This window comes from Schistocerca gregaria, chromosome X (assembly GCF_023897955.1).
Source record: "Schistocerca gregaria isolate iqSchGreg1 chromosome X, iqSchGreg1.2, whole genome shotgun sequence".
Classification (NCBI taxonomy): domain Eukaryota; kingdom Metazoa; phylum Arthropoda; class Insecta; order Orthoptera; family Acrididae; genus Schistocerca; species Schistocerca gregaria.
The window spans coordinates 851053969-851126057 of NC_064931.1; positions in this window are offsets into that span (position 1 = coordinate 851053969).

A 72089-nucleotide genomic window follows, 5' to 3' on the forward strand; every position below is an offset into this window, starting at 1 on the left:
CCTGACATTTGGTTGTGGTAAGTTTTTGATATTTACATATTTGACAATTGATTGATGTAATCATCTGACAAACGTGTCGAACTTTATGTACTGTTTTCATACATTGGGCATGACCCTGTTATTTTAACTTCAATTAGTTCATCAATTTAGATGATTTAGGAAAGCCTGCAACTGTGTCATTCCCGTTTCTAAAAAAGGTCGTAAGACAGATCCACATAATTATAGACCTATATCGTGTTGTCAATCTGTTGTAGAATTATGGAACATCTTTTATGCTCAAGAATTATGGCGTTCTTAAAAATTAACAGCTTCTCTATGAAAATCAACATGGATTCCGCAAACAGAGATCCTGCAAAACTCAGCTCGCTCAGTTCCTCCATGAGATCCACAGCGCAATGGAGAACGGCGCTCAAACTGTTGCCGTGTTCCTTGATTTCACTAAGGCATTTGACACCATTCCCGCATTGCCGTTTAATGAAAAAAATACGAGCTTGCGGAGTATCGGAGCAGACCTGCGACTGGATTCAAGACTTTCTTGCAGATAGGACTCAACATGTCGCTCTTAATGGAACTAAATCGACTTATGTAAAGGTACTATCAGGAGTACCGTTGCTGTTCACAATAGGGCCTATATGTAAATGATCTAGTAGAAAGCGTCGGATGCTCTTTAAGGCTTTCGCAGAGGATGCAGTTGTTTATACCAATGTAGCAACGTCAGAAAATAGTGACAATTTGCAGAACGACCTGCAGAGAACTGATGAATGGTGCAGACTCTGGCAGTTGACCCCGAACGTAAATAAATGTAACATATTCCGCATATATAGTAAAAGAAATTTACTACTGTACAACTACACTATTGATGACAAACATCTGGAGACAGCGTCTGCAGTAAAATATCTAGGAGTAACTATCCAGAGCGACCTTAAGTGGAATGACCATATAAAACAGATAGTGGGAAAAGCAGACAACACTCAGCTTCATCGGAAGAATCTTAAGGAAATGTAACTCATCCACGAAAGAAGTGGCTTATAAGGCGCTTCTTCGCCCGATTCTTGGGTATTGTTCATCTATCTGGGATCCTTATCAGGTAGGACTGATAGAGGAGACAGAGAAGATCCAACGAAGAGCGGCGCGTTTCGTCACCGGATCGTTTAGCTGGCGAGCGAGCGTTACGGAGATGTTAAGCAGACTCCACTGGCAGACATTACAAGAAAAGGTTGGGCATCACGGAGAGATTTACTACTGAAATTGCGGAACAGCACTTTTCAGGAGAAGTCAGACAACATATTACTTCCCCCCTCATATATCTCACGTATTGACCACGAGGAGAAAATTCGAGAAATTAGAGCCAATATAGAGGTTTACCGAAAAGTATTCTTCCCACGCACTATTCGAGAGTGGAACAGGACTGAAGGGAACAGATACTGATACCTAAAGTACCCTCCACCACATACCGTTCGGTGGCTTGCGGAGTATTATATAGACGTAGATTAAAATAATGAAAACTGAACCAGTTACTTTTTTTTTGCCCGTTAATTCAACGCGTTTCGAGAATTTATTCTGATTTTCAAGTGCATTTGCACATTTGTTTCCATGAATATATTTGGTGATGGTGATGTTAATGCTACTGCTTGCTAGCCTCGGTAACTTTTTCTGTGGTTTATATGATAACTTCTCGTGTTTGCGATCGGGAGCGCTGTCATGTTCCTTTGTTTTTCCGATCATGCTGTGTCTAGACGTACAATGGAATTACTTCAAAATCTTTGCCTTCGTACTCTTTTTTCCGTGCTATAGCCTTCCACTCCTGCTCCGAATACTGAATATCAGACACATTAACAGATATATTTCTCGTTGTTTTCTGTGATATGGTACTATGAGAACAAGTTCACAGAACAGTGAAAGACTTAAGTGGAAACAAGACCACTGAAGTAGACCATATTTCCTCAGGCTTACTGATGCCCCTGGGAGCCCCATCCATGACTATATTATTCCAACTGATTTGCAAGATATATGAGACAGGTGAAGTAACTTCACACACTAGGAGGAATGTAATAATTCCAGTTCCAAAGAATACCAGTGCTGGCAGGTGTGAATACTATCGAACCATCAGATTAATAAGTTATGGTTACAATACACCGACATGAATTATTTAGAGAAGAATGGACGAACTGTTAAAGGCCTACCTCAGGAAAGTTCGTTTTGTGTTCCGTACAAATGCAGGCACATGCAAGACAAAACTGCCCCTCAACTTGCCATAGAAGATAGGTTAAGAAAGGCAAACCTACTTTTGTAGCAATTGTTGATTCAGAAAAAGCTTCAAACTGTGTCGCCTGGAATACATTCTTGGAAATTTTGAAGGCAGCTAGGTTAAAATACAAGGAGTGAAAGGTTATTTACAACTTTTACAGAAATCAGACTGCAGTTATAAGATTCGAAGGACATAAAGAGAGGATTAGCCGAGCGGTCTAAGGCGCTGCAGTCATGGACTGTGCGGCTGGTCCCGGCGGAGGTTCGAGTCCTCCCTCGGGCATGGGTATGTGTGTTTGTCCTTAGGATAACTTAGGTTGAGTAGTGTGTAAGCTTAGGGACTGATGACCTTAGCAGTTAAGTCCCATAGGATTTCACACACATTTGAATATTTTGACATAAAGAGAAGCCATATTTGAGAAGCGAATGAAACGGAGTTTTAAGCTATCCTCAATGTTATTTAAACCGTAGTCAGAACAAGCTACGAAGAAAACTAAAGAAATATTTGGAAAGAGAATTAAAATGGTTCAAATGACTCTGAGCACAATGGGACTTAACATCTGTCCCCTAGAACTAACTAACCAACCTAAGGACATCACACACATCCATGCCCGAGGCAGGATTCGAACCTGCGACCGTAACAGTCGCTCGGTTCCGGACTGAAGCGCCTAGAACCGCTCGGTCACAACAGCCGGCAGAGAATTAAAGATCAGGGAGAAAAAGTTTAATGTTTGACAATGACACTATAATGTTCTGACAGCCACCAGTCGAACTGGAAATGCAGGTGAACGGAATAGATGGTGCTGTGAAATGTGATTATAAGATGGATGTCAACAAAAGTGAATCCAAAATGACGGAAAGTAGTCTAATTAAGTAGATGATAGTTTGGGAATTAGATTAGGAAGTATCATCCTAAAATTAGTTGGTGAGTTTTGGTATTCTGGTAGCAACATAACTCACACGGTGAGAGTAGAGGGGATATAAAATGCATACTGGCAATAGCAAGAAAGTCTTTTCTGAAGGTATTTCTGTGTAGTGTAGACTTGTATGGAAGGGAAACGTAGACGATAAATATTTCGTACTAGAATATAACAGGAAGCTCATTGACGTGTGGTGGTATAGACAAATGTAAAAATCGAATTACTGCTGAAGAATTTTGATTCTAACTGGGGAAAAAAGAAATTTATTGTACAACTTGACCTAAGAATGGGTTGATTGAAAAGACAGATACTGAGATGTCAATGAATTGCCAGTTTGGATCATGGGATGGGGGGGCGGGGGGGGCTGTGAAAGTTGCGGAGGGAAACGAAGGCTAGTATGCATCACGGAGATTCAACTGGATGCAGGTTTCGGTAATTACGCAGAGATCAAGAGGCTTGCACTGGATAGACTAACTTGGAGAGTTGCATAAAATCAGTCTTTGGGCTCGACACCACAACAATAATATAGCTGAAAGCCGATGTGCTACTGGCTGATTTCTTTGAAAATTTCCGCTTACTGTGCCTCAAAACTTGCGAAATGGATCCGCCTCATTATGTGACTTCCCATGGCTTACTATGGGAAACTACTGCTAATGTAAAACTGCAGCCTATTACGGCCGTAAACACTTATAATTCAAATGTGTTTCTTGTTTTCAGCTTCCCTGTCGCCTGTTGCGACTATAATAAAAGTCTTATATAAAACAAACGCCTTTCGCTTTATTCTATATCGTCTGCAGTGGTCGCTGTAGCAAAGTGCTTTTTCTTACAAATTTGTTTGGCGAGATCGTAAACTGTTCTCATATTTTAAATTACTATTATTAAACAGTTTCCATAGTTTAAAATGCTATTAATATTGACGGTTTTTTCCTTCCTACTTCATGCCTTACCATCTACAAAATGGTGTTCGATTTCAGTACACTGCACTCCACTGAGGCAAAGTATACATTGACAAGCAAAAACATCATGACCACTGCCCGCTGCGACACTGTATACTACCTGGTGGCCTTGCGGGCACGTGACACGGAAAGAAAAGCTTGTAAGCGGAACAGACACGGGCGGGAGATCAACATATATGGGTTGCAAATGGGGAAATCCATTGAGATAAGCGACTTTGACAAAGAGCAGATTATTACTACGCACAGCCTGTGAATTGTATCTCGAAAACGGCGGAGGTAGTCGAAAGTTCCCGTGCTGCTGTCGTGAGCGTCTATGGAAATATGTAGGACAGTGAAATTACCTCTAGACGCTCAGCGGTTGGACGTCCACGACTCTTCACACAACGTGGGGTTCGGAGGGTTTTCTGGTCTGTAAAGTAGGGTAGTTGGTGACCTGTGGCATCTCTGCAGGAAGAGCACAATGCTTGTGCACGCACAAGTGCTCCGGAGCACAAAGTTCATCGTACATTGTTGAACATTGAGCTCCGCAACAGACCACCTCCACTTTCTCACATGTTGACCCAACGACAACGTCAATTACGATTGTAGTGGGCACGGGATTATCGAGAATCGACCATAGATCATTGGAAAAGTGTCGGCCCTTCGGGTGTATCACATTTTTGCTACACTAGATCGATTGTCGTCTCCACAAACGCCGTCATCGAGATGAACGGTGGCTCGAAACTTGCAGCGCGATATGAACGCAAGCTGGTGGGAGCGGTGTTATGCTATGGGAGATATTCTCCTGCGCCTGCATGGCATCTGTGGTAGTAATCGAAGACACGCTGACAGCTGCATCCCTTCATGCTTCATACCTTCCCCGACGGTGATGTCATTTTACAGGAGTAGAAGTGGACACTTCTCGGAGCAGGAAATGCCCTACAGTGGTTTGAAGAACTTTATAGTGATCTCACACTGATGTCTCGGCTACCAAATTCGCGTGATATAAATCCTATGGAACCCATCTGGGTCGCTATCGGGCGCCATCACAGCGTACGCAAATCAGCGGACCATTTTTTTGTACGAATTACATGATCTGTGCATAGACATATAATGCCACATAGCTTCACAAATCTACCAACAAACTGTCGGGTCCTTGAAACGCAGAAGCAGTGATGTATTTCGGTTCATCAGTGTATTTATGTTATATAGGTCAACTTACACCTTGTCTACTTTCCATTGATGCTGTAGGATTCGGTCACCCTTGACTTTGTTTCTATGGATGTGGCAGCATCTGCTAATGATCTGTCTCTTTATTCTCCTGGTGTGTGTGTGTGTGTGTGTGTGTGTGTGTGTGTGTGTATTTGTGTGGGTAAATAATGTATGATTGCTAATATTTACTTGATTATTTAGTATTTTTTCTTTTCAGTGACTGTCTTTTGAATTTGGAAATTTTATTGCAGTGTAAAGAGACGTTTTTTGTTACTGAATTTGACTATTTTCATATTTAATTCTCTTGTGGTAGAGTAGTAATTTTCTTGTTGGAGGTGTTTACGAATGTTGAATGTTTGGTGCCATATTTCTATACTCTTTATACCTTCATTCAAATGCTCTGCTCGTCTATCTTAACTATAGAGCAGCAGAACTGATACACTCAAGTTGGTAAATGTCAGTTTTATCCTTTTTCTTTAAACATCTGTGTATTAAGTTATTAATTTGGTAGGCTAGTTTTATTCGTTGTTTGTAACTAGTTCTGTGTCAGTTTTATCCTGTTGTAAGTGTATACGAGGTTCTGTGTTTAGCATTAGTGTTATGCCCTTATTTTGTGGTATTGGTGCTGCTGGTATGTGTGATTGTGGTCAGTGTTCCGTGTCCCTGGATATGTGTGGGTTTTGCTTTACTTCTGAAGTTTTATTTTTATAACTCTTTCCATTTTTATTCAATTTTGTAATTAGAGATATTTGGTATCTATGGTTTTTTGTTATTTCAGTTATTATGTCCAGCTCTGTATTGTAGTTGCATTTGTCTACTGGCACTGTCTTTCATTTGTCGAGCATGTACCTGAGAACTGTTTATATTTGAGACTGGTAAATCGTTTGATGATTAATGTTGTAATGTCTCTAGTATGGTGGTTTTCCGATAAGTACAGTAGCTGTGTTGGTTATTTTCCTTTGTGACAGATATGTCTATGAAGTTTATGTGCCCTGCTTGTTCTTTCACTGAAATAAATTTTACATTTTAGTTTAGTGAGTTCATCTCTTGTGTAGTAGGTATATCTTGGTTTCTGGTTCATCTGCCAAATATTTATTTCTGGTACTATTTTCTGAAATATTGTTTCCTCTGTTTTCTTCGTCAAGATATTTGCTAGTTTTCCTGAAATGTGTGATGCAACTGACAATGCTTTCTCTTGTGGAAAGGATTCATTACAAAATTCGAAGTAGTTTTGGTCTGTAATAAGAAGTAGGAGTTTACTTACTTCTTCTTATTTCCTATATCTTATTACATACGATCGTAATTCGTAGCATCAAAACAAAGTACACCAAATGAAAGTGGACCTGCAAAACATGAAAACAAATATTTTCAGTGTCAGTGAAATACACTGTGCAAAATCGAGCACTCTTTTGTAGAAGATCGTTAAGAATGATGAAGGAAGACAAAAATTTGAGTAATAATAGTAATACAAAACATGAAAAATGTCTAATAACACTAATTTAAAATATGAGAACCGCTTGCGATGTCGCCAAACAGGTATGCACGAGAAAACACATTGTTATAGTGCTTTAAAATGATGCGAAACGCTTATTGTCTAAGCAAGACTTTTAGTACAGTCGTAGAAGATGGTAAGTGTCCTGCATTACTGTTGTTGTTGTTGTCTTCAGTCCTGAGACTGGTTTGATGCAGCTCTCCATGCTACTCTATCCTGTGCAAGCTTCTTCATCTCCCAGTACTTAGTCCAACCTACATCATTCTGAATCTCCTTAATTTATTCATCTTTTGGTCTCCCTATACGATTTTTACCCTCCACGCTGCCCTCCAATACTAAATTTGTGATCCCTTGATGCCTCAGAACATGCCCTACAAACCGGTCCCTTCTTCTTATCAAGTTGTGCCACAAACTCGTCTTCTCCCCTATTCTATTCACTACCTCCTCATTAGCTACGTGATCTACCCATCTATTCTTCAGCATTCTTCTGTAGCACCACATTTAGAAAGCTTCTATTGTCTTAATGTCCAAACTGTTTATCGTCCATGTTTCACTTCCATACATGGCTACACTCCATACAAATACTTTCAGAAACGACTTCCTGACACTTAAATCTACACTCGATGTTAACAAATTCCTCTTCTTCAGAAACGCTTTCCTTGCCATTGCCAGTCTACATTTTATGTCCTCTCTACTTCGAAAATCATCAGTTATTTTGCTCCCCAAATAGCAAAACTCCTTTACTACTCTAAGTGTCTCATTTCCTAATCTAATTCCCTCAGCACCACCCGGCTTAATTCGACTACATTCCAATATCATCGTTTTGCTTTTGTTGATGTTCATCTTATATCCTCCTTTCAAGACACTGTCCATTCCGTTCAACTGCTCTCCGAAGTCCTTTGCTGTCTCTGACAGAATTACAATGTCATCGGCGAATCTTAAAGTTTTTATTCCTTCTCGATGGATTTTAATACCTATTCCGAATTTTTCTTTTGTTTCCTTCACTGCTTGCTCAATATACAGATTGAATAACATTGGGGAGAGGCTACAACCCTGTTTCACTCCCTTCCCCACCACACCCTTTCATGCCCCTCGACTCTTATAACTGCCATCTGGTTTCTATACAAATTGTAAATAGCCTTTCGGTCCCTGTATTTTACCCCTGTCACCTTTAGAATTTGAAAGAGAGTATTCCAGTCAACATTGTCAAAAGCTTTCTCTAAGTCTTTCCTTAACCTGTCTTCTAAGATAAGGTGTAAGGTAAGTGTTGCTTCACGTGTTCCAACATTTCTACGAAATCCAAACTGATCTTCCCCGAGTTCGACTTCTACCAGTTTTTCCATTCGTCTGTAAAGAATTCGCGTTAGTATTTTACAGCTGTGACCTATTAAACTGATAGTTCGGTAATTTTCACGTCTGTCAACACCTGCTTTCTTTGGGATTGGAACTATTATATTCTTCTTGAAGTCTGAGGGTATTTAGCCTGTCTCATACATCTTGCTCACCAGATGGTAGAGTTTTGTTATGACTGGCTCTCCCAAGGCCGTCAGTAGTTCTAATGGAATGTTGTCTACTCCAGGGGCCTTGTTTCGACACAGGTCTTTCAGGGTTCTGTCAAACTCTTCACGCAGTATCATGTCTCCTATTTCATCTTCACCTACATCCTCTTCCATTTCCATAATATTGTCCTCAAGTACATCGCCCTTGTATAGACCCTCAATATACTCCTTCCACCTTTCTGCTTTCCCTTCTTTGGTTAGAGCTGGGTTTTCATCTGAGCGCTTGATATTCATACAAGTGGTTCTCTTTTCTCCAAAGGTATCTTTAATTTTCCTGTAGGCAGTATCTATTTCAACACTAGTGAGAGAAGCCTCTACATCCTTACATTTCTCCTCTAGCCATCCCTGCTTAGCAGTTTTGCACTTCCTGTCGATCTCATTTTTGAGACGTTTGTATTTTTTATTGCCTGCATTTTAGTGCATATTTATATTTTCTCCTTTCATCAATTAAATTCAATATTTCTCCTGTTACCCAAGGATTTTTACCAGCCCTCGTCTTTTTACCTACTTCATCGTCTGCTGCCTTTACTACTTCATGCCTCAGACTTACCCATTCTTCTTCTACTGTATTTCTTTCCCACATTCTTGTCAATTGTTCCCTTATGCTCTCCCTGAAACTCTCTACAACCTCTGGTTTAGTCAGTTTATTAAGGTCCCATCTCCTTAAATTCCCAGCTTTTTGCAGTTTCTTCAGTTTTAATCTACAGTTCATAAACAATAGATTGTGGTCCACATCTGCCCCTGGAAATATCTTGCAATTTAAAACCCGGTTCCTAAATATCTGTCTTACCATTATATTATCTATCTGAAACCTGTCAGTATCTCCAGGCTTCTCCCATGTATACACCCTTCTTTCATGATTCTTAAACCAAGTGTTAGCTATGATTAATTTATGCTCTGTGCAAAATTCTACCTCTTTCATTTCTTACCCCCAATCCATATTCACCTACTATGTTTCCTTCTCCCCCTTTTCCTATTCTCTAATTCCAGTCACCCGTGACTATTAAATTTTATTCTCCCTTCACTATCTGAATAATTTCTTTTATCTCATCATACATTTCATCAATTTCTTCATCATCTGCAGAGCTAGTTGGCATATAAACTTGTACTACTGTAGTGGGCGTGGGCTTCGTGTCTATCTTGGCCACAATAATGCTTTCACTATGCTGTTTGCAGTAGCTTACCCACAGTCCTATTTTTTTATTCATTATTAAACCTACTCCTGCATTACCCCTATTTGATTTTGTATTTATAACCCTGTATTCACCTGACCAAAAGTCTTGTTACTCCTGCCACCGAACTTCACTAATTCCCACCATATCTAACTTTAACCTATCCATTTCCCTTTTTAAATTTTCTAACCTACCTGTCCAATTAAGGTATCTGACATACCACGCTCCGATCCGTAGAACGCCAGTTTTCTTTCTCCTGATAACGACGTCCTCCTCAGTAGTCCCCGCCCGGAGATCCGAATGGGGGACTCTTTTACCTCCGGAATATTTTACCCAAGAGGACGCCATCATCTTTTAACCCAATTACCAGCAATTAACAAATAGCTGAGCGTGGCGACAGAGGTGGTTTCGTTCACTGTTCGCAAAGACATTATGTTGTAAACAATAGTGCCAGTGGAATATAATCTCAGCTAAGTCTGAAATTTAAACTGATTAAAAGCAGAATAAAAAGATATGTTAGCCGCAAAAAGGGCCAATTATATTTTTCCTCCATACATTTATGTTGGGAAGATGAATGTACTTGCATCGTTACTATAGTTGAAAACACATGCAGGGTTTTAAACAAGTAGGGTCAACGCTCTGCTGTAGCAGATGGAGGAAGCAGAAGAGCAGAGTTCGGATCATGGTCATATTTTGTCCAAAGTCTCGATTACACTCCTACTGGGTTCAAAGCAATCTGAAAATTAATGAAAGTTTTCCAATTTTAGTTCCTTACATTTAACCAATGCTTTTAAGATTTTGTACATGTCTTTAGCTCATAGAATGCGAGGCATAACACATTCATATGAGCTCGTTTAACTATTCCTAAAAGAAATGGTCCACGTTTTAGATTACATGTTATAATAAGTGTCCTGTACAGGGTGTTACAAAAAGGTACGGCCAAACTTTCAGGAAACATTCCTCACACACAAAGACAGAAAAGATGTTATGTGGACATGTGTCCGGAAACGTTTACTTTCCATGTTAGAGCTCATTTTATTACTTCTCTTGAAATCACATTAATCATGGAATAGAAAAACACAGAAACAGAACGTACCAGCGTGACTTCAAACACTTTGTTACAGGAAATGTTCAAAATGTCCTCCGTTAGCGAGGATACATGTATCCACCCTCCGTCGCATGAAATCCCTGATGCGCTAATGCAGCCCTGGAGAACGGCGTATTGTATCACAGTCGTCCACAATAGGAGCACGAAGAGTCTCTACAAAATGGTTCAAATGGCTCTGAGCGCTATGGGACTCAACTGCTGTGGTCATCAGTCCCCTAGAACTTAGAACTACTTAAACCTAACTAAGGACATCACACACATCCATGCCCGAGGCAGGATTCGAACCTGCGACCGTAGCAGTCGCACGGTTCCGGACTGCGCGCCTAGAACCGCGAGACCACCGCGGCCGGCGAAGAGTCTCTACATTTGGTACCGGGGTTGCGTAGATGAGAGCTTTCAAATGCCCCCATTAATGAAAGTCAAGAGGGTTGAGGTCAGGAGAGCGTGGAGGCCACGGAATTGGTCCGCCTCTACCAATCCATCGGTCACCGAATCTGTTGTTGAGAAGCGTACGAACACTTCGACTGAAATGTGCACGAGCTCCATCGTGCATGAACCACATATTGTGTCGTACTTGTAAAGGCACATGTTCTAGCAGCACAGGGAGAGTATCCTGTATGAAATCATGAATACGTGCTCCATTGAGCATAGGTGGAAGAACATGGGGCCCAGTCAAGACATCACTAACAATGCCTACCGAAACGTTCACAGAAAATCTGTGTTGATGACGTGATTGCACAATTGCGTGCGGATTCTCGTCAGTCCACACATGTCGATTGTGAAAATTTACAATTTGATCACGTTGGAATGAAGCCTCATCCGTAAAGAGAACATTTGCACTGAAATGAGGATTGACACATTGTTGGATGAACCATTCGCAGAAGTGTACCCGAGGAGGCCAATCGGCTGCTGATAGTGCCTGCACACGCTGTGCATGATACGGAAACAACTGGTTCTCCCGTAGCACTCTCCATACAGTGACGTGGTCAACATTACCTTCTACAGCAGCAACTTCTCTGACGCTGACATTAGGGTTATCGTCAACTGCACGAAGAATTGCCTGGCCAATGCAGGTGTCCTCGTCGTTCTAGGTCTTCCCCAATCTCGAGTCATAGGCTGGAATGTTCCGTGCTCCCTAAGACGCCGATCAATTGCTTCGAACGTCTTCCTGTCGGAACCCCTTCGTTCTGGAAATCTCTCTCGATACAAACGTACCGCGCCACGGCTATTGCCCCGTGGTAATCCATACGTCAAATGGGCATCTGCCAACTCCGCATTTGTAAACATTGCACTGACTGCAAAACCACGTTAGTGATGAACCCTAACCTGCTGATGCTACGTACTGATATGCTTGATGCTAGTACTGTAGAGCAATGAGTCGCATGTCAACACAAGCACCGAAGTCATTACCTTCCTTCAATTGGGCCAACTGGCGGTGAATCGAGGAAGTACAGTACATACTGACGAAACTAAAATGAGCTCTAACATGGAAATTAAGCGTTTCCGGACACATGTCTACATAACAGCTTTTCTTTATTTGTGTGTGAGGAATGTTTCGTCCGCAGCTCGTGGTCGTGCGGTAGCGTTCTCGCTTCCCACGCCCGGGTTCCAGGGTGCGATTCCCGGCGGAGTCAGGGATTTTCACTGCCTCGTTATGACTGGGTGTTGTGTGCTGTCCTTAGGTTAGTTAGGTGTAAGTAGTGCTAAGTTCTAGGTGACTGATGACCATAGATGTTAAGTCCCATAGTGCTCAGAGCCATTTGAACCATTTTGAGGAATGTTTCCTGAAAGTTTGGCCGTACCTTTTTGTAACACCCTGTATATGCGCATCGGAGAGCTGGTACTGTCGTGGAGGGATGTGTGACCACGCCCCTCCACTAGAACTGTGTTTTTCAGAGCATCGAGAAATGGTGATTACCTTACCTTTGTCTCCAAAATACGGGACGGTTTAACTTAAGGGGAAAGAGTAATTATCCACTATAGCTATTCGAACCCCTGGTTGTGTAGTGTGAACGTGCTGACGCCGGCTCCGGCACGGAGGCAGGCCGAGCTGGGCAGCACCGCGGTGTCGCCGTTTCATTAGTCCAGCGGCGCCGCCACCGCTCGTCATCCCTCCCCCGTAACTCCGTGCGTGCGCACCTGCTCTGCCTCTGCCTCGCCGTAAATATTTCAGCAGGCCATCTCGCGCTGCGGCGCCGCCTTTCCGGGTTCTAATCGCCGGCCAGCAGCATTTCCCCCGCGTAATGAGAGTGCCGCGCTCTCTCGCGAGCATCTTCACATAAACGTATTACTGTAGCGGCGCGTTACGTAATACTAGCATCGAAATGAGAATTTAGGGTCGGATGGGCTATAAACCTCTGCCCAGTAGAAAACAGGGTTATTACACTTTCTTTTCTACCAAAAATCACAGGGCCTCTTCTTACAACAATATGTAACAATGTGTTTTTATTATGAAGATACACAAGTAGTAAGTGCCCTCATTGTTAAGACCTGTTTCAATAGCTGGTGGGTGCCTTCCTTGTGGCCGAGCGGTTCTAGGCGCTACAGTCTGGAACCACGCGACCGCTACGGTCGCAGGTTCTCGGGAATGGATGTGTGTGATGTCCTTAGGTTAGTTAGGCTTAAGTAGTTTTAAGTTCTAGGGGACTGATGACCTTAGAAGTTAAGTCTCATAGTGCTCAGAGCCATTTGAACCATTTGAATAGCTGGTGGTAGTGACTGCACGTCTACCAATCCGTTACGCACATTTAGAAGTACATTATAGCAACTGTCATGAAAATATACACCTCAATCTCATCAAGCTACAACATTGCCAGTTAGTGATAATTTTAAATATTAGGTATAATTCTGAAATAATATTAGAGAACTCTATTTTTAGTCTAGGATACCTTGGAGTACATTGCAAAGGAAAGTTCTTAACGGCTGTTACGAAAAGAATAAAAAGTAATGATGTTAGAAGATATTTTTTTGTTCAACAACCGCTGACACATTTGGACTGAAAATAAAATAAAACATTCTCAAAGTTTATACACGTATGTGATACGTATGTAAGTAGGATGTTTAGGTTTTTATGTTGGTAACGCCACGTAGCGCTCTGTACGAAAATCACTGGCTGTGCTGTATGCAGTCTGTGGCTGGTTTTCATTGTTGTTTGCTATTGTAGTGTTGGGCATTTGGCTATTAACAGCGCGTAGCGTTGCGCAGTTGGAGGTGAGCCGCCAGCAGTGGTGGATGTGGGGAGAGAGATGACTGAGTTTTGAGAACGGATGATCTGGACGTGTGTCCATCAGAGATGGTGAATTTGTAATATTGGATATCATGGACTGATATATATATTATGACTTTTGAACACTATTTAGGTAAATACATTGTTTGTTCTCTATCAAAATCTTTCATTTGCTAACTATGCCTATTAGTAGTTAGTGCCTTCAGTATTTTGAATCTTTTATTTAGCTGGCAGTAGTGGCGCTCGCTGTATTGCAGTAGTTCGAGTAACGAAGATTTTGTGAGGTAAGTGATTTGTGAAAGGTATAGGTTAATGTTAGTCAGGGCCATTCTTTTGTAGGGATTATTGAAAGTCAGGTTGCGTTGCGCTAAAAATAATGTGTGTCAGTTTAAGCACAGTAATTTATACTTTTTCTAAGGGGACGTTTCATACCTATTCTAGGGTGAAAAAATAAAATTATTTCGCGTTAAAAATAAGATACTGTAACAGGTGTAAAACTATGCACCCTGTTTAACGAAAAATATCACCACTGATAAATTTACGTTCTGCTGGACCTTCTAGCAACACCAGCGAGAAAATAGTTAAATAAAATATGAAATTAATTTTGGTAACATCTGAGATATACATCAATGATCCAAAACATTATGACCAGCTGCTTAATACCGCATTTCCAAGCACAGTACAACAGAGATTCTGCCTGGCATGGATTCTACAATTCCTGGACAAGATTCCAGAATTACGTGGCACCAGATGTCCACGCACAAGTCAAACCATTCCCTCAAATTACGGAATGGTGACATACGGGCACGCAGCTGGAGCCCGATATGTATTCCAATAGGTACAGATCAGGCACATTGCTAGTCAAGACGTCAGTGTCAGCCGGCCGTGGTGGACGAGCGGTACTAGGCGCTTTAGTCCGGAACCGCGTTGCTGCTACGGTCGCATGTTCGAATCCTGTCTCGGGCATGGATGTGTGTCATGTCCTTAGGTTAGTTAGCTTTAAGTAGTTCTAAGTCTAGGGGACTGATGACCTCAGATGTTAAGTCTCATAGTGCTTAGACCCACATCAATCTCAGTTCACTGTTATGCCCCCTAAATCCCACCAAATCACAGTATCATGATTCTGACTTCGCAACACGGGCAGTTATCCTGCTGGAAGATGGCATCGCCGTAAGTAGAGACTAAAGCAGGATGCGATGCAGATTGCCCAAAATAATGTAAGCGTAGTGCATTGGTGTATGATGCTTTCTATTACTAACGCAGATCGGATGGAAGCCCAACACAGTGTACCTTATAGGATAATTCTGCCCTCACCAGCCAGCATCTGTGGCTCGGTGCATGTTTCGTACAGCCATTCGCCTGGACAACGGGGTGTGAGGACCCAGTCACTGTCCTGGCGTAGCAATGAAAGCGATTCGTTCGACAGGCGACACTTTCCTATTGATCCACTGCAATAATCACTGACGTTGTCGTTGGGTCAGCACAGGACCATGTAGGAGTAGTGTGACGTGGAGCTCCATGTTCAACAATGGCTTTTGAACGGTGAGCTCCGAAGCAGTTATGCCTGCACCAGCATTGTACTCTGTAGTCAGATCCGCCACAGATCTGACGTGGATTTCACAGTGGGGGATCCTCCGTTCTATACGTTTTGTGATGAGACGTGGTCGACCAATACCATACGGCCTACTTGTTATTTCACCATCCTGCAACTACTTTCCATCGGCGCTCACGACAGGTGACCAGCTTCGCCGTTTCAGAGTTTCTCGCCTCTGTCAAAACTGCTTCCATCAGTGGATTTCCGTATTTGCAGCCCGTATCTTCGCTATAATGATTGCCCATTCGTATCTCTTCTGCTTACATTCTTTCCTTATTGCGTCACATGCCCGCAACACCAACAGAAGGCATTCAATCTCGCGGTGGGCAGTCGTCGTAATGTTTCGGCTCACCAGTGTATTTACCGTATAGTGTCACGTATGACTGCATTTAAATATCTACGAGAGACTCCGTGCGCGACAGTAAGCGACTACTTTTATTGCGCCGCCAGGATTTTAGTTCCGACAGCCCCCCTAAATACGACCGAGAATATTCCTCACCACCCGATTTTTTTTTTTTTTTATTTGCAGCTCTTGCCGACCCTTTGTTACTGCACCCGTCACCCGATATACGCTATACAAAAGTAACTGTAAGTACTGCCTGGCGAATATTTCCGGTGAAGTCGAGTAAAATATATTTCTGCGTGGTTTTTGTGAAATCCAAGTTTTATCGCAGTATACTACAAGACAATTGTGCTCAACACGCAGTAAGTGCATTTCACACAAAACTTCGTTCCCGGGTTCGATTCCCGGAGGGGTCAGGGATTTTCTCTGCCTCGTGATGACTGGGTGTTGTGTGATGTCCTTAAATTAGTTAGGTTTAAGTAGTTCTAAGTTCTAGGGGACTGACGACCATAGATGTTAAGTCCCATAGTGCTCAGAGCCATTTGAACCTAAACTTCGTTATTGGTTCTGCACAACTCCGCATTCCATTAAAATTTTTTGTCCATCGTTACACTTTCTGAATCGAAAACAAAAGACCACTCTGTATCTTTATAGCCGTCGGATACTCTGCTCTGTCGTAGTATCGAAATACAGTTCTACGCACTAACGTCTTGACAAAATCGTCAAATTCCGTAACTACCGTTTTCATTTCTTGGAGAATCAAAATACGTGCACATATCTAGAGATTCTGCCGATGTTACTGCACTGTTAATAGGGAATACACTCGATTCGGAAATACCACATGGTTTTGTTGTAATTTTACGAATTTGCGCAAAATTTATATTATCCCTGGCTTCTTCACTGTTGGCGAGATCGGTAATAAAACATATTCGGCATGTTCGATACGACAGTTTTAGATTGTCTTCGAATGTCTTTCCACCCTTTACGCACACCGAGCGGAGTAGCACTTCACGTAGACCCCTGTTCTTCCATTTCGCTCGTTACCAAATGCACGTTAATACACTGTTCGGCGGAAGACTGAACACACAACATCGTACGGAAACGGAGTATGCAGTTGGCGTTGACCTACTGCGTGTTAATAGTGCACCTGCGGCAACGCAACCACGAGGCTGGTGGATCACAGTGCGTAGTGCCGGCGGACTGTAGGAAGCGGATTCGGCCTCGACGAGTCTAATTTCGTGACGGCCACGTATTCATAATCGTGAAACAGGAACTAGCCTTCACTAACAGTTACTAAGGACAAAAATAAAAATTTTATTTCTTACTAGGAAATAAAACTGTACAATAAATTGCTCGAGGAAATTAAAGACAACTAAAATTGGAACATCTAAAAAGTCTATTGAAACATCTCTCGTAAATAAGAAATATTACACACACAGTATTTGTTCTAAAACATTGTCACCGGCACTCAGAAGGTGAGGGACACTTAACTCGTAACAGGTGTGGAAGACTTTCCCAAAATCCAGACGGACTCAGCTTAATTCAAGTGTTTGCCTCAATGTAAAGTCTGACGGACAGCAAGTCACCTGCAGGAACTTGAGCACAGCACAGGTATTGCCATTACAATCAAGCGAGTTTCTTATTGGGTGGCACTATTATTACTACATTATTTAGAGTACTTAGAATAAGGATTCCTAAAAATTAACGTAAATTAGTAATAAACTTCGCAGCTGTTCTACAGTATGCAAAGTATAGTACATCTTAACGTCAAATAGTCTGTCCAAAATTTATAATCAGTAATACTGAAACGTATTGATAATCGTGGAACAAGAGTTAGACTTAACTTACAATGACTACAGTCTCCACAGGGAATTGCCCGCTGTCAACCCACTGCCACACCAACAACAAGGGATATTTGACTCAACGAGTTGACCTTTCATCTGCCAGACACACCTTCATACAACACTGATTGGATTGGATTGGATTGTTTGGGGGAAGAGACCAAACAGCGAGGTCATCGGTCTCATCGGATTAGGGGAGGATAGGGAAGGAAGTCGGCCGTGTCCTTTCAAAGGAACCATCCCAGCATTTGCCTGCAGCGATTTAGGGAATCACGGAAAACCTAAATCAGGATGGCCGGTCGCGGGATTGAACCGTCGTCCTCCCGAGTGCGAGTCCAATGTGCTACCACTGCGCCACCTCGCTCGGTACAAGACTGATTCCATCGAGTTGTGAGATGAGACAATTCATCTCCTCCCTCCCCTCTCTGCCAAATTACTGAGTCATATCTATGACCATCAGCTCGGCCTCGAGATTTATGTTTATATTGATGATAAAGTAACAAAGATAAACCTTTTCATGTTTTAAACCTTTGATAAATTTGTTTTAATACATTTTGGCGCCCAACCTAGAGCGACTTTATTTGTCATTCGCTGTATCACTTTTGAATTTATTTCATCAACCAAAGTTGGGATGCATATCATTTACTGTCTCGAAGGAATCGCTGTAGGGTAAGAACCACCTACCTATCAAAGGGCTTGGAGACGAAAAAGCAGTGTAGCCCAGAACGCGCGAATAGCCACTGCTTATATATCCAGTATTTCAGAATGAGAGCACGTAGTGACTTGCCACAAACATTACATGTAATTTCAAACCTTTACGAAACATTACTCGCTGACAACTCCTACAAAATGATGAAACGAAAAAAGTTTATTGCTTACCACAGTTTGGCTGTTCCTGCAGTGAAACCACAGCATTAGGTTTTAATTTCTTACTTCTTTACTACTAACTGGATCAGCTAACTGTATTAGCTACACATTTCGCAAAACAATATTCACATACACCACTGGATGTACCAACGAAATTATATCATTTTAGGACATTCAGTTCAAATTTGACGCCAACTACTGAGATGTTTGACAAAGTATCACATCACATATGACCTTAAAATTCATTTGTTTAAATTGTTAACCACTAACTCCATTCACAACACATTTCACAGACAATATCCAAAATATATCAATGGATTTATCTGCAAAATTACATCATTGTACGACACACAGCTCAAGAGATACTACACTCCTGGAAATTGAAATACGAACACCGTGAATTCATTGTCCCAGGAAGGGGAAACTTTATTGACACATTCCTGGGGTCAGATACATCACATGATCACACTGACAGAACCACAGGCACATAGACACAGGCAACAGAGCATGCACAATGTCGGCACTAGTACAGTGTATATCCACCTTTCGCAGCAATGCAGGCTGCTATTCTCCCATGGAGACGATCGTAGAGATGCTGGATGTAGTCCTGTGGAAAGGCTTGCCATGCCATTTCCACCTGGCGCATCAGTTGTACCAGCGTTCGTGCTGGACGTGCAGACCGCGTGAGACGACGCTTCATCCAGTCCCAAACATGCTCAATGGGGGACAGATCCGGAGATCTTGCTGGCCAGGGTAGTTGACTTACACCTTCTAGAGCACGTTGGGTGGCACGGGATACATGCGGACGTGCATTGTCCTGTTGGAACAGCAAGTTCCCTTGCCGGTCTAGGAATGGTAGAACGATGGGTTCGATGACGGTTTGGATGTACCGTGCACTATTCAGTGTCCCCTCGACGATCACCAGAGGTGTACGGCCAGTGTAGGAGATCGCTCCCCACACCATGATGCCGGGTGTTGGCCCTGTGTGCCTCGGTCGTATGCAGTCCTGATTGCGGCGCTCACCTGCACGGCGCCAAACACGCATACGACCATCATTGGCACCAAGGCAGAAGCGACTCTCATCGCTGAAGACGACACGTCTCCATTCGTCCCTCCATTCACGCCTGTCGCGACACCACTGGAGGCGGGCTGCACGATGTTGGGGCGTGAGCGGAAGACGGCCTAACGGTGTGCGGGACCGTAGCCCTGCTTCATGGAGACGGTTGCGAATGGTCCACGCCGATACCCCAGGAGCAACAGTGTCCCTAATTTGCTGGGAAGTGACGGTGCGGTCCCCTACGGCACTGCGTAGGATCCTACGGTCTTGGCGTGCATCCGTGCGTCGCTGCGGTCCGGTCCCAGGTCGACGGGCACGTGCACCTTCCGCCGACCACTGGCGACAACATCGATGTACTGTGGAGACCTCACGCCCCACGTGTTGAGCAATTCGGCGGTACGTCCACCCGGCCTCCCGCATGCCCACTATACGCCCTCGCTCAAAGTCCGTCAACTGCACATACGGTTGACGTCCACGCTGTCGCGGCATGCTACCAGTGTTAAGGACTGCGATGGACTCCGTATACCACGGCAAACTGGATGACACTGACGGCGGCGGTGCACAAATGCTGCGCAGCTAGCGCCATTCGATGGCCAACACCGCTGTTCCTGGTGTGTCCGCTGTGCCGTGCGTGTGATCATTGCCTCTCGCAGTGTCCGGAACAAGTATGGTGGGTCTGACAATGTGTTCTTTTTTCCATTTCCAGGACTGTATGTCATAAACATAGAACTGCGTAAAAATGAAACTGCAGAACGAAAGTCACTAGAGATACAGGTTAAACATGTGTACAAACAAATACATGTAAAATACGTTAAATGTACGTGAAATATATACGTTACATAGAGCCAAAGATAAAAATTTGATCCTAACTCCCTGGATTGATGGATTGATTTTAGCCAAATTTGGCACACAAAATACTTAGATCTGGAAAGATGTGGCTGTCTATACTGATCAGCATAGTCAACTTCGTGGCGCAATTATGGCAGTGTCGAAATCTTCAGTTAGTAAACTATGTGATATGTTTGAAAGAAGACTGTTAAATGCAGAGAAAAGAAAAGTAACACACTGAATTGGATACATGTTAAGGTACAAATTATCACAAAGTCTGTACCTATACCGAGGACATATAAATTGTCAAACTAACTACATTTCATTCTTTGTTCCCAGATTGCGTACATATTTTTCTATGTTTACGTCCACAGAACCATTAATGAGAAGTTTCATGTTTCAGGTGAATCGAGAAAGGAAAAAAAATTATGGGATTTAAAATCCTATCCGTCATGAGGACAAATGTCTGGGTTGTTGCAAGAAGCCCACAAGAGCGTATTTTGAGGTATTTCATGAGATATGTTCTGTTAAATTCAAAGGCAAGAATATAAATACCGTGAGACATTGCAGTTTATATTTTAGAAAGCCCTTTATACAGTACATGTCGAACTACTTGTGACAGGGTCGTGTTGGATAGTCAGTTCCACAAGAAATGTCCACCGTTATCTTTACGAAATAAAAGACACTATTATAAATATATGTTTGCGTGAAAATACACGTTATTACTGAAACTACCTGGCAGATTAAAACTGTGTGCCCGACCGAGACTCGAAATCGGGACCTTTGCCTTTCGCGGGCAAGTGCTCTACCATCTGAGCTACCGAAACACGACTAACGCCCGCTACTCACAGCTTTACTTCTGCCAGTATCCGTCTCCTACCTTCCAAACTTTACAGAAGCTCTCCTGCGAACCTTGCAGAACTAGCACCCCTGAAAGAAAGGATATAGCGGAGACATGGCTTAGCCACAGCCTGGGGGATGTTTCCAGAATGACATTTTCACTCTGCAGCGGAGTGTGCGCTGATATGGAACTTCCTGGCAGATTAAAACTGTGTGCCCGACCGAGATTCGAACTCGGGACCTTTGCCGTTCGCGGGCAAGTGCTCTACCATCTGAGCCGGTCGCAGGAGAGCTTCTGTAAAGTTTGGAAGGTAGGAGACGAGGTACTGGCAGAAGTAAAGCTGTGAGTACCGGGCGTGAGTCGTGCTTCGGCAGCTCAGATGGTAGAGCACTTGCCCGCGAAAGGCAAAGGTCCCGAGTTCGAGTCTCGGTCGGGCACACAGTTTTAATCTGCCAGGAAGTTTCATATCAGCGCACACTCCACTGCAGAGTGAAAATCTCATTCTGGCACGTTATTACTAATTACACAATCATCTAACAGTTAATCCGATCGCCGCAATTACCGGTTATAGCTTGGCGCCATTTTCACATGGTTTTCTTGAGATTTTCTGCGTATTCTCTCGGTAACGATCTCCATATCGTCCTGATTTTATATGACAGCTGTTTCAAAGTATGTATTGACTTTCCCTTAAGCATCATCTTAATATACAACCAAATATTTCCATCCGATTTGTACCCGGAAACATTGTAGACCAATCCATTGGGGACACCCCATAGTTTTATTTCCACGCTGTGCAGAGATGGTTATGATTTTTCGGATCATTATCCTCATGAAGCACCCAGTTTGCCCATTCGAACCAAATAGTTTCTCAACGGATCTTAGAAGTCATTTTTGACAAATATTGCACATTGCTGCGGCGTTTAGATTGGCTGTAAATAAGTGCAAATAGTCAAAATTGCAGTCGCCAAAACAAAACATTCAACTCTCAAACTCTTTATCTGCACACTGTGCAAAAGCGCATTGACTACAGATTCGAGACCACCAACAGACGTGTCGCTGCGGACGTTACATTTAAAATTATACCAAGACTTTCTTGTAGAACTGACTCTATTCGAAAATACAACGCAATTAAAGTGATCAGTGTAATCCGTAGCCAACTGGGCTTAGCTCTTTCTTTCGCCAGCTGCTACAAATGTGAAAGGGCACCCGCTTCAACATGTGATTCAATCAGCTGTGTCCTGATTCGGTTTCTCCTTAAGCGATCTGCGACAAACCTGAACCTAAGTGACCAGACGGCCATCCTGCATTGACTCGACCTCAGTAAACGAGGACAGAATACGATTCAACACAGGAGGCCCGCTACGTAAAACGTACAGTGTGGTTCATATAAAGTACAGTAATGCTGAGCACTTCTCCGAGACTAGTTCACTAGAGACGCACTGCTTCATGAAAGCGATGTAGGAGAAAGGAATTGTGGGCGGAAACGGCCCAGAGCTAACTGATATACACACACTGGCGCTTGTTGTATTGAAACTGAAATGGCGTGACTGATTTAAAGAAATACGTCCAAAATGACAGTAAAGCGAATAGGCTCAACACCACCTTGACTACAGGTCTGTGCGCACCTCGGTAGCGTCTCACACAGATGGACAAGTCTATAACGGAACTGCATTGTGACCAGCAGCTATACGGACTTTCATTTAAGAATTTCAGGGCTGAAATCACCTCGGTTTTCCCCCTCTAAAGTCTCATAACTAAACTAAGAAAATTTATGCCATTATGTAAAATAAATGTATGAAACTCAACATGTTTACTGGGCACGTAAAGCGGTTTTCACAGTTTACTGTAAACCTCAGCTGTAGGTTTGAAGACAAACTATAATTTTTATTTCGTTATTTCTCTATCACGGCGGGGATTTACTTTTCCTTGCAGTAAAAAGAAAACAATCGCATGCACCAAGAAATAGACGTTTCCCGGTCGGAATCAAGCAACAGGTTGCTACAGAGCATAAGAATTTAATTTCCCTCATTATTTTAGTAAATTTTCCTCTCCATTTATCCTTCAGTATGCGCTGACTGCACGCGAAACCTATACCACTGTGACAGAATGTAGCACTACCTGAGATAACGCTCATTTAGATAAAAAAACTTGACAAAGATCCTTTATTTCCCCGATTTTCCAAGCCATTAGGAACCCTATCCACGAAAAATGTACATATTTTATGTTCGTGATTGAAAATATTGTCTTTGGGTGCTATTAATTTCATCCTAAGACATTTACCTTGAAATCATTTCGTTTACTGTATTGCTTAATCTTTTAAACGCTGACTTCGTTTATACAAGTTTTTAAAGTAATTTATTTCATTTACAAATTATTTCTCAAGTAACTGTATTTGTATAATTGACCGAAATGATGCAGTAGCCGGCCGCGGTGGTCTCGCGGTTCTAGGCGCGCAGTCCAGAACCGTGCGACTGCTACGGTCGCAGGTTCGAATCCTGCCTCGGGCATGGATGTGTGTGATGTCCTTAGGTTAGTTAGGTTTAAGTAGTTCTAAGTTCTAGGGGACTAATGACCACAGCAGTTGAGTCCCATAGTGCTCAGAGGCATTTTGATGCAGTAGATATTTCTATAAATGAGCAAATGATTCTCTAGTTCTTCGAAATAAAAATCCTGGGAACTCCAAAATCTGGTCGGTATGATAAGCAGCACTAAACATTTTACACCCACAAACTGAATGAAAATTTGTTCTTTAGCAGAGAAAAGTTTTATGACTGCACGAATCAGTAAACTGTTACAAAAAGTCTAACAGATATAGAACACACACATTAGTGCAGTAAAAGCTACTCAGAGTTTGTCTCACTGAAGAAGCAAACGGGTTTTCTTTAAAATAAAGGAAAAATATTTTATTTACTGAATACTAGAAACACAAATGTAGAGAAGAATCGCGCAATATACATCCAGCAGGGCAGAAGTATGTATTCAATTAGGATTAAGAAATAATTACATAACTTCTTACAACGCTCCGAAAACACACACTGATACTAAAACGGTATTACTTCTTGCAGGTTCACCACATAAAAAGCAGTGATGCCACATTCAACTATAAGCACACGTTTTATATATTGACAGGTAAGTTCTTCAGAAAACTTGAAACACATTTCACTGCTAGGCGCATTGCTGATTCAAGGCACTTGGCACAAAAGACAATTCAAACTTCTCTGAAATACAACAGTGCTCACTCTAATTTTCTGTAACACCTTATCATAACACACTTTGTCTTATTCATCAAAATATAAGAAGTATAATCCGTAAGAAAGACGAGCTTCTCATGTAACTATAGAAATTAAAAAATCGAAAGGTATTTCTATACATGTATTACGTAAAACACCAAATCATTTGCGAACGATCTAGAAACTGAACAGAGGCACTTAGATGGAGAACACTTCGTATCACACTACTGTAGGCACAATATAAGAAAAGGAGTCGCGGCTACATGTATAAAAAGTGGAATAGAGTTCCCGTCCATATTCATAAATGAGACCTGCTATTAACAGTTATTTTATTTCTGTAGTCTAATGGCCCACAACAGAATGCTTCTGAACTTCACAAAGCTACTAGGGTACTAGTAATACTTAGTACAAATAACCAGGGTCTGGATATGTCAATATTCATTTCATCTTGTATAATACTGATAGTATTCAAAGTATCGATTGAGGTAACTTATCTCAGTCTTCTATTTATTCCCAACTAGAAGGGAGGACATAGTGCAACACATATTAATTATTTATTTCTAAATCCTACTGTCTTTCATGACACAGATGTGGATAAGAAAGTAATTGTTTCCTCTGACTGTGATGGTTATCAGGCAACAACAAAGCATCTTCATCAGTCATGTTTAGTTCAAGAAGAACGAAATGAGAAACCCTCAGAATAATTAATGGTGACTCGGTCATAACATTCAGAGAGACATCAATGCATGAACAATGGGATGAAGTTTGCTAAAGGCATACAAGGGGTGAGAAATTCCCGTCAAAAAAAAAAAATCTTACAATGCTATGAATCCAGTTTTCCTTTAAAACAGTCCAGACACAACTGCATTGGAAGCAGAGGGAAAGCATACTACCACTAAAATGTGTGAAATAGTAACTGGTATACATTAGGCAGAAAAACGGAAGTATCAAGATGCTCAAAACAACTAAAAGAGTACCTTACCACTCGCAAAATTTACCAATAAACCATATTAACCAGTTTCAAACGGTTCCAGAGTGTTGACAAATTATAATTTTCTCTTAAATGAATGAAGTTAGATAAATGCTTACCACGACGCAATAAGTAAAAACAACATCTGTAAGTTATGAAAGGAACTGCAGAAGAAGGACGGAAGATGAGGGTTTAACATCCCGTCGGGATCCTTAGAGACAGAGCACAAGTTTCAAGGATGTAAATCGGTCATGCCATTTCAAATGAACCATCCAGGCATTTGCCTGGAGTGATTTAGGAAAATCACAGATAACCCAAATCAGGATGGCTGGACACGGGTTCGTAACGTCCTCCTCCAGTCCGCTAACCACTGCGCTACCTCGATCTGTGATGTGCGAAGGATTTTCCCCCCAAAACAACTACATTTCTCCTGTCACGTTCTGTTTTGTTTTCAGATTATGCTGTCATTCACCGTCTAGCAAAGTCATCAGAACATCAAAACCATTTCAAAATGACTTAGACACGAAATTTGTATGGTGCGAAAAGTGATAGTTGCCTCTGAATAAGGAAAAGTGTGAGGTCATCCACATGAGTACGAAAAAAAAATTGGTTAAATTTCGGTTAAACGATAACTCGTACAAATTTAAAGGCTTCCAATTCAACTAAATACATAGAAACTTAAATTGGACGGATCACATTGGTAATGTTGTGGGGAAGGAAAACGAAAGACTGCGTTTTATTGCTAGCACACTTAGACGATGCAACGGGTCTACTAAAGAGATTGCCTATACTACGCTTGTCCGTTCTCTGCTAGGGTATTGCTCTTCAGTATGGGATCTTTACCAGACGGGACTGACGGAGGACATGGAAGAAATCCAACGAAGGGTAACTCGTTCTGTGTTATAGCGAAGTACGGGAGAAAGTGACACAGATATGATAAGCGAGTTGGGAATGGCAATCATTAAAACAGACGCGCTTTTCGTTGCGGTGAGAGCTTGTTACGAATTTTCAGTCGCCAACTTCCTCCTCTATAAGTGAAAGTATTTCACTGTCGCTATCCTACACGGGGACACAAAATCATCTCAATAAAACATGAGAAAACAGGGCTCGTGAAGAATTCATTGTTCCCAAGCTCTGTTAGAGAGGACAACGGTGGAAAAATAGTCTGAAGGTGGTTCGAAGAACCCTTTGCCAGACCATTGGGTGTGAACTAAGGAGTGGTCATGTGTATGTAGATGTTATTTGTATACTTTACAGGAATAGCCCACAGTTTCTTCTTCTGGCTGTTAATGTATATTTTGACCTGTTTAGCAGAATGGGAATAATGGAACATGATGTAGCACTGAATGACAAAGACATTAGGGAAATTACTTCAAACACAGAAAAAACACAGGATCAGTCAAGAAAACCAACCCTTCCTCCAAAATCTGTTCTCACCACAGCAACATTTGTAATAACGTTATTGAAAAGGGCCAGTTCTGTAGAAGCGCTAGAAGAAGAGTCATGTTAAAAAGAACTGTGACAGATTTTTTAAAACAATGGTTCCATCTTTATCTTCTTGCTACTTTTTGGTTGTGTGCTCCGTGTGCTTATTGATAATTGCAGTGTTTTTAATAATGAATTTATTACAACCCAGAAAATCATTTTCAGAGTTTTTTCAATTGTATGATTGGCACATAAATCAGCCTGCTCAAAACATTATAAAGAACTATATAGTATCTGACCTGTAGCCTGTCGTCTTATGTTTTTCTCCTGCAGTGAATTTTTATCGGTTTCTCGGCTTAGAAACAGTGACTCAGCAGTATATGATACCCTTAACAAGAAATTGACCCGAGTAGAGTAGGCCTCATCCTTGTAAGTTTCTTATAATCCATAACGCGTCATAATGACTGACTCTGTGAGAAACCGGACTATCCTTACATAAATCAAACTTCAATTTCTTAGGATTGTGTATGTACAATAGCCACTAACGTATGTTACTACTGGCTAGCAACTTCTAAAATCAATAAGGTCAGAATCTGACATTTAGAGAGCAACAAAGTTGTCTGAAAACGGTGTATGTTCTGTATTACATTCCGTCCAGCGTTGTGAAAGAAGAAAATAACTAACTTTGATTTATAAATCTGATTCCAGATTTTAAATAAATCGTTGAAAAGGTAGAAAATCGCAATTTTTACTACACTTCAAACATTTGTCTCAGTGAAATATTAGAAGTCTTTCCATTTACAACTTTCCATCACAAATAGGTGCTGCTGGGCCTACCGACGTATTTAAGTACCTAGATGGACCCAATATCTTTAACGCTTCCATAGTGCAGTCACCGAAAATCTATAAACTTCATATTTGTTTTCCTATAGAATAAAGATAGAGTGCATTCAGTGATAATCCATAACAATACTTCAGTAATTTATCACATATTAAATTATAAAGTTCTCCTTCTTCTGGAAACGAACCTTCCAAAACTGAACCTGAGTACCCGCCAAATTTAGTAGATTTGAAAGTATTCTGACTAAATTTGAAAGTTTGTTGATTAATTTATAAATGGTTCAAATGTCTCTGAGCACTATGGGACTTAACATCTATGGTCATTAGTCCCCTAGAACTTAGAACTACTTAAACCTAACTAACCTAAGGACATCACACAACACCCAGCCATCACGAGGCAGAGAAAATTCCTGACCCCGCCGGGAATCGAACCCGGGAGCCCGGGCGTGGGAAGCGAGAACGCTACCGCACGACCACGAGATGCGGTCCGATTAATTTATTTCTAACACATTTCAATAAGCGTACAGGATCAATAACAAAAAAGGGGCCTTGCGTTGTTTGCTGGACGTGGATACAGAACACTCAGTTTTGGTTTGTTTTAGAAGTATGTCATAGTCTCCCTGTTTACAGAATTTGTATCACTTACTGATGCTAGCACTACCAACACTGTGTCGTCTAGGTCAAGAACTACCTTCTTCAGAACAGGGCACAAAATTCAGTAGTAATAGAGTGAACAGGCAAAATGTGTACAACATCCATGAATGGAGATATTATGCCACTTAACAGTTGAGACTCAAAGCACTTCCAACAGTATTTCCGCCTCTAAAATGGAGATAATATTTAGTAAAGATCTCATTGGCCATAAAAGTAGCAATCGGTTCTTCGGATTGCGACAGAGTAACCTTACTCTTAATGTAAAATGACAAGCTACTGTCAAGTTTTTCTAATTCAGGGCCTCTTTAAGTCCGGAACAAAGACGTCTCGTTGAGCTCTTATATGACATCAACATCTTTCCAAATTCTTCCATGGATCTGTGAGAAACTGGGGAAATAATTTGCTCATGAGAACAGAATAAGATACATGGTTCGTATTTTAATCCGTGCTTGCTTGTCACAAAACTTATTTGAGGCTTTAAAAATTGAAAAAGGCTTTTATCATCACAGGTTTCAACAAGTATATGTGAAATGCCTTGCATTATCTCTAATAAATGCTGTTTCTCATAAATATCTGGAGATTTACAGTTTTAAGTACACTTCAATGTACTACCTACACAATTAAAATAATTTTTTTGTGGGAAATTTACACTTGTTCTAGAGGTTAATTCCTCAATGAAACTCTGCTGCACCGTCTCACTGTTCACTAATTGTTACAGAATAGCACCAATGAGTTACAGATTCTGGTGTCTTATTATTAAATAAAATTACACTGTTTTGCCAATGATGCTCCATATCGAAGATGTACTTGAAACTTTATTTTAACTTTCGTATGGATCAGCTGAATTCATACTTTCATCCGTGGCTATCTGAATTTGTTCTACTTCCAGTCGCATTCGCGTTTCATCAGGCGATTCCCAGAAATCCGGTTGCGATGAAAAGTAGAATGGATAACCAGAAAATATCAGTGGAATATATTCTTATTTTATCCCAATTGTTCGATATTATAGAGGTGGATCCCCTCCACGCCCACACCGACATGATGGCCAACTCAATAGGTCTATGCCATCTCTGCATAAGGGTTAGTTTTCACTACAGTGAGGTGTAGCAGGATGTCAGTACTGCGATGTTTGCGTAAGTCTTGTTAAGGTTAACCATTAATACGCGCTCATATGGAGATAGATTGGGTCGAAGTCGAACGAAGGGTAGAGGTTTGAAGGGCAGAGGAAAAGAAAGTGCCAAGGCAAGAGCCAATGGAAAAAAACCTCTGCGATAGTTAGGTCGGGTGGTAAGAGCAGTAGCGGATGTCTTGCTGCCTGCGATAGATAGTGCAAGGGTAGGCTTTGTTAGTAGTGGGTATCATGCATGTCGATACCTTTGAGGTTGTGTGGTGGTGTTGCTCGGAGGCTATCGCTGGGTGCCGGTGTAGAGCTCTCGTTCAGCGTCAGCAACCTGTAACAGTTAGGTTTATTATCGTTTTTGTGTCCGATAGGTAAAAAAAATTGTTTAAATTGCTCTGAGCACTATGGGACTCAACTGCTGTGGTCATCAGTCCCCTAGAACTTAGAACTACTTAAACCTAACTAACCTAAAGACATCACACACATCCATGCCCGAGGCAGGATTCGAGCCTGCGACCGTAGTAGTCGCACGGTTCCGGACTGCGCGCCTAGAACCGCGAGAACACCGCGGCCGGCCGTCCGATAGGTCATATATCGCATGCACAGTGTAGGGTGATGTTGTCGAATTGTTTGTGCGTCAGTGGGCGAGCTCGTCGATGTCCCTGCTGTGGCCTGTTGGTCGGCTCTAGTAGCAGCTCGTAATTACCAGTCAGTGTTGCTGAAATGCAGGGGCTTGCCGACGTTTGTCGCTTGTTAGTGTATGTTAGTTTACCATAGGTGGCTTCGCCCTAGCTAGTAGTGTCTTTGGCCGCTTCTGCTTCCACCTATGGTTGTGATTGTAAGTTCCCCAGAGTGAGGATGAAATGATTGTTCGAGTGTCTCGAGGTCCTGTATAGTCGTGTGGCGTGTTTTTTAAATCCTGCCTTGAGGGTATCAAGGCGGTATTCTTGGTGAGGATCCACGGTGCGTGTGTAGCGTGGAGCGTTGCTAATGATTCGTAGCACTTTTTTCTGTATGATCTGCAGGCGGCGCAATGGTGTAGGAGCTGCATATCCCCAGACGGGAGCTGCGTACGTCATCAGAGGTCTAATCAGTGCCATGTATATGGACCTCGACACCCTCCTATTCAGTGTACATTCCCTGCATTGGGTAGAGCTGTTTGAGCCTCGCGGGCGCTCTGTTGGCAACGTACTCAATGTGGTCCCCCCATGTAAGTTTCCGGTCCAGCCAGACACCAAGGTACCTGACTTTCTCTCGGAAACGTATTGGGCGTGTATGTAGTGTTATAGGTCTACCGTGTTGATGTTTGCGCAGTTGTTTCGGTCCACGTGTACACAGAACTGCTTCGCACTTGTCAACGTTTACTTTAATACGCCATCGCTCCAACCAAGGATCAGCTGTTCTGAGTGCTGTCTGTATTCGTGAATTAATGTTCGACGATTTCCAATGTTGCGCAAGGATGGGGGTGTCATCCGCGTAGATGGCTAACCTCGTGTTTTGTGTTGCTGGGAAGTCGTTAAGGTACATGTTGAACAAGATGGGCCCTAGGATGCTTCCTTGGGGTACTCCAGCTTGGATACCATGTTGTGTTGATTGTTTATCCTGCACGTTAGTATTGAAACGCCTGTTCGTGAGAAATGAGTGTATGAGACGTACGAGTCCGTCCGGGAAACCAGCTTCGCTTAGTTTGCGTATGAGTCCGTTGTGCCAGAGACGGTCGAAAGCCTTTTCGATGCCCAGGAACATGGCGCCTGTGGCTTTGTTCATGTTGTAGACGTGTGCAATATGTTCGACTACGAGGAGGAGTTGCTGTGTTGTCGAGTGGTGATTCCTAAAGCCGAATTGCTAATGTCTTAGGATGTCACAGGCGATGCAGTGCCTAGTGATACGTTTTAATATTACCTTCTCAACAATCTTGCTGAGCGAACACAGCAGACTGATGGGTCGGTAATTTTGTGGGAGGGAGTGGTCTTTCCCTGGCTTCCTGAACATCAGGACCTTGGCAGCCTTCCAAAAGTCAGTGAAGTGTTAGTGCTTTAGGATGGCATTCGTTAAGTGTGTAAGGTATTCTACGACTTTATCTGTGAACTCCTGGAGGACACGGTTTTGAATGCCATCAAGTCCAGGGGCTTTCCTAGCGTTGGCCTGCTTGACAGCCCATGTGATTTCATTTGCGTCTAATTTCGTTGCGCGAGGGCTAGGCTACAAGTCTTGTAAACTCCTGGTCCGCTTCAGGTGTGAATACTGGGTCTGAGGGAACCAGATTCGGTTCGTTCGAGGTCTGCAGTAAAAATCTGACCTGTTTTCTCGTCAAAGCGTCATGCTGTCAAAATAGTACATCTCAATTGGAAATGTTTGACAAATATCTTTTTTCAAAATATCTATGTTGTTGACGAACAGTCTTCAGCTAGCTTCGGAATAATCATGTCAGCAAGAGTGTTGAATTAAGAAACAAATGATCTTCGTAAAATATACGCAACTATTTCCAAAAACAACTGAAAAATATGGTGCAGTGGAAACAAATATCACGTTATTAACATATCAACATTTATTTACCGGTCAGTAATATGTAGGTGCAAAATCCTTGCAGTAATCCAGCGATTCCTCAGGGTTCACATGTTTGAGAAATCAGAACTTGTGCGCTTGCATTCCTTGTTGTGATTTATAATTTCCCTGGTAATAGTCAAAGCAGCATTTGTATCCCATACTTCGAATAAGAACATTATGCATTATAACACTTTCAAGTGGTACTCCCTTTCAACACATAGCACTCGCGAACTGAGGCTTCGTATTACAAACGAACAACACTTAGTGACGTCACGTTTCAACATGGTTGCTATGTGTAAAACTTTTGTGTATAGAAGGCTTTGACTGAATTAGAATCGAGCGAGTACACGGCAGAACTATTCAGAGCCTAGCACCTGTCCAGGACTAGGAAAAAAAACCACGAGACGTAAACACAACGTAATAACCGAAATCCAAAAAAAGGAGTATTGGGAATCCTAATAGTTACAAAAGAAAATAACATTCCGCCTTCACAAATGAATAAAAAGTGACCCAACGGCTTAACCAAACATCATGAGGAAAACTCAAATCGAGCTTCCTGAGGAGCACATGAGCCGTTTGTAGCTACTGACGCCGAGTCATTGCCCTCCAAGCGCTAAAGAAGAAGAATCAGCAACTGCACTCCCTGTACATCCCGCTATCTCTGCGTTTAGCTGCACGACCCAGAATGCGTCCTGAGGAATTAACTTCCTGTACAATCTCGAGAGTCTTGTTTTTAGCTGAAGTTGTTTAACACGGCAGGCTTGACATCTGAAGCAAAACTAATACTCTGTATTCTGTACTAGTCGTCTCGGCAAAGTAATCCTAACTATGGAATAATTTTACTACCAGGTTCAGTCTAATACAGGACAGGGAGAAAGAGGTAGTAATCGTTTCAATAAATTAGTGACTATGCAATTGTATGGAGATTCTTCTTTTATTCTAAAGTAATCCATCCAATGGTTATCTTCTTTGATAGATTTGGTAAATTCGTTATCTAACAGTCTAATTTCTCAGCTGGAGACTCTCTATTATTATCAATGTCATTCAACATTAAGAATGACAAAGCTTCAGGATGAAACCCCAACCTCAGTGAAGCTCCATTTCGGTCACGATGATTGTTCAAATGGTTCAAATGGCTCTGAGCACTATGTGACTTAACTTCTGAGGTCATCAGTCGCCTAGAACTTAGAACTAATTAAACCTAACTAACCTAAGAACATCACACACATACATGCCCTAGGCAGGATTCGAACCTGCGACCGTAGCGGTCGCTCGGCTCCAGACTGTAGCGCCCAGAACCGCATGGCCACTCTTTCTCGTGAATCTCGTTGTACATTCTCTTTTAAACACTGGAAACACCTGCGTAATCTTGCATTATCAGTGCGGTTCAGTAGAGTGCGTTATTTATCTATTTCTCTACGAAACATTGTGCACACTGTTTCATCTGTCAGCATACGTCGGAAGGTCACTTTAAGCACACGAGAGCTCCTCCGGCAATGGTACTTTAGTAATTTTTTAAATTTATGCTACGTGAAGAGAAGAAGTCAAATATCCGCCTTTATCCGTCTTCATAGGAATTCGATACAACTATCAAGAGTTCTCGAGATAATTGACTTTGAAAATATCGGAGGAAATTTAATTGAGTATACTTAAGGGGATTTTTTCACTACGGGTCGTGTGGCTCACCCGTTAGCATTTGAGAATTGTTCTCGGGTAAACAATGGATCACTAATTCGAATCTCCCTACGGTCAGTTTTGCGTTTTAATTTTTTCTTTCAGTTCCAATACCTAAATCATTTAAATATAAAAATCATATATACACTATAATTAACACATGTCTAATCAACATTTTTTGTAAAAATGCACATCTTCTTGTTTCTAATTACACATTACGTGCAAATGTCCAGTTTTCATTGCAAATATAAATTCCTTATTATCGTCATCTTGTAAAGGAGCGTTAATAAAATTCTAATGTTTCTTTATTTTAAACAATCTTTATTAACGATCTTTTATAAAATATTCATAGTTAAGAATTTATGTTTGTAACACGTGTAATATGAAATGAGAAACAAAAAAATGATGACGATATATGTGTTAGTTACCATATATTTGATGAATTCTATATTTAAATGCTGTAGGGATTCGATCTGAACGGGAAAAAAGTCCATACTGAGATTCGAACCAGAGATCCGTTGACAACCCAAGTGCCATTCTCAAACTCTTCAGTGAATTACAGTTCCTCAGAAATCTTCAAAGCCGATTTTCTCCAGTATTTTTTAGAGTTGCATTAACTGATTTTGCAGATTAATATTTGAGTTCTTAAATTTACATACGATACATATAAAAAACAGAAAATTCGGATTGCCGGATAGTCTCTTTGTTAGATCGTGCAGGCGTCTTCGCTTTTCAGGAAGAAGAGTTTTCAAGACGGAATATTGTACTGCGAATTGGCGTACACCTCAGCGGCGCCATTCTCACGTTTAATCGTTATCGTGACAAAGAAGACCAGCCTTGTAGTAGTCACCTTCGATGAAAAATGACAGCTGATGACCGTTACCTGTAAACATTGTTAAGTAGTTACTCCGAGCAAAATGCAGAATGACTTTGCGCAGCGTTTTTAGAGACAATGTTTTCAGCTGAGTCGATCAAGACAATATGCAACCGTCTCCACACGACCACTTTGGCCTCTAGGTGTCTATTACGATAAACAGTGGAAACCCTCCATCATTGTGGTGTGCCGAGCACGTGAGCAAGAAATCTTGGTGTTGGATTTTGCTGAACGACGTATGGGATTTTTCTGACACCTGATGATCGTCGTAGAAGAGTGTGGAAGCAGCTAGGTACCATCGCACATCTCAGGCACGCAGCCCCACGGATTCAGTAGGGAGGTGGGTCAGTAATGTTTTAGGTCGGTATGACGTACGGATTTCGGACGCCAGTCAGCACTATCCAGAGAAATTTGAGGGCTGTGCAGTTAACGAATAGGATCCTCCAACATATTGTCCACCTTACAGCCGACGTTTCGGTGATGGGTTTATCTCTCCAGACGATAATGCACTAGCTCATTGCCCCCAATTCGTGAATACGTGCTCTCAGGAGGTGGAAATCAATCGAATGGAATAGCTTCCAGTACCTACTAAGATGAGCACGATCACCCAGCTGCTCATTTTGCTTTTCTAAGATGTCATAAAATAGTGTATTTCGAACAGGTTGCCTTTATTTTGTTTTTCTTCCACACTAAATTTATTGTTTTTTTTTCGATGTTTATCAAAACAAAAGTGCGTGAAATCGTATGGGAGTTAACTCCTAGGGTCATCAGTCCCTATACTTACACACTACTTAACCTAAATTATCTTAAGGAGAAACACACACACCCATGCCTCCTCCGGGACCAGCCGCAGCGCCTAGACTGCTCGGCTAATCCCGCGCGGCTGATGTTAATCCTTTAAATGCCTGGTACCCTCGAATCGAAACCCAGATGTTTTCGACATGCGGCTGGTGCAAAACTTTTTAATATTCTATTACGCTCCATACCGACCGCTGAGGATGGAACGCTGCTAGTGTTAAGTGCGCTAAATAGTGCTAACTACCCACTTTAAGTGACAAGAAGCATCCACTCTATATATCTATTCCGTCAAGCGCCAATTTTTCCTTTCATGACAATATTTACATTAACAAATAATATGATAGTTCTTAATACTCGTAGAATTATTACACGTGTTTTATTCCTGCAACGAACTCGAAGGGAAAGCTCGTTTAAACCCGTCTCCCGTGAACAAGCAATGAGTTTATAACCCACCACCTGATGGTGTGAGAACGTGCAGCGCCAAACACAGTATTGTATGCTGTACGTCAAGCGAAAAGATTCGACAACATATTCGAAATAGCGGCATTCTATCTTGAACGAATCATCACGTCACTTCAAGGACTAACTGGAATAAGTGGTTTGACGTTGGCAGTGGTGTCACGTCACTGATCTAGAGCAGTTTCGTCGTTTTGTAACACCTGAAGTCAGCTTATGACTGCAACACTTATTCGCATTTAGTACAGGATTTCATACTTTTGTTTTATCTTACTATTATTTTACTGCTTATTTATTTTACTGGCTTCACCTCATATTAGAAAGCTTCCAGGAGGACGTTTTTTCCTTCGAGTAACTTATCGCGAGTGAGACCCAATATATGAGAGCGAAATACACATTCCAATCACATGAATGTGACCACTTAACAGGAGCCTAAATAACCACATTTTGCAACGCAGAAAGCTGTGAGGCAAGCAGGAAGAGAGACAATAGGATGTAGAGCTATGCCGACTCAAGTGCCGTGACTGGCTGCGCTGCTTTTTTCGGTTGAGGATTCTGGGCGCCGACAGAGTCTCGACTGGCTTCAATGCGGAACATACGGTAACCTCATCCTGGCGCCCTTCGAAGCACGCACTTACACTGCGAGCCGTGTGACAAGTTGTGCTGGTAGACGCCATGGTGGTGAGGAAAAACAAACTTCATGTAGGGTCTCGAAGGATGGAGGAGTATTTGTGTTGATCCACTGTGCATTCCAGAATGGTGGGATTGCCCATGGAATTCCACGAAAACCTTCCGCAGACCATAACGCTACCTCCTCCGGCCTGGACCGTTCCGACGTGTTTGCTTTCAGACGTTTCACGCCGTACATGCCCACGGCTGTCTGTCCGATAGAACATAAACCATGATTCACCTGAAAAGGAGACCTGACGCCACTCCAATTGGACGTCCAGTTGCGGAACTGGAGTGCAAATTCCAGCCTTCATGGTCGATAACAGCAGTCAGCACGGGTGTATGGGCCAGGCGCCTGCTGCGGAGCTCCATACGCAGCAACGTTGCTGAACGGTCGTTGAGGAGACACTGTTGATGGCCCCTCAGTTCATCTGGGCGGTCAGCTGCCCAACAGTGGCACGTCTATTCGTCGGTCCAGATGTTCACAGCCGTCATTCGCTCCTATCACCTAGGGCCCGTGGTGCGCCGCAGTTGCCGTGGCACCGGTTTTGGATACAGTCATTTTTCCACGAACGGTATGCTTCAACCTCTAAGGCAAGTGAAGAGTTTACAAACTTCGCAGTTTCGGTAATACTTCCACCCTTGGCTCGAAAGAAAATGCTCGTGCTCACTTTGGCGTCACATAAATTTCTGCTTTTTCGCATTATGACAATAACTGCACTGCTTTCCACGTCCCTCGGACATGCTTTATGTGTTCTCCACTGCTTTTGCTGTCACCTGCCGTCTTTGAGTGATAACTGCACGTTGAACTCGAACATAGACTATCGTCACAATAATCCGACTGGACCGTGTCTGATTTCGATTTTACGATAGAGGGACACAGAAAAAGGTTACACTGCAAAGTTTCTCTATGAAAATTGCTTTAACGGTGTAACAGATCCCTACACAGAGACTAAAACCGAGTTTTTATACTTTCTTTGGGAGCCAGCAAGAGATGTTCTCAACGCAGTTGTTCTTTTCCAATGACGTTCCGGAACAGCAGTTCTTCTACTGATCCGGTAGTTTACCTGCCAAATGCTCAGTTATCTTCTGAGGGAGAAGTAAGACGTGGTTGCAGCATCATTCCCGAAATAACGCCACGGAAACGTGGAGATATGCACTCCTGGAAATGGAAAAAAGAACACATTGACACCGGTGTGTCAGACCCACCATACTTGCTCCGGACACTGCGAGAGGGCTGTACAAGCTATGATCACACGCACGGCACAGCGGACACACCAGGAACCGCGGTGTTGGCCGTCGAATGGCGCTAGCTGCGCAGCATTTGTGCACCGCCGCCATCAGTGTCAGCCAGTTTGCCGTGGCAGACGGAGCTCCATCGCAGTCTTTAACACTGGTAGCATGCCGCGACAGCGTGGACGTGAACCGTATGTGCAGTTGACGGACTTTGAGCGAGGGCGTATAGTGGGCATGCGGGAGGCCGGGTGGACGTACCGCCGAATTGCTCAACACGTGGGGCGTGAGGTCTCCACAGTACATCGATGTTGTCGCCAGTGGTCGGCGGAAGGTGAACGTGCCCGTCGACCTGGGACCGGACCGCAGCGACGCACGGATGCACGCCAAGACCGTAGGATCCTACACAGTGCCGTAGGGGACCGCACCGCCACTTCCCAACAAATTAGGGACACTGTTGCTCCTGGGGTATCGGCGAGGACCATTCGCAATCGTCTCCATGAAGCTGGGCTACCGTCCCGCACACCGTTAGGCCGTCTTCCGCTCACGCCGCAACATCGTGCAGCCCGCCTCCAGTGGTGTAGCGACAGGCGTGAATGGAGGGACGAATGGAGACGTGTCGTCTTCAGCGATGAGAGTCGCTTCTGCCTTGGTGCCAATGATGATCGTATGCGTGTTTGGCGCCGTGCAGGTGAGCGCCACAATCAGGACTGCATACGACCGAGGCACACAGGGCCAACGCCCGGCATCATGGTGTGGGGAGCGATCTCCTACACTGGCCGTACACCTCTGGTGATCGTCGAGGGGACACTGAATAGTGCACGGTACATCCAAACCGTCATCGAACCCATCGTTCTACCATTCCTAGACCGGCAAGGGAACTTGCTGTTCCAACAGGACAATGCACGTCCGCATGTATCCCGTGCCACCCAACGTGCTCTAGAAGGTGTAAGTCAACTACCCTGGCCAGCAAGATCTCCGGATCTGTTCCCCATTGAGCATGTTTGGGACTGGATGAAGCGTCGTCTCACGCGGTCTGCACGTCCAGCACGAACGCTGGTCCAACTGAGGCGCCAGGTGGAAATGGCATGGCAAGCCGTTCCACAGGACTACATCCAGCATCTCTACGATCGTCTCCATGGGAGAATAGCAGCCTGCATTGCTGCGAAAGGTGGATATACACTGTACTAGTGCCGACATTGTGCATGCTCTGTTGCCTGTGTCTATATGCCTGTGGTTCTGTCAGTGTGATCATGTGATGTATCTGCCCCCAGGAATGTGTCAATAAAGTTTCCCCTTCCTGGGACAATGAATTCACAGTGTTCTTATTTCAATTTCCAGGAATGTAGATGCTATGATTATCTTTATATATTTTTCTTTTCAGGTAAATATGTATTGTGATTTATGACAATAACTTTTCGATTTAGTTTTATTTATTTATTTACATATTTTTATAAGGTGCGCATCTATCAAATGTGTCGATTTAGATTCGAGGGGAGCGGGGATAGAAATAATAAGCGAACTGAAACTAAATAAAATAATTTTAGTGTGAAATAGAAATAAAACCATTAACGAATCAAAGGCAATTTGAAAGCACATACAGTTCCACATTTGTGAAAGCAAATTCTGATGTTGGATAGCACTAAGTACCGTGTAGGTATACCCATTGCGTTGATGATGTTGTGGTTTGGTTTGTTGGTTGCTCTACTGCCGGTCATCAGTGCCCGTACAAAGTCCCAATTTTGACACAGTCCAATTCTTACGCAATCCGATCTAGCAACTGTCACGAACGATGATGGTGATGACACAAACACCCAGTCCTCAGACAGAGAAAATCCCCAACCCGGCCGAGATTCGAACCCGAGACCCTGTGATCCAGAAGCAGCAATGCTAACCACTAGAGCACGAACTGCGGACCACCATTGCGTTGGACCGAGCTTGGATCCACAACGTGGTGGAGATGTTGCTGCTCGATCCTGCAACCATCCTGATGTCATCCTGTTTGAGACGACCTACTACAAGTTTCAGCTGCCCCAAGTATGCACAATCGCTGAACAGACCCCGAAACGAGTTTTCCAGATGGTCTCTTCCACCAACTTTGCGAACCACTGACTTGGGGGAGGGGGTTATTATTGTTCCTAATGGATCTTAAGGGGCAAAATTCATCGTGTTGAAGCTTTTGGGTACAGTTTGGATAGACACACCTCTGCCTGGCGCCTCAAAAAAGATGGCACGCAGTTCTGTTGCAGTTCATTGATTGGTGTTGACTGCGAATGATGGCTTCAAAGCAGATCGTTAATCTTATGTTTCTCTCGAGAGAGTTAGAATTTATGAATGATGTTGCTTTGGTATACGTCATTTTGGTAGGGAGATATCTGTGCTGATACCTCTGTTACTGTACAATGAGTATGAGCGCAAAGTCGGAGCTTCAAATGATCCTTAAGAGACGTATTCGCAGACTGAACAGTGTACGCAGGTAGGAGCGCTACTGAACTTGAGGCCTAGCCGTTACCAGTACAAATATGTCCTCGATAGCTTAACCTTCGTAGAATCTGCCTAAAAGATTGGTCGTTAAAAATGGAGTATTATCACTCAAGTAGTCTACACCAGATATGCAGTTCAAACACCTTCTTTGCACGGATATGTATAATAAACCACTGTTTATGTCCAGTTCGAGTCTCATCTTCCGAAAGTTTTCCTCATATAAACTGATGGCCACATACTACACTCCGTTCTTGTCCTATAACATGATTTTCCGAGTGCAGTAATCTAACGCTAACGTAATTAAGCACGAAACTCTTTGCTTGGCAAACAGATAAAATCAGCACAGTCTCTAAATAATGTTCTTACATCTCTGTCTTTCAAACAGTCAGGTCAGTACGAACTCGATGTGCAAAGGGAAGTAACTAGTGCAAACAAGACTGTTCACCGTGTGATCCTCTTATCACAGAAGATGACGATCGTTACTGAAGTTTAATACAGTCCATCATTGAAAACAGTCACTACATTATTGAATAACAACCCGGACACGATATCTAGTTAAATTGCAGTACATTTCCCGACTTTTAACTTGTACTAACTTGTCTGCATTACATTTCCCATATCGACGGACGCATATCGTGTACATTTCATAACTCCCCGTAGACTTACTTAAAATTGCTTGCAACATGCCTCTTTTATAAGTTTAACACAATTAAGACTGAAGTTACTTACTATGGTTTGCTGGATTTCCATACATTGCAATTAAATATTTACATTCTGAGTTTTAACCAGGACTCCCACATATAGTTACAATTTCTTTCGAATTGAGCTGGTTAGTTTGCCTAAATATGGGAGTCTATTGTAGTAACTATGTTTTAGCTAAGTATGTTCAAAAATGGCTTGATCTATTTGGGACTTAACTTCTGAGGTCATCAGTCCCCTAGAACTTAGAACTACTTAAACCTAACTAACCTAAGGACATCACACACATCCATGGCCGAGGCTGGATTCGAACCTGCGACCGTAGCGGTCGCGCGGTTTTAGACTGTAGCCCCTAGAACCGCTCGGCCACCCCGGCCGGCAGCTAAGTATGTTAATTATTCGGGGATTACAAGAGTTCAAGTGTTGCTAACACATTTTCGTCATTGATCCTATGAATGCTCTACTTATTTCTATATTTTTTCGTCTACTTTACCAGGAAGCCAGTAACAGAGTATATGTTTACATATCAACAATGACAGTGTAATCTGAAATTACTGATATTTTGTAATTAACACAGTTATTTGGCACTATAGCTAGTTCATTAACCGCTCGTAACCCAGGGAATGTAATAAATAATAAAATTAAGTTTCATAAGCCCTGAGTCAATATTCGAAAATTTTAGTTACCTCGCACATGTTATATACACAACAAAATTGAAGATATGGCAAGGCATCAAACTGCCTGCACCATTACAGAGGCTATTCTAAATATCGCTTTCGTATGCCCAGGAGAGTGTCGAGAAACAGGTTTGTGAGAAAAAAAAAAAAACGGAAAAGAACAAGTAGGACTCACACTTTGAGTGTTCCGTAAAAATTTAATTATCTATACAGACAGTTCATCTACACGTTTTTTATGAGTTCCCGAGTATCAAAATGACAAATAGCCGTATCTTTTGATAACATTGACTTAAAAGCTTAATTTTGTACACCGTCAAGGGATCGTAGGCATTATTGTTGGACACAAATTTCAACTTGATATCTCTACCCGTTCCTGAGAAAAAGGGGTCTTAATAGATGGAGAGACAGACAGAAAACAAAGTGACGCTATGTGGATTCTGTTTTTACCAACTAACGTACAGAGCCCTATAGACACTTCATTGGGTGGTAAAGAACCTTTTATATCGAAACATGTTAAAACAAGCACCTGAAGATTGGAACAGATTCTCAAAACACTTCTTGCTTCTCAAAAGAAAAGACCATTCTTAAAGTGACTAGCAAGAAAACAGTACAGGATTTTTGGGCTCGCCTTTCTGCATTCTTCCCACTCTCATATGTACCTTTAACTACAGGTTAATGTAACGGCAAAGTTCCGGATGCTGTCAACCATCACCATTTCACCTGACGTGAAGCTGGCGTAGCCGTTAAAACTGCATTGGTCACGGACTGCAAGACGATTCCGAAACATTATTAAAGACTTAGTAAAAGAGAAAAAAAATAGCTTCTCACCTTCACCAGTCACAAAACCTTTTTAAAAACGCATGTTTCAGACATCTGTAGACTATTCTTCAGCAAGCAAAGGATAGTTAAACATATACGAAAAATAAAATCACTGCCAGCTGTTATCCGAGTAACATGAAAGACTGAAAATGCTGTAGAGTGTGTGCTGCCAGACAGGAATTACGTGCCGAACTCTGAACGGATTTTGAAAACAGCGCATATTCCGCTGTAGAGCGAAAGACAATCCCTAGGCTGTGGCTAAATCATTTCTTTCAAGAGAGCTAGTTCAGCAAGTTGCCAAGTATAATACAGCTTCTCCCGGGGGCTGGACACGGTACTCTAGCGACAGAGTTCATTCAAATGCCGCAACGGATAAAATTAAATCTTTTTATCCCGTTACGACGGACGTAACGCCTTGGCTTTTTCAGACCCATGCTGCATCAGATAGAAAACATTTAATTATAATCATGATAGATTACATGACATTTATAATGTCAGAACGTAGAATCATTGGACCTTTTATGCTAGTTCGTGAGTTGCTTGACGGATATGAAAGCTTGCAACAATCGTTCCATTATTTTAGTTTTTGGTCATTTAACTGATACGTCGATTACAACTTTCAGATTCACTCATGACTATAATAAACTCCTATTGACGGAATGCACACACGGTTTCACCCATCCGATTTGAAAACTGGCACCCCTGTTCACCGGAACTTGCTACTGTCATTCGGTGTTATCAGGCCTGTAAATGTCATTGGTGAGACGTTCCGAAATTTTCAATTTCACATGCGACCCCATGAATTGATGTGGCACCCTTGGTGTCGATCGTAATCGAATTGTTCGGTGCCATTCCCCCTTGATTACGGTTATTACCTAGAGATGGGGGAATAGAGGGGAGGGGAGACAGACAGACAGACAGACAGATAGACACGTGAGTTTTGCGCTCAAGTTGCAGCGTATTTCAAACGCCGATCAATAAATTCCTCCGCGTTCGTTTCTACCAACTGCTTCAAATCATTTTACATGGCCCGCACTTCATCATTCCACAAAATTCGTCTGAATGAGAACATTTTGTTTTTCCACTCACGGTTAAAGCCTTCAGGTCTTTGTCTTACGTCTAACCAGGTATCTTTAGGGATTATGTTTACAGTAAACGTTGCAGTGTGAATAGCACATGAGTTACGCAAGATTCCTCCACGAAAAGCTATATATGTTACACACAAAACAATAGATATATGAGATAAATAATAACTACAAGATAACTTGTACTTAACCTTGATTAATCTTCTGCATAACAAAGAAAAACTGAAAAAGTACGCAACGAGACTGCGCACAGATGATCTTTTACTGAAGTCGCTTATTCTTGTGATTTTTGTGTGCTGAATCGTATTATGGCAACTAAAATCGTTATCATCCATCATTTTAATGAACTCTTAGTATTTCAAAAATTTTATTTTAGCCGTTTTAACTATGTATATTTTGTACGCTATTTCAATTAATAATATAAATTTAAGACATAGGTGTCAATGGTTTGACCGGTAGCCATACATCGTAACTACTATGACAAGCAATTTGGTTCGTCTTTATACGCAGCTGTTCTTTTAGCCACGACTGAAATTCTCTTTTATATCTTTTAGTGGGTGTTTCTAGTACAATGGCTAGTCGTTGTTATAAAAACTGTCATGGAAGTTTTTTGCAGGGTTTGTGATTCAGAAATACCAATGAACATTTGCAGATTTCGTGAAGACAGCACGTTCCTCAAACTTTGTGGATAAACTTGGTGCTCACGGTAATCCAGAGAAGCCGCGCAAAGTACGCTGTATATGTGTAGAAAATCACAGGAAAAGAAAAATAGGAATCTAGATTTCGTATTTTAACGATACAAAGAGAGTCAAGAAATCATTCTAGCGATTTTTACTTCTTTGGCATTGTTGCTACCAACTATAACTAAAAAATAAATCAGTAACAGTGTACTCTAAGCATTCTGTCTGTTATTTAGCTAGTAGACCATGGCCCAGATCTTTCTGTTTCTAAACCACCAGAAGGTTTAGATGACGATATCCTGTATATTTGTAGGGATGTCCAGTCTATTGCAAATACTTGCAGATAATCATTTAACCCTTGAAGGTGGCATTTTAAGCCCAGAAACACTTAAAGAAATAAATTAATACTGTACAAGATCCATAATATTCTGCGTTTCATTTATAATAGTTACAAGTTCATGACAATTTTCATTGTATTTCCAATAATTGAGAACCAAACACTTCTTCGCAAACCGATCTAAGTGATTCGGTTACGAAGTTGCACCTAACGAAGGAAAGAAATCTGCTTGGTTCCAGACTCAAATAAAATAACTTTCTGGCAGCAGGAACAAACGTTTATTCAACGAATAGATGCGAGCACTTCGTTAGTATTTCAAAGAAGAATGTCAATTAACATACTGTTCAGATATTGCGGGTGCGTCGAATGAATCTGGAAACGATAATAAAAGGTAAAATGGGGACTGTCCATAGATTCTTCTTAAAGTAGTTCAAGGGCTGTTTTGGCACACAATGATAATAGGCCTGCCTCTATATCAGTGCCTGTTTCCCATTCTGCACATATGAATAAAAAATATGAAAGTCTTGATTTAGTCTTAAATAAAATAAACTGTTCTGCACATGTCTGGAACATATGTGGCGATTTGAATGTAACATCTCTGCTTCTTAGCCAGCAATGTCGCTACACTAAATACCCTCCTTCTTGAATTCGGGTAGTACAGCAAAGCTTCAACATCGATCCAGAATAAACATGTCTGCAAGAAAATCTTTCAAACTTGAACAGAAGAACATTTCGCATAAGAACTTCGTGGATCCGCAACAGATCCTAAAACCGCTGTTACACATTAATCTGGGAATAGTGATACAGTTTACGAAAGCCTTACCCATAATTTAAAATGTTTCAACTATCTCTATGAGAAGTGGAAATGAAAGTGTTTGTAGGATATCGTCAGTGCTAATTTAAATAAAAAGTCACTGTAACCTAGACAGAGACTTGTTTATCATTGAAGATTGTTGTTGTTAAGTTTTAAGGCAAAAAAAAATAAAGCACATTATGTTTCTTTGTAGCTGCTGAGCCTCAAGCCTCACTTTTTAAACAATGATCTTGATATTTCCTCAGAATTTGAACAATTTCAGTGAGAAACGGGGTGAGTGTTTTCATTAAGAGATAAAAATGATCAAAAGGTGGTATTGCGGCAGTTGGAACAACAATATTGTGAGACACTACCGTTGATCACTTCACCGAGATTCGCGACAGGATATTAATTGTGGAAAACGCTATAGTTGGTGCTTTATTGAGAAGTGAGAAAGGAAATATCAGTCAATGGACACATAATTACTATGCAATAAAATGTGTCGTCTTGTTAATACTCTGAGAAAACGTTCGTTCACATTGAAAACTTAAATTACTTTCCACTCCAATTACATATGTATTACTAATTTTCTAGCTTATACTGAAGACTCACTGTGACAAAAATGTAACAGACAGAAAAAAATCTTGCGTTACATATCGATTCATTGTTCAAAAAATAAGAAACTGAGCTGCTTCCTTAGAAAAAGTAATCAAAACATTTTTTGTTGGCCTGTGATATGGTCACACGTCACTTTTCCCAGTAATGCACAATACCCTACCACTATCCATCTTAGAGCCATTATAATAACAAATTGTGCATCCCCTGAGAGAATATCAAACAAAGAATTCAGAAAATATCAGTCGACAGTGCAACAAATTTTGAATCTGTAAGTGTTTCATAAGATACTAAATGTTAAAACTAATATTTTGAATACTGGTGTACAATCTAAAACATCTAGCAGAAATGAGGGTTGATCGAAAACTATTAGCTATCACAAGGACAGTCCTGACTATTTTCTTTATTCATTCATTATTCAATCACAAGATCTGTCACCTAGAATCTAATGTGGCTGGTGTTTTTACAAAGCTACAGAAAGTTATATGCAACATTAATTAAACATTGGCTTCAAGATTTGTTATTTATTTGAATCATTTTCAGTAACTGATGAAATTAAATATAATATAAACAAGCAAAAACATGTAAAACACTTAACTCATTGTACTACATTTGTTGATAATCTGAACTAAGATCGCAGCAGATAGTTTACTGGAAGTTCCTAATCTTAACCATTGGAACACATCAGGGTGAACCCAGAGTGGCACTAAGTCTGAAGTCAAATTTCGATGGTGATACTCTAAACCCTTTGAAATCAAAACAGAAGTTTGACATGAATATGGGCTCTCACAGGTCTTGTTCAACTGCATATAAAAAAAGGAAACAAACAAGGACGAACAAGGGTGGCTCGAGGAATCAAAGCTTGTGAGCCTTTAAAGACTGGAAAGAACAGTGAGAAAATAGACTGCAGTTGATTAAAAATTTGGAATCAGCAACAGAACAATTTGATCTACCGAAATAAACTGCAGTTGCAAATACATTTTGAAAAATATTAAAGAATAATATATATCGAGGACAATCAAACCCAGTTAAATACACTATACAGAAACAAGAAACGTGTGAATAGCTCTAAATCGATAACGGTCGCAAGTTCGAATCCTGCCTCGGGCATGGGTGTGTGTGGTGTCCTTAGGTTAGTTACGTTTAAGTCGTTCTAAGTTCTAGGGGACTGACGACCTCAGAAGTTAAGTGCTATAGTGCTCAGAGCCATTTGAACCATTTTTGATAACTTCTATGTCTAAACTAACAAAAAACTTGTAAAACCAAAATGTCTGTCTGTCTGTCTATCTGGACATACTAATCTCAGAAACTACCAGACAATTTTTTCCAGACTTTCTGTCATTTCCCTTTAATTGTGTAAAATTCCTCAAAAGCATTTATTATGCTGCGACCATAAACAGAGCACAAGGCCAGACACAGCGCGCTGCAGGTGTTGACTTATGTGTCAGGCCAACTCTGTGTGGCTCTCTCCTGTGTTAGTGCTGCAAACAAGCTCTTCATTCGTGTCCCCAATCATACTACTTCAACCGTGGTATACAAAGAACCTTTATAAGCTGAAAATAACTTCCACCCACACAATGTCCCGGGAATAGTTATAAATAAATACCTGGGCAGTCCCAGTTAGTACAGCATATTTAGGAAAATGACTGTATTTAACAACATTAGAGGCAATGTCTCCATAATTTCAGAACTAGAAACTATATTTGCGAAAAAAAAAACTTTTTTTCTTCTTAGCATCTGGATATGTGAGCGCTTCTCCAGCCAGGGTATCCTCAACGTGTGTACTACTTAAAAGCAATATCTCTTCTCCGTAATCACACATGACTGGCTAACTTTTGCATTATTTTCTTACCCGTAATTACAAACGCTTCGCTGCAACCTCACTGCAGTGTTGCGCAGAAGTGAACGTGTCGCCCAGGCGCATGGCAGCCAGCGATACTGGGTAGCCAGCACCCGTCTACTTAAAACATTTACTTTTAAAGATATTTGAAATACAATGATACAAAGGTTTTCCGTGATACATTTCATTCCATTGCTGTAACCTGTAACATCTGAGGATATAATTACATTAATCCTCAGGGGGGTACACGCTTACTTTGTGTACCATGTGTATGGCAAGCACAAGGAGCCCTAGCTAATATGGTGTTTGCTTATACAACTTTACACATCAGTACCATATTTCTCTAACACATAAATTACACAGCTATCTGATCATCTAATTGGGAGAGTCAAACATTTATTTTAACACATCAGTGACAGATGTTTACGTAATTACACAGTTGGATAACTTCACACTTATGAAACTGTATTTTGTCTGTACTTTGTAAACTGTTCATATTTTTTCGGAACCATTGTGATACTATGAGAGGTTTGATTGATGTATTTGGTATGTGATCATGATTTTTAAAGTACGTTTGAGGCAGATGACACTTTTGACATGAGCAGAGAATTTTTTTTAGGTTTTGAAATTATTGGAGGAAGCTACGACGATTTTGAGAGTTGACTGAGATGTTACGATGTTATTATTACGATGACTATGTGTATTATGCTGTTGAGATATGTTTATCATCAATAAGCTGATGCTATATGAGGAATTTGATTATGCTACCACTTATTATGATGAAATATTAAAGAAGTGTCAATGAATATGTATATGTGTAATAAGGTAAGGAATAATGAGTAGTGGTTAGGGACTCTGATTTGTGAAAAAGGATGTTGGAAACCGAGAAACGTACTTTAAGAGTTATGAAATGTATGTATATGCGTGAATGTATCACTATGCTGGCGAAAATTTTTTGGACACTTATATTTAAATGATTTTATTTCTACAGATTTGTAACGCAAATTCTTGACCTGTGAATTTTTTTTATATGAGACTGCTACTGTAGCGGTAACTGGTGTCGTAAATATTTCGATAAGACAGTTAAGTGACCACCTGCACGTAATGCGTCGTGGGCACCCAGCTGCGCGACAACCACCTGACAAAAGAAAGCCATTAGTGTGTGCCTGTCAGAGGCACAGGTGAAAAAAAAGAGGCCATTATCCTCGCTATTGACATTCCTTTGTAGAAAGCATCGTAAATACGACACCCTCAAACTTGAAAACATGATTACACTGTAGAGTTCTTAAATTATGACATTTACTGAAATGAAATGATAAGAAACATTTTATATCTATTGTCTTTGTAGCTGAGAGATTGCTCATTTTGTTTAATATCCAGTTTCTATCTGCACTGCAGCATTGGTTAAAATAAAATTTAATACATGTACTAATATCACTATTTTCTGTCTACAGACCCAGTAAAGAATCATTTTATGATGAACTTTCTTGGAAAAGAGAGCACAAATACACATTTCCCTTCACAGGTATTGCAAAAATAATTTTTTTACTATTTGGTAACTTATCTGCTAGCGTATGTTCTCGTGATGCATCACTCTAGTGTTGTAATATTGCAATTTCTTTACCAATTTCCATTTTTTTGGGACATTGCTGTTTGTATTAATATGTTTTGTGCTGCTGCTTTGCCTCGTCCCTTAGTTCAGCATCTGAACTCAGTAGATTTAAGTTAGCTTAAGAGGGGGTAGACTATATAAGAATCTAACTATGATGAATTGGAAGAAAAGCATTGAGAAGCTATAAGAAAATGGTTTGACCAAAAAAGTAGTGTACAGTGGAGAACAGCTATTTTTGAAAGAGGATGTGAACAGAATACAGGAAGCATGCTTGGATAGGATTTTTTTGGAGGAAACAAATGTTGAGATACGACGAAAGATCTACAAAATGAAGTTTTGGGTTGAAATGCAGTACCAAATGTTACTCTGAAAACAAACCCTGTCCTTTCCTTTTGTGTTATCCCACTATGTGTTTGTGTACACTTGTGTATTTATGTTCTTCCTGTCTTTATATGTTTATCTGATAAGAATTATGTTGTAGAATTTTCTAATACTCAGTTACATTCACTATGATGAGGAATACTGTTATCCTCAAATATAATTTGCATTAATAATATGTCATTTTCTTTGTAAATATGTTTAGAAATTATTTATTCTGTTTTGTTTTAATGCTCATGTGTGAAATTAATGTTTCGAAAACTATTCTCATTATTTATTATATTTACTTATTTCATAATTCCTGTAACACTGATGTATATGTTTATTTCTATTCTTTTGTAAAGCCCTTATTACTACAAATGTTATCTGTATTGTTATGTTCTTTATGATGTATTTTGTACCCTTGTTATTGTATTCTTATGTTATAAAATTGTACTTGACACCAGCTCATCAAATTAAGTAACTTGTAAGTTATATTTCACTACACACGTTTCTGTTGGTCATAGTATATGGACAATATCTGAGAAGTAGGGACTGATAGTGTTTGCACATATGTTAATAATTCAGCAAGGGACTGATTAACAGCATTTCTGGTTCTAAGGACAATTTCAAAAACTTTATGCATGCACAAGGGGTGGTTTATGGACTTGCTATATTGTCCGCAAGACTCTTCGATGGTGATTGTGCACATGTACAGTCGCAACAGATGGTTGCTGGTCATCTCTACAAGGACTACAGTGGTTCTACACCTTTGATGGATCATCAATACCATTATTTCTACAAGGACTGCCGTGGGTCTGGTCCTCTGGTGGCCCACCAATACCGTAATCTCTACCATGACTACAATCGGTCTACTCTGTGACGACCTACTTACCAATATTCTTTAAAACTTCGACTAACGCTGCTGTGGGTTTGCTCTGTTGTGGCCCGTTACCTGTCTGCATGTCAAGAGTCAGCACTGTCTTTCCTTTGGAAGGACAACACTACTTCTTCAAGACTGCATGGAAATCCACTACTTCTGTGTCCATTTTCTTTTACTACTCAGACTTTGAGAAAAACACTGCTATTTTACTTTGATAAATGATCAGGACTGTCTGTATGGACTGTGAGAAAATTTTAGCTTTTGACCAACATTGTATCGATAAGTGTGTGCATTTCATTTCTTTGTTATTGTAATTATGAAAAAAATTTTCAAATCTGTATTGGCCACTGCCCAAAACAATTTGTAAATTTTTTGTGGGGAGCATGGGGGCTATGTAAGTAGGCTGTTTAGGTTTTTTTATTGGTAACGCCGCTGCCACGTAGCGCTCTGTATAAAAATCACTGGCTGTGCCGTGTGCAGTCTGTGGCTGGTTTGCATTGTTGTCTGCCATTGTAGTGTTGGGCAGCGGCAGCTGGATGCTAACAGCGCTTAGCGTTGCGCAGTTGGAGGTGAGCTGCCAGCAGTGGTGGACGTGGGGAGAGAAATGGCGGAGTTTTGAAATTTGTAAGAATTGGTCTCATGAACTGCTATATATATTATGACTAGTGAGGTAAATACATTGTTTGTTCTCTACTAAAATCTTTCATTTGCTAACTATGCCTATCAGTAGTTAGTGCCTTCAGTAGTTTGAATCTTTTATTTAGCTGGCAGTAGTGGTGCTCGCTGTATTGCAGTAGTTCGAGTAACGAAGACTTTTTGTGAGGTCAGTGATTTGTGAAAGGTATAGGTTAATGTTAGTCAGGGCCATTCTTTTGTAGGGATTATTGAAAGTCAGATTGCGTTGCGCTAAAAACTATTGTGTGTCAGTTTAAGCACAGTCGTGTACAATTTTTCTAAGGGGACGTTTCAAGCGCACACACCGCCTTCTAGCACCAGAAGTACACTTGAAATTTCTAACACCAATTGTACACGGTGATTTTTTCCACCGTGTATAAACTCTAGACATTGATCGATGAGAGGATACGGAAGAAATAAGGTCTAATTAACTTACGTCCGAAAATGCGTGGTTTCCATGATAGAGACAAATCATACATTGTTACAGGGACTACGGTCTAATACGCGCTGTTCTATGCAGCCACAGTTACAGTATGCAAGGTTTCCTCCTAGAGGGTGGTACTTTTCCCCATGCGTTATGCCCTAGCATGCTCTTCTGCCGTAGTCATTGACAATGTTGTCGCCGAGTCACTTCTCTTACTGGCTTATCTTTTAGTGGATGTGATATAGCGTTGTACACAGTGGTGCGATTTCGAATCGAGAGCTTGTCGACATGTTGTTTACTTAAGGAAAGGCAAATGGTGTAATATCTCTCTATATTCGATGAATTATTCTGATACAATTCTACCCTTGAATGACGTTTACTAATTGTGTATCTTCATACTCGCAGAATCCATGCGCAAAGTAGTTTCATACAATAGCTACGCCATGAGCGCATAATTATTCTATGTAGAACTCTCTCTGGTGGTTGTTAGAAAAAAGCTTCCGAGATTGTCTTCATGCCGATTAGGCTGAGCATCGTTTGAAGAATTGTAATCTGAATATTGAGATTTATGACAAAAGATAACTGATTCTAAATTGTACGATTAAAAGAGAAATATATATATTTTGCTCCTTCATACAAAAGGAGAGCAACAATTACATTATTTGACATCTGAGAATTAATGATATTCATCGACATACTGCGTAGTTGTTAATCAGAAGGGAACTTCCGGAAAACTGGATACGAACCTGCATTTAATAATCCAAGAGCTTCATTACTTCTTCGGAAGGTTAAACTTCATCAAAGCCAAATATTAGCTTGATCTCAGGTTTCCCGACTGATTATACAACGCTCCCAAAAATACGAGGCATTTTATTTGTACAGATTAGCAGACTGCCTCAAAACCCGAGCCTGCAGAGAAGAAGAATCATCGCCTGATTTCATTCTAACAAGTAAAATTTCCCCCCATGAACCATGGACCTTGCCGTTGGTGGGGAGGCTTGCGAGCCTCAGCGATACAGATGGCCGGACCGTAGGTACAACCACAACGGAGGGGTATCTGTTGAGAGGCCAGACAAACGTGTGGTTCCTGAAGAGGGGCAGCAGCCTTTTCAGTAGTTGCACGGGCAACAGTCTGGATGATTGACTGATCTGGCCTTGTAACCAAAACGGCCTTGCTATGCTGGTACTGCGAACGGCTGAAAGCAAGGGGAAACTACAGCCGTAATTTTTCCCGAGGGCATGCAGCTTTACTGTATGATTAAATGATGATGGCGTCCTCTTGGGTAAAATATTCCGGAGGTAAAATAGTCCCCCATTCGGATCTCCGAGCGGGGACTACTCAAGAGGATGTCGTTATCAGGAGAAAGAAAACTGGCGTTCTACGGATCGGAGCATGGAATGTCAGATCCCTTAATCGGGCAGGTAGGTTAGAAAATTTAAAAAGGGAAATGGATAGGTTAATGTTACATATAGTGGGAATTAGTGAAGTTCGGTGGCAGGAGGAACAAGACTTCTGGTCAAGTGACTACAGGGTTATAAACACAAAATCAAATAGGGGTAATGCAGGAGTAGGTTTAATAATGAAGAGGAAAATAGGAATGCGGGTAAGCTACTACAAACAGCATAATGACCGCGTTATTGTGGCCAAGATAGATAAGAAGCCCACACCTACTACAGTATACAAGTTTATATGCCAACTAGCTCGGCAGATGACGAAGAAATTGAAGAAATGTACGATGAAATAAAAGAAATTATTCAGATAGTGAAGGGAGACGAAAATTTAACAGTAATGGGTGACTGGAATTCGAGTGTAGGAAAAGGGAGAGAAGGAAACATAGTAGGTGAATATGGATTGGGGCTAAGAAATGAAAGAGGAAGCCGCCTAGTAGAATATTGCACAGAGCACAACTTAATCATAGCTAACACTTGGTTTAAGAACATGAAAGAAGGTTGTATTCATGGAAGAACCCTGGAGATACTAAAAGGTATCAGACAGATTATATAATGGTAAGACAGAGGTTTAGGAAGCAGGTTTTAAGTTGTAAGACATTTCCAGGGGCAGATGTGGACTCTGACCACAATCTATTGGTTATGACCTGTAGATTAAAACTGAAGAAACTGCAAAAATGTGGGAAATTAAGGAGATGGGACCTGGATAAACTGAAAGAACCAGAGGTTGTACAGAGTTTCAGGGAGAGCATAAGGGAACAATTGACAGCAATAAGGGAAAGAAATACAGTAGAAGAAGAATGGGTAGCTCTGAGGGATGAAGTAGTGAAGGCAGCAGAGGATAAAGTAGGTAAAAAGACGAGGGCTCCTAGATATCCTTGGGTAACAGAAGAAATATTGAATTTAATTGATGAAAGGAGAAAATATAATAATGCAGTAAATGAAGCAGGCAAAAAGGAATACAAACGTCTCAAAAATGAGATCGACAGGAAGTGCAAAATGGCTAAGCAGGGATGGCTAGAGGACAAATGTAAGGATGTAGAAGCTCATCTCACTAGGGGTAAGATAGATACTGCCTACAGGAAAATTAAAGAGACCTTTGGAGAGAAGAGAACCACGTGTATGAATATCAAGAGCTCAGATGGCAACCCAGTTATAAGCAAAGAAGGGAAGGCAGAAAGGTGGAAGGAGTATATAGGGCGATGTACTTGAGGACAATATTCCATTAGAACTACTGACGGCCTTGGGAGAGCCAGTCATGACAAAACTCTACCAGCTGGTGAGCAAGATGTATGAGACAGGCGAAATACCCTCAGACTTCAAGAAGAATATAATAATTCCAATCCCAAAGAAAGCAGGTGCTGACAGTATGAAAATTACCGAACTATCAGTTTAATAAGTCACGGCTGCAAAATACTAACGCGAATTCTTTACAGACGAATGGAAAAACTGGTAGATGCGGGCCTCGGGGAGGATCAGTTTGGATTCCGTAGAAATGTTGGAACACGTGAGGCAATACTGACCTTACGACTTATGTTAGAAGAAAGATTAAGAAAAGGCAAACCTACGTTTCTAGCATTTGTAGACTTAGAGAAAGCTTTTGACAATGTTGACTGGAATACTCTTTTTCAAATTCTAAAGGTGGCAGGGGTAAAATACAGGGAGCGAAAGGCTATTTACAATTTGTACAGAAACCAGATGGCAGTCATAAGAGTCGATGGGCATGAAAGGGAAGCAGTGATTGGGAAAGGAGTGAGACAGGGTTGTAGCCTCTCCCCGATGTTATTCAATCTGTATATTGAGCAAGCAGTAAAGGAAAGAAAAGTAAAATTTGGAGTAGGTATTAAAATTCATGGTGAAGAAGTAAAAACTTTAAGGTTCGCCGATGACACTGTAATTCTGTCAGAGACTGCAAAGGACTTGGAAGAGCAGTTGAACGGAATGGACAGTGTCTTGAAAGGAGGATATAAGATGAACATCGCCAAAAGCAAAACGAGGATAATGGAATGTAGTCAAATTAAATCGGGTGATGCTAAGGGAATTAGATTAGGAAATGAGACACTTAAAGTAGTAAAGGAGTTTTGCTCTTTAGGAAGTAAAATAACTGATGGTGGTCGAAGTAGAGAGGATATAAAATGTAGACTGGCAATGGCAATTAAAGCGTTTCTGAAGAAGAGAAATTTGTTAACATCGAATATAGATTTATGTATCAGGAAGTCGTTTCTGAAAGTATTTGTTTGGAGTGTAGCCATGTATGGAAGTGAAACATGGACGATAACTAGTTTGGACAAGAAGAGAATACAAGCTTTCGAAATGTGGTGCTACAGAAGAATACTGAAGATAAGGTGGATAGATCACGTAACTAATGAGGAGGTATTGAATAGGATTGGGGAGAAGAGAAGTTTGTGGCACAACTTGACTAGAAGAAGGGATCGGTTGGTAGGACATGTTTTGAGGCATCAAGGGATCACAGATGTAGCATTGGAGGGCAGCGTGGAGGGTAAAAATCGTAGAGGGAGACCGAGAGATGAGTACACTAAGCAGATTCAGAAGGATGTAGGTTGCAGTAGGTACAGGGAGATGAAGCAGCTTGCACAGGATAGAGTAGCATGGAGAGCTGCATCAAACCAGTCTCAGGACTGAAGACAACAACAACAACAACAAGTAAAATTTCTGAATCATTTTGAGTGACTGAGTTATGACTGTGTTTCCTATTATGAATGATTGATTGCTCGAACGAATTTAGAACTACATAACTACATAATTACATAGATAGGAGGAAAAATTACAGTAGCAACTGGCGGCGGGCAGCAAGGTTGTATCAGGAGACCTATCCCCGCCGACAATAGCCACAGCATTCGATGTTTGCAACAGTGTTCCGCTGTTTGTCTGAGTCAGGGTCGTTTCAGAAAGAAGGACGTACCCGAAATGTTCGAACACCAGACTTGGGGGAAAATGTGATTCACACTGTGGAAGGCGACCGCCCTGTCAGTACCAAGCAGTTGGCCCGCCATTACAGGGTAAGCCAGACGGACGTGTGGAACATTCTCCATGACAGTTGTAACTACCGTTATCACCTACAGCGTCTGCAGTGCTTACTAGCGACAGACTTTCCACATCGGGAGCAGTTTTGTCACTGGTTTCTTCGCCAGGCAACCACGATTCCAAGATTTGTGTCACCCACCTTATTCACAGATGAGGCGACATTTACGATTAACGGTAGCTGCAACTTTCGTAACACTCATTTGTGGAATAGTACGCATAACCCCCATGGTATGTTCAAAACGTGTGTGAATTCCTAAGGGACCACCTACTGAGGTCATCTGCCCCTAGACTTACACATTACTTCAACTAACTTAAAGCCGGCCGCGGTGGTCTCGCGGTTCTAGGCGCGCAGTCCGGAACCGCGCGACTACTACTTTCGCAGGTTCGAATCCTGCCTCGGGCACGGATGATTGTGATGTCCTTAGGTTAGTTAGGTTTAAGTAGTTCTAAGTTCTAGGGGACTGATGACCACTGATGTTAAGTCCCATAGTGCTCAGAGCCATTTGAACCATTTTTTGAACTAACTTAAACTAACTTACGCTAAGGACAACACACACATCCATGCCCGAGGGAGGACTCGAACTTCCGGTGGGTGGGGCGGCGCAATTCGTAACATGGCGCCTCTAACCGCGTGGCCTCTCCGCACGGCCCCATGGTACGGTGACAGCATCGGTGCAGGCGGAGTGTGTGCACCGGGATAATTGCTGACAGTCTTCCTTCCACATCGCCTAACAGGCCGTCGGCGTTTCTTGCGGATGACTTTGCCCCCCCCCCCTCCCCCTGCAGGAAGAAGTGACATCGATGATTCCAAGGATTGAGTGGCTGCTACATGATAGTGCTCCAGCCCACTTCGCCGTTAACTTCCGGACGCATCTCAAATGTGTCTTCCCTAGCCGATGGACTAGACAAGAGGGTACAAATGCATGACCCGCTCTCTCACCGGATTTCTGGTTATGGGGCAATCTCAAAATTATCTTGTATGCAGAGTCGATTCCAGATGTGGAGAACTGGAGCAGCGTATACATGCTGTCTTTGTCACTGTTCGGATGCAGCTTGGCTGATATACTATTGCGCGTACATGCATACGTTGCGGCACGTGAAAATTATTTTCAACACATACTGTAAGTGTGGCTGCCTTGTACAGCGCGTATTAGACCGCAGTCTCTGTAACAATGTGTGACTGAATAAATGGTATCTAGCATGGAAACCACGCACATCCGGACGTAAGTTCATTAAACCTTTCTTGTTCCATATTCTCTCATGGATCAATTCCTAGAGATTGTACAAGGTGGAAAAAATAGCCTGTATAAACTGTAAACGTCTTGTAGTTAAGTTTCCTACAAAAGTATTTAACCACTCGAATATACGGGATGAATGAGCTGCCCTTTGTGACCTCGTTTTATGCAGTGCGGAACTTTGTCTTTGGCCTTCAAAAAACACACATGACACTTTCATGTTCTCTCGCTCACTAAGCGCATACTATTAGTCGTACAGAAAAAATAAACAGAGCACTATTGTAGAAAATTTAATCTACTCAAGTTTTGTATTGGGATAGGTTTTCGCTATAGACTGTAGTTTTCCAGTTATTCCATAAAAACACAAAAGTGACCCTGAAACGCACGCCTATTCTCACACCCACACTGAGCCCCCAACGGCCAGGATTTCTAGTATAATGTTCATGGCACCCCGTCGTATTACTATACAAAAATTTGACACTAAACGAATTGCTTCCCACATATGACATTTTTTGCTCTTCATTGGCTGGCATTATTACGCCACTGGCTTAGTAGACAACTTACTAATTGTAAAATTGACGTCTGTGTAAATTTTACGTAACAGTCTTGTGAATTTTAACAGCATAAAACAATTACATCGTTCTATTCGTCTGGACCTCTGACTACGAAACTATAGTGCCTTTAAGTGTTAAGTTTTAATTCGAATTGTTAAAATAATTGCATTTAGCGTAACGTTTACAGAAGACTTTTCCTTTCGTTAGCCTCGAGGGCACGTTTAAATTAAAAATGTTAACGAAATAGCCAACTATGGGCGTGGCGAAATAGCCCAATCAATAGACACCAAAAATTGTCGAACGTCGGGAACAGCGCATGTAGTCGGAAATGTTTGTGCAATGGTAGGAGGAAGTGCCACGAACAACTTACTAGGAAACCTGACTGGTGGGGGATGAGTGTAAGGATGGAGGTGCGGTTGAAGGCCAGTTTTGTACTTTTTCTTCAGTAATTCAAAAACCTTGGCTTCCACCGATCTCAGTGAAAAATTTAACTACATTAAGTTTCCTACAAAAAGATACTGTTCATTTTTTCCGTAGGACTAACTGTCTTCGCTTAGCGAGCGAGAGAAGAAGAAAATCTCGTTCGTGGTTTTTAAAAGCCACATATAACATAGCAGATTGCGTAAAACGACGTCTGTAGGGGAGGCTGAATCATCCTGCATAATCGCTCTAGATTATCAGTGATATTACGCTAATGTACAGTGCATTAACGGGTGTGTTCAAAGCATCAGTGGTGTTATACACTCGCTGCCCTTACACAGGTCAACAATGAGCACTGCCACACTGTATTTATTGAGTTTATTAAGATGACCTGAACATAGAACTCAGAGTATTTAACCTTTCATACCAAAAACCAAATATGCTATTTAAAGTTGCGTATATATTTAAATTTTCGATAAATCGCTTACTGCAGCCAAACAGGCGCAGTGAGTAAACAAAAGAGCAGTATTGCTTACCTTGCGTGTGTGAGTTCCCTTTTTTCAGATCTCCCTGCTCTTCTGTTTGCAAGGATGAATCAATCTGATGCTATTAAATGTTTTGCATCACTATGTAGCGGTGCGCAACTCGTTCGCGGCATATGAGTTTTTCAAGGTGATGTGTATTTTTAGTGTCAGCCTTTAGTAGGTACTTTTATGTGGGTACTGTATTTGCACAGGAGGTGAATGCACAGACTAGCACCTTTCTAATGAGATGATTTATAGTGTTACAGCGGGAAATTTGCATTGCAACGTAGAGACCAATCCTATGATGTATTTACATATAGGTAGACAAGAAACTCACTGAACAGTTCTTGTGTTGCTCCCGAAAATAACTATGTGAAAGTTAAGGAGAAATATGATCAGCGAAAGAATATCTTTCTACATTAGGGTATAAAGACAGATACCAAATGGGTAGTGTCTTGAAAAGAGGACATAAGATGAACATTAACAAAAGCAAAACGAGGATAACGGAATGTAGTAAAAAAAAAATGGCTCTGAGCACTATGGGGCTCAACTGCTGTGGTCATCAGTCCCCTAGAACTTAGAACTAATTAAACCTAACTAACCTAAGGACATCACACACATCCATGCCCGAGGCACGATTCGAACCTGCGACCGCAGCAGTCTCGCGGTTCCGGACTGCGCGCCTAGAACCGCGAGACCACCGCGGCCAGCTGGAATGTAGTCGAATTAAATCAGGTGATGCTGAGGGAATTAGATTAGGAAACGAGACACTTAAAGTAGTAGGTGAGTTTTGCTATTTGTGAACCAAAATAACTAATGGTGGTTGAAGTAGAGAGGATATAAAATGCAGACTGGCAATGGCAAGGAAAGCGTTTCTGAAGAAGAGAAATTTGTTAACATCGAGTATAGATTTAAGTGGCAGAAAGTCGTTTCTGAAAGTATTTGTATGGAGTGGAGCCATGTATGGAAGTGAAACGTGGACGATAAATAGTTTAGACATGAAGATAATAGAAGCTTTCGAAATGTGGTGCTATAGAAGAATGCTCAAGATTAGATGGGTAGATCACGTAACTAATGAGGAGGTATTGAAGAGAACTGGGGAGAAGAGAAATACGTGGCACAACGTGACTAGAAGAAGGGATCGGTTGGTAGGACACATTCTGAGGCATCAAGGAATCACCAACTTAGTACCGGAGGGAAGCGTGGGCAGTAAAAACTGTAGAAGGAGGCCAAGAGATGAATGCAGTGAGCAGATTCAGGAGAATTTACGTTGCAGTTGTTGCTCGGAGATGAAGAGGCTTGCACAAGATAGAGTAGCGTGGAGAGCTGCATCAAACCAGTCTTTGGACTGAAGACCATAACAACAACAAAAACAACAGTAACTTTGTAACCTGGGATGTGTCGTAGTTGCTACAATCCGAGCCTTTGTTCTGTGTCTGTTCAGTCCTCAGAAGGGCATTGGTTCCAAGCAATATACATGTACCGTCAGTCTTATACTAGAACGGCATTAAACCGTCTGCCGTCTGTTGCAGGCAATGTTCCCTCGCTTTGCTCTTTTTGCAGACTGCTTTTCCATCTGACATCGATCGAGCGCGTTTCCGTTTCTTCTAGGAGCACCTCATTACAGAACATATCAGTGTTGTCCCTTTCAGCTTCGTTTCCTTTACCAAACAGATCAAAGGCAGGAAACCTAATGTCACTTTCCGTGAAACGTTCGCGCTATACTAAGTAGGCCTTGACTTGTATGTTCCCCGTGCAGAGAATTGTTATTATTTGGGGAGTGGAAACGCTACCTATACTGCGTCGTCATCATTTGTGAATTCTTCTAGGACTGCAACTGTAGAAGGAGTCCCACACTTCACTCTCTCCCCCCTTCCCCATCTGGACTGCGGTCCAGAAAATAATGCTTCCAGGTATTAATGACATCACGGCATGTTCTGCGAAATGACATTAAATTGTACTGCAATAGCTGCTTACCAAAGAATCGGTGCTCATGCACGCACCACCGCCGCAGTCGTCCCGGTAATCTATCCGTGCCAGCTGAGTACCAAATAGGATAGTATGTAAAACACAAATGTCATCCAGTCTGTGGTGTCGTCCGATGAACGAAGTCCCATGTCGAAGTTGAATATTTTTAGTTAGAAAAACCAAGCTAAGTGCCGTTGCCAACAACCTAAAGAGCGGGCTAAGCGCTACGATCATTTCTAGAAGTACATACAAGGCACGAAAGATAGCATGAGCGATAGGTACGAGCGCTCTTGTAAGGCTAAGGTGGACGAGCTGGACAAAGCTTTGTAACTGTTAGCAGCGTGTGACAAAGATTTTGCCCACATTGACAATCGTAAGAGGCCGGAATAATGTCAAGTACCTAAAGACCTTATGAAACTTATGGAGAATGCAACACATAACAATCCATTTGTGGTTCCTACGCTACAACCTCAGGAATTCTTTGTTTCAAAAGAGCAGGAGATACACATATTAACACAATGTGGTTGGATTCAAGAGGAAAAAGGTTTCACGTGGTGTCGTCAAGATGAGAACAAATGGAGCACCTGCAAGAAAGGGATTACCACTGACGTAATAAAGAACTCCTTTTACCGTCACAGCCATGCAAAAACAACTCAGCTCGAAACGAAAAGGATCTGCAACAGAGGCTGCCATATTTGAAAGTAGCTAATAGAACATTTGTTCGAGCAGTTAATCAATTGAAATTGCTTTGTGCTCTATAAAATTAAGTGAAGAATTGAAAATAATTTAATCGCAGTCTACTGTATCTGTAAAATTTTTATCATTAACAAAACTAATAAATCCTTGAGATTTATTTCATTGGCATTTACCTTCCTTTTGCCGAAACCTGTATGGCATTTAGCACGTTCTGCGCCATTCAGAATAAAATATTTATTTTCATTGATCGAAGGAACGAAACTCAAAATTGCAGTAGTTGTGTGACTCTTACTGTAGTCAATAAATAAAAAATATTGTTGAGATTTTTCCAATAAAATATTTTTACCAAAAGAACTGAATACAGTGGAACGTCGCTTAACGAGAGCCTGCCATAACGTACAATACGCATAACGAGCAAAAAAATGGTAAAAACCTAACTCGCTTAACGAGCGATGTTTCGCATGAAGTATGACGACGATTTAGTGTGACGTCACCAGCCGATCGCGGGCGGCTGGGGGAACGTTCAACAACATGAACACCTTTCATTGTCGGCAGCGGCACATGAACAATGTCTTTAGCACGCACTGCAGTCTGGGCTTAGCGCTCTTTCTGCTACCATCTTACTGCAGCTTGTGATGACACATTTTTCTAAATTTGTGTTCACACTTTTTTTTGTCTGCACGTTTTCGATAACCTTCGTAGAAATGTCCCCAAAGATAAAGACGAAAGAGGACGACCAAAAGAGAAAGAAAATGATCTTAGAAATGAAACGTAAAATCACTGGAAAAAGCGACCGTAGTGTGAGTGTTGTTGATTTAGCATGCATATACAATCGGTCTACATTAACTATTTGCACTATCCTCAAGAACAAGGGCAAGACTAAGAAGATAGGTGCTTCAAAGGGAGTGACAAGAGTATCTAAATAACAGTTTCGTATTTTGGACGATGTCGAAAGGTGGCTCCTTATGTGGATAAATGAAAAGCAATTAGAAAAAAGGAAATTTGTGGTAAAGTCTTACGGGGCCATACTACTGAGGTCATCGGTCCCTAAGCTTACACACTACTTAATCTAACTTAAGCTAACTTACGCTAAGGACGACACACACACCCATGCACGGGGGAGGAATCGAACCTCCGACGGGGGGAGCCGCACGCACCGTGACAAGACGCCCAAGACCGCGCGGCTATCCCGCGCGGCGAAAAGTAATTGCAAGAACATCATTTGTGAGAAGGTGAGAATGATTTTCGCCGACCTCGTTAAGAAGACGCCAGGATTATCAAGGGCCGAATAAGTGTTTAAGGGTAGCCGTGGGTGGTTCGAGAAGTTTAAGAGAAGAACCGGCATCCATTGCGTTGTGAGGCACGGTGAAGCAGCCTGATCCGACACAAAGGCAGCGAAGAATTTCATCAGCAACTTCAAGATGCTCGTAGATTTTGAGGGTTATCTGCCACAGTAGGTCTGCGACGAGATGGGTCTGTTCTCAGAAAAGATGCCGAAGTGTGCCTTTATAACAGCAGAGGAGAATGCATTGCCCGGTCACAATCCGATGAAAGACCGTCTCACACTGAGCCAATACAAGTGGCGATTTGAAAATTACACCGCTGCTTGTTTACCATTCAGAAACTCCACGAGCCTTCAAGAAGTGTTACGTCCAGAAGAACAGGTTAAATGTGATGTGGAGGTCCAACACCAAGGCTTGGGTGACAAGTGACCTTCTTTGTGATTGCATCAATGAAGTGTTTGCTTCTTCGGTGAAAAAGTATTTGACTCAGATGAATCTGCCAGTCCCTGTCTTGTTTGTTATGGAAAACGATCCCATTCTTGACGCCTACAAGACCACCTCCTTTAAGTAGTTCAATTCATCAAGATCCAGTTTCAGTCTCCCAACACCACCCCGTTACTCCAACGTATGCACCAGCAGATAATTTCTAACTTTAAGAAGCTCTACACTAAAGCACTCTTCGAGCACTGCTTTGAGTTGACTGTCGCCACCAATCTCATTCTCAGAGAGTTTTGGAAATATCACTTAATGATAGTTGCCTGCATCAAGATGATCGGAAAGGCGTTAGAAGAGGTTACCGTGAGAGCTCTCACTTCTGCTTGGAAGAAACTTTGGCCGGAGCGCATTGTCGCATGTGACTTTGAGGCATTTGAGTCAGTACCTGTGGAGCCTGTAGTCAGTGAGACAGTGTCTTTGTCCAAGAGAATGGGCCTAGAAGTGGGTAACAATGATATCGATGAGTCTGTGAAAGATCACAGCCAAGAAGTGACCACCGAAGAGCTTGCGGAGTTGCAGTGTGTTTTACAGCAGGAAGTTGTGAAAAGGAGTTCTTCACAGGAGGAGGAGGCGGTGACAGCAAAGCAACAGTCTTCTTGTGCAATAAGAGTGTTGCTACGAGCACTGAATCGGTTGCATCGTACATTGAAAATCATCACCGGAATAAAACAGTGGCTACAAGCGCTACAAATTTACTTGACGATAATGCTGTGTCACATTTTCGCCAAATGTTGAAACGTCGGCAGAAGCGAATGGCTATAGACAGCCTCCCAATAAAAATGAATTAGTTATGTGACGTTAATAATAAATACATTATACTGAATGTATAATTTTTTTTCAATAAATGGCCCGAATAACATAAAACTTTTAGTACTTTCTCTGCATGGAATGCATTGTCGTACTTAGATTAATTTATGTGGGATAAACTGTTTCGCTTAACGAGTGTTTCGTGCTACGAATAAGATTCTGGAACGAATTATGCTCGCTATGCGAGGTTCCACTAAAAATCGGAATTAGTCTTTTGTCACTTACCGTGTTATTGTTTTCCTCTCTACACTGTTACTGTCAGACGCAGCAACAAATGGGAGACGGCTCAAATGGCTCTAAGAACTATGGGAATTAACAGCTGAGGTCATCAGTCCCCTAGACTTAGAACTACTTAAACCTAACTAACCTAAGGACATCACACACATCCATGCCCCAGGCAGGATTCGAACCTGCGACCGTAGCAGCAGCGCGTTTCTGGACTGAAGCTCCTATAACCGCTCGGTCACTGCGGCCGGCAAATGGGAGACGTTAGCGTAGACTCTCTCACAAGAGGAACGAGACGCTACCGCTGCTGGATGTGTACATACGTCAGACCACAGTGCTGCTCACTCTACACTGTATTCGTCGCTTACGATGACAGCATCGTCTTAAATCAGATGCGGCAGTGCGAGATGCATTATAAGTCAGAAAAGTGTATCAACGCTATACTCGATTGTGCATTGATGTAAGACTATCATTCTGTATACAGTAAAATGTTTTGTTACAGCGGCAATAAGAAATGCCTGTAATATATATATATATATATATATATATATATATATATATATATATATATATGTGTGTGTGTGTGTGTGTGTGTGTGTTACGATATATCATAGCATCTTTGATACTCATATGTTTGTAAGCTCTTTGTATGTACCAAAAATGTGGTGCGTGGTAGAAATCGTCTCAGCGACAAATCTAAAGTGTTCAGTGAGAGCAATTTACGTGTGTAACAATAAGAATACAGTGGGAATGTATTCACATCTGTTGGATGAATGTTATGAAAACAAACACTCCAAACCATCTCTGTATGGCGTGTTTATAATTATGTTTTATTTGTATTTTATGACAATTAATCTGTAAAAAACACACCACATATCATAAAAGCGTGTAAACCGTTTGAGGATGAATCACAACGATTCGAGACCGGTAACGGTACCCTTTGAATAAAGGAACTGAAAGAAAAAAATTCGTCGCTGCTGCGGACCCTAACGCGTTGAAAATCATACAAATATTATTGTGAAATCAATCGTTAAGCTAATAAACATCGCTTGTTGAAAAAAAATATAAACCACATTGAGTCGTGTTATGAGTTCTTCATCAGCATATATCTGTGTGATTATTTACAAGGTAGATGCGACAAATGTGTTTCGCTGGCCCGCTAGACATTGAACGTTGCCACATTTGAAGTCAACCTGCTCATCTGTGGGTCCTAAGAAATGCGCTGCATCAACCTATGTTTTATTTTAATTTGTGCATAGATACGTGGGAGCTCTTATCGTCCTACAACTCAATAAGAACACAAACTGTTGTCTTTATTATTTTTTTAGCAGCACAGTTAATATACTGAAATTAGGTCGCAGTTAACGGGCTGTTTATTAAAACAAAAGAACATTTTACGTCCACATTTGCGTTGAAGAAATAGCATTTTATATGTTCATTCTGTAGTACCATATTTTAAAAACTTCTATTCTTTTCTTTTTTGGACTATTTATCATTCATATTTCACATATGTACAAAATTACACTCCCGACTTCCTAATACTTAAATATAAATTCGATGTTAAGAAATTTCTCTTTTTCAGGAAAGATTTTATAGCTATCACCAGTCTGCATTTTATATACTCTCGAATTCAGCCACTATTATTAGTAAATCTGTTGCACAAATAACAAAATTTATGAACTACTTCTAATGTCTCCAATCCTAAGCTAATTTCTCTGCATCGCCTGACTTGAGTCGACAACATTGTATTTCTCTTGGTTCGCTTTTGATGACGTTCGTTTTATAACCCCTTTTCAAGTCCTTTCGCATCCCTGAGGGAATTACAACGTCATTGTCAAAGTTGAAAAGGTTTTATTTCTTCTCCCTGATGTCCACCTGCCTAGCTGTGTGGTAACGTGTTCGTCTTCCATGCAAGTGGGCCCTGGTTCGATTCCCGGCCGGGTTAGAGATTTTCTCCGCTCCGGGACTGGGTGTTGTGTTGTCCTCATCATTTCATCCTAATCACCGGCGCCCAAGTCGCCCAATGTGGCGTCGACTGAAATAAAACTTGCACTTGGCGGCCGAACTTCCCTGGTTGGAGCCTTCTGGCCAACAATGCCTTGCGTTCACTTCATTTCATTTCTTCTCTCTGAACTTTGAAAATCCTTTCAAATTTCACCTTGGTTTCCTTAACTGCTGATCAGTGCGCAGACTGCATAACACTGGGAATATGTTATAAGCGTGTCTCACTCCCTTCCCAACTACTAATTACCTATCATGTCCTGCGCCTCTTCTAACTGCAATCCGGCTTCTGTATAAATTGTAAATAATCTTTCACTCCGTGTATTTTATCCGCGGTACCTTCAAAATTTCGAACAGTGCATTCCAGTTAGCATTGTCAAAAGCTTCTTCTAAATCCAAAAGTGCTATAAACATAGGTTTACCTTACTTAAATCAAACTAAAGTAATTCGTAGAGTCGGTATTGTCCCTCAAGATCCTACGCTTCTCCGAAACCTAAATTTATCTTCCTCTAGGTCGTTCCCTACGGTTTATCTATTCTTCTGCATATAATTCTGGTCAGTATTTTGGAGCTATTAGTTAGTAAATTGATAGTTCGGTAATATTCACACCTGTCAGCACCTGCTATTTTTGGAATTGGAATTATTACATTCTTCTTGAAGTCTGAGGGCATTTCGCCTGATTAATGTATTCAGCAGACCAAATGAGATAGTTTTGTCATATCTGGATCGCCAAGGATCTTGATACTCCTGAAGAAATGTCATCTACTACAGTGGCCTTGTTCCGAATTACGTCTTTCAGTGTTCTGGCAAATTGTTCTCGCAGTATCATACCTCGTATCTGACTTTTATTTATTTCCTTCCCCTTTTTATTATACTCTCTTCAAGTCAATTTTCCTTGAATAACCATTCAGTTTTTCCTTCTTTTCTTAGTACCTGCTTAACGTATGAGATCCTGATATTCATAAAGCTCTGCTGTATTTTTCAATGGTCCCTTTAATTTTTAGGTAGGTGGCATCTACCTTTCCCCTAGTCATACGTACTTCTACAGCAGTGGTTACAAATCTGGGGGTAATTACCTTTGATGGGTAAAATGAAATTTTCTGAGTGGTAAAAACTAAACGATTTGATTCTATTTCAATCAAGAAACTAAATTATTTTCAAAAGATCATTAGTGTTATCACAATTTTGTAAGACTCTAATGTTGAGTATATAAGTTATCAACAATTACTTTTTCTCAGTTAGTAGCATTAATCCGGTGGAGGTTACAGGTTCTTCACATAGTCCACCCTCTACACACATACGTATTGTTCCCGTGGAATGGTGATGATAAAAGTGAGACCTATATGTTACGTATATACCTCAAGAAAATGTCTTCTCCAAGTTGTAAATAATACCTGCAGTAGTCCAGAAATTACTTCATTACTTGCTTCGAAGCAGATAAATGATAACTGATAGCACGACACAGCAGTGACTACATAAGGCTGTACACATTATTATTATTATTATTATTTTTATTAGATTGTTGAAGTAAGGAGTCGAGCAATCAAGTGATTCACAAACAGGAAGTGTAGTGCAAAAATCTGAATTCATTTGATTTTAATGAGGGTTCCAGTGTGCAGGTCAACCAAATCTTGCAATGGAAAGGAGTAATACAGGCGAAATATGTTCTATAGCATGTTCTACCTTCACTGTGGATCGTTAGCTTTATTATCTGAAAAGGAGTTGTGATGCACTGCAGATTCCTTCATCAGTGGTTCTAAACCACCTTGAAGCTGTACTGGTCCATTTAACAATCAAAAACAAAGACATAGTGGTTTCTGGTGATTTCAATGTATATTTCCTTAAAGACTCTCCCAATAAGAACTTATTTGAGTTAGTAACAGTATCATTCAACCTAATTCCCACTGTAAAGTTCCCCACTAGGGTAGCCAATTGCTCACAAAGAGCCATTGATAATATCTTTATAGAAAAGTCCAATGAACAAAATTATATTACAAAACCAATAGTCAATGGCATCTCAGACCATGACATGCAGTTCCTTCTGTTAAATGTTAATACTGAACAGGACATAAAATCTGTTAAATCTGAGCTCAAGAGGGTAATCAATAAGCCAAAAAATTGATTATATTACGACACTCCACAAGGACATTCACTGGACTGATGTTTACAGTGCTCATAGCATGAATGAAAAATATAACACTTTTGCTAATAAACTACTTACCTTACTCGAACACTGGTTTCCCCCAAAACTTACCAAGGTTAGAGCAAATTCTACAGAGAAGCCATGGATTACTCAAGGAATAGGGGTATCTTGTAAAACAAAAAGAAAACTGTATCTGTCAATCCGAAACAGTTGCATTGTTGATGCTATAGCACATTACAAGAAATACTGCAAAATATTAAAGACTGTTATAAGGACATCAAAGCAAATATATTACAAGGAAAAGATAGTCATATCAGATAACAAAATAAAGATGATATGGGATATAGTGAAGGAGGAGGCCGGTAGAACCAGAGATGAAGAGGGAAAAATGGCATTAAGAGTAAATAATACATTGGTGACAGATGTGTATAGTGTTGCAGAACTTTTAAAGAAACATTTTATAACTGTTACTGAAAAGATGGGGTTGTCAGATTTGGTAGATGCTGCTATGGAATACCTCAGACCAGATATTTCAAGTAACTTCCATAATATGAATTTGACCCTCACTACCCCAACAGAAATAATGTCCATCATAAAATCTTTAAAATCAAAAATATCTAGTGGGTATGATGAAATATCAACAAAGTTAATTAAAGAATATATTAAGCTATCTGTGTAGCCAGTCGTTTATCAGCGGAATATTTTCTGAATGGTTGAAATATGCTGAAGTTAAGCCACTATTTAGGAAGGGAGATAAAGAAACAGCATCAAAATTACGTCCAAATTCACTGTTGCCAGCATTCTTAAAAATTTTAGAAAAAGTAATGTACAGACGGCTTTATAACCATCTTATCTCAAATAACATACTGTCAAAGTCACAGTTTGGATTTCTAAAGGGTTCTGATATTGAGAAGCCTATCTACACTTACAGTGAAAATGTGCTTAATTCATTAGACAAAAAATTGCAGGGAAATGGTATATTTTGTGATCTGTCAAAGACATTTGACTGTGTAAATCACAAAATCCTTTTAAGTAAATTAGAATATTATAGTGTAACAGGAAATTCTGCAAAATTGTTCAAATCTTATATCTGTGGAAGGAAACAAAGTGTGTTATTAGGAAAGAGACATGTATCAAGCTATCAGGCATCATCCAACTGGGAACTAATTACATGTAGTGTCCCACAGGGTTCGATTTTGGGCCTCTTACTTTTTCTTGTGTATATCAATGACCTTTCATCAGTAACATTACCAGATACCAAGTTAGTTTTATTTGCCGTTGATATAAACATTGCAATAAATAGCAAATCAAGTGTAGTCTTAGAAAGATCAGCTAATAAAATATTTGTGGACATTAATCACTGGTTCCTAGCCTATCCCTTGTCACTACACACACTACATGCAGTTCAGAACTTGTAAGGAGTGTCCCACGAGTATATGTCTAACATACGAGGACAAGAAGATAGAGGAAGTGGACAGTGTTATATTCTTGGGATTACACCTTGAAACGTCCCCTTAGAAAAATTTATTCAAGACTGTGCTTAAACTGACACACAATAGTTTTTTGCGCAACGCAATCTGGCTTCCAAAAGTCCCTACGAAAGAATGGCCCTGACTAGCATTAAGCTATACGTTTCACAAATCACTTACCTCACAAAAATCTTCGTTACTCAAGCTACTGCAATACAGCGAGCGCCACTACTGCCAGCTAAATAAAAGATTCAAACTACTGAAGGCACTAACTACTGATAGGCATAGTTAGCAAATGAAAGATTTTAGTAGAGAACAAACAATGTATTTACCTCACTAGTCATAATATATATAGCAGTTCATGAGACCAATTCTTACAAATTTCAAAACTCCGCCATCTCTCTCCCCACGTCCACCACTGCTGGCGGCTCACCACCAACTGCGCAACGCTACGTGCTGTCAGCATCCAGCTGCTGTTGCCCAACACTACAATGGCAGAAAACACTGCAAACCAGCCACAGACTGCACACGGCACAGCCAGTGATTTTTATACAGAGCGCTACGTGGCGGCGGCGTTACCAATAAAAAAAACCTAAACAGCCTACTTACATAGCCCCCATGCTCCCCACAAAAAATTTTTAAAAATTGTTTTGGGCAGTGGCCAATAATGATTTGATAAAATTTTTCATAATTACTATAACAAAGATATCAAATACACACACTTATTGATACAATATTGGTCAGAAGCTTAAATTTTCTCACAGTCCATAAAGACAGTCCTGATCGTTCATCACAGTAAAATTGCAGTGTTTTTTTCAAAGTCTGAGCAATAAAAGAAATTGCACTTGGAAGTAGTGGATTTCTAAGCAGTCTTGAAGAAGTAGTGTTGTCCTTCCAACGAAAGACAGTGCTGACTCTTGACATGCAGACAGGTAATGGGCCACAACAGAGCAAACCCACAGCAGAGTCAGTCGAAGTTTTGAAGAATATTGGTAGGTAGGTCATCACAGAGTAGACCCATTGTAGTCCTGGTAGAGATTACGGTATTGGTGGGCCACCAGAGGTGCAGACCCACTGCAGTCCTTGTAGAAATAATGGTATTGGTGGGTCATCAAAGGTGTAGACCCACTGTAGTCCTTGTAGAGATGGCCAGCAGCCATATGTTTGACTGTGCATGCGCACAATCACCATTGAAGAGTCTTGCAGATAATATAGGAAGTCCATAACCACCACTTGTGCACTCACAAAAATTGTTTTTGAAATGTCCTTACAACCAGCAATGCTGTTATCCAGTCCCTTACTGAATTATTAACACACGTGCAAACACTATCAGTCCCTACTTCTCAAATATTGTCCATATACTATGACCAACAGAAACGTGTGCAGTGAAATGTAATTTACAAGTTACTTAATTTGATGAACTGTTGTCAATTACAATTTTATAACATAAGAATACAATAACAAAGGTACAAAATATATCATTAAGGAACATAACAATACAGATAACATTTGCAGTAGTACAGGATATACAAAAGAATCGAAATAGCAAATACATCAGTGTTACAAAAATTATAAGTACATACATAAAAGATCAGAATAACTTTTGAAACATTAATTTCACACATGAGCAATTAAACAAAACACAATAAATAATGTCTGAACATATTTACAAAGAAAATAACATAGTATTTGAAAAATTCTACAAGATAAATCTTATTAGCTAAACACATAAAGACAGGAAAAAGACAAATACACAAGGGTACATAAACACATAGAGGGATAATACGAAAGGAAAGGACAGGGTTTGTTTTACTGCAGTATTTTGCATAGAGATCTCCCTTAATTCATCATTATTCCCTAAAAGTCCTATCTAAACCTGCTTTCTGTATTCTGTTCACATCCTCTTTCAAAAATAGTTTTTCTCCATTGTACACTACTTTTTTTGGCCAAACCATTTTCTTAAAGCTTCTCAATGCTTTTCTTCCAATTCATCATAGTTAGTTTCTTATATAGTCTACCCCGTCTTAAGCTAACTTAAATCTACTGAGCTCAGATGCTTAACT